This window comes from Lineus longissimus, chromosome 19 (genome assembly GCF_910592395.1).
Source record: "Lineus longissimus chromosome 19, tnLinLong1.2, whole genome shotgun sequence".
Classification (NCBI taxonomy): domain Eukaryota; kingdom Metazoa; phylum Nemertea; class Pilidiophora; order Heteronemertea; family Lineidae; genus Lineus; species Lineus longissimus.
In genome coordinates, this window is record NC_088326.1 from 9,563,409 (window position 1) to 9,635,497 (window position 72,089).

Genomic DNA, 72,089 nt, shown 5'->3' on the forward strand with positions numbered 1-72,089 from the left:
GTTAATGATTAGCTGAAGTAGAAAAATAGGGATTTGAAATATTAAACTGGATTCAAGCTTTAGAATAAAATTCATTTTGGGCAGGGGTTTCGTCCAACTAATGCCAGGGGGCAGCACAGAGGAGAGCTTCTGTACCAGTAGACAGTTTGACTGAGCGTGTGAAATCTGAGGGTACATTTTTAAAAATCAATATTTCTCAAAATTTCCGTGGTGAACCCCACGCAAAATTTTCAGGGAAAGTGGCCCGGATGATGTATATTGACCCCCTAAAGCGGTTTGGTTTGAAACCCGGATTTGATATTTTTCGCTGATTTTTGAAACAACTGGAAAATGACTTAAAAAACGATACCGGTGTTGTGCCGTCGATAGTCACTAGCGGAGTTTCTATGCGGCCGGCCCAGAACTTTTTTTGATCGCCAAGTATTTGACATCTCAGTGTTTGGTGGAAGTTACTTGAGGGTCATGCAGTGGCAGATCAAGTATTGACTAAATCGGTGAAAACCATCTTGACCCTCAATGTATTGACATTGCTCAGCTTACAGACAACGCGCGTTAAATTATTACCTAGACGAAAAGTACAGCATGCATTTATACGCTATATATTTCTAAATGAGGTTGGTCAGCTATTACTCACTCATAAAGGGCATAGGCACAGCTGTACACACAATGCCTGATGCCACTGACTATCGCTCTCGCTCGAGAATGGGTCGGATATTACGGCAAGTCTAGCGTTATATTGTGTCTCATGCAGTTTTGAAACTTAATACGCAGAGTAGGCCTACAGACAAGCCATTCGAAGTTGTTTTGAAATCTATTTCATAGTATCAGCTCAGCTTGTGGTCATGGAAAGGGTATCAGTGGACGATCCACCCCCGAACAATTTCCCTCAGTCAATTGCCCTCGACAAGTCCCCCTTAGAAAAGTGCCCCCCTTACATTGCCCCAAGTCAAATTGCCCCCAGATTGCTCCCTGTAAAATTGCCCTCCCCCAATGCCAGTAATATCGCCCTTAGAAAAATTTCATGATTTCATGAGATCGTTCTTCAATAGATTATAAATTTCATGCTAGTGAAAGATCTGTTTCTTCACAATGAATCAAGGAATCTTTGAGTTCCACCAAATCCATCATACATTGTTTCAAGATCCCTTGTAGTCATAGCCATAGACACTTTCGGAAAATTGAGTTATGACTGGTCGAAAGCTTCTTATGGGTTTGCATAGGACTTGGCCGGAGGGAGGGAGTCTTGGGAGTGTCTGGCAAATGATTTATTCCGTCAAGCTGGTGTTACACATTAAACAAAAGAGTCACAAACGTCTATTTGTGGGGCCACTGTCACAATTGAATGGCAGGCAATGACGTCAATAATTGCCCCACCCCAAAGCCTGGCTAGACCAGCTCATTTACTAACCGACCGCATCTTGTCACAAAATGTTAAGTATATTCATATGTATCAACAATGACCATTGCCAGACGTTGTTGGGGTCCCCCCCCCCCCCCCCCCCCCCCGCTAGATGTCCCTAATTGCCCCACCTCAAAGCTAATCTACACTAGGTCTCTAAATTTCTGATTGCAAAACGGCTTCCTGCATTGGAAAATAATGTCTAGAATAACTTCCGCTTTGGCATGCCATCTCGAAACTGCTAACATTTAACAATGAACGCTTATTCCCGCCTTGGGTTTCAACCGGGCCGTTCAAAACTCCCCATTTTTATAAGCATTTCGCTATAGGTTTCCTTTAACCAGCTGCAGACACATTTTAGTGTCGGCGGGTCGAGGTAGTGAACCAGGTCTTGATGGGGTCTTCAAACATCATGTACGTGTAGTGAATCAGACTATTTTTACCGGTCAATTTCTTTTTGTTTCAAAATAAATTATCCCAGTTAAAAAAACCGCCAACACCGTTATATTTTTATAAGGATACTGGATAAAAGAGTAATGAATGGTCCCCACTTATCAATGGTACGTTCCACTGAAATCAATACCGTCCATACCGTTTTTTTCCAGTAAAATCTAGAAGGACATGCGTCTGGCTTGTCAAGCATTGCTTTTTGGCTCACCGTAGGGGAGTCTATACAATACCGCAGTGTCCGTCGTCCGTCGTCGTCGTCGTCGTCGTCCGTCGTATCCTAGTTCAAAAACAGTGGCACGTTTTTTACCCGCTAGGCCTATGAACTTAAAACTTTGTACACATGACCCCCTAGGTCAGATGACCCGTGACACTAAATTTCTGTCCGATCTGATTCTCTACTTGGCCACCAGGGGGCCAAATGTCGATATCTAAAAAGTGTGATATCTCGCTTATTAATGACTTGTTTTCGATAAAACTTTTGTGGTAGGTACTCATAGCAAGGATACATCACATATCTTACGGGTTTTTAATTTGATCTACTTTTCAAGGTCGCAGAGGTCAAATGGCGTGGATTGGCCGTTCGAGTGTAACTATGGCACGTTTCTCAACCACCAAAGCTATGAGCTTGAAACTTGGTACATATAACCCCCTATATCAGATAACCTCTGGTGCTAAATTTCAGCCTGATCTGATTCTTGACTTTGCCACCAGGGGGCCAAAACAGAAAAGTAAGAAGTGTAATAGCCTGCTTATTAGAAAATTGTTTTTGATGAAATTTTTATGGCAGGGACCCCTAGCAAGGTTACCTCAGATGTTGCACGATTTTTTGGATTTGACCTACTTTTTAAGGTCGCAGAGGTCAAATGGCGTAAATTTGCCGTTTGAGTGTAACTATGGCACATTTCTCAACCGCAACAGTAATGAACTTGAAACTTTGAACAAATGACCCCCTAGGTCAGTTGACCTTTTACACTGAATTTTGGTTTGGTCTAATTATTGACTTGGCCACCAGGGGGCCCAAACTCAAAACTCAAAAAGTGTGATTTCTCGCTTATATCTGATTTGTTTTTGATAAAAGTTTCATGGTAGGTACTCCTAGCAATAATACATCACATATCTTAGGTGTTTTTGATTTGACCCACCTTTCAAGTTCACAGAGGTCAAAGTTGAAAACTTTACCGTTCTTGGTACGTTTTGTCGTTGTTCAATGTAAAGAGTTTTAATTTTGTGTAATGATGCATCTAAGAAGCCACTATTTGTAAGCCAAGTTTCAGCCAGATCGGAATTCAAATATGGCCGAAATTGCATGTTCTGTGGGTTTTTCCTCGTATTGTGGCAATCCAAAGGTCGTGAGTTCAAACCCCGGTCAAGGACAGCCAAAAATATTTTTATTTTTCATCTTTTCCTTTTTTCTTTTCTGAGTTCTATCTTACATTTTCTTCATTTTTTGATTTATTTGGTGCCATAGATTTAATTAGGCGGCCATCTTGGAAATCGTTTTTTGCCGATTGCTGTAGTGTAACGAGTGATGAAATTGTTATGGTCAGGTGGATGTTTCTACATCACATATCACCCTGGTTTGTTATTTGACCTACCTGTCAGGATCACTGAGGTCAAAGTTAAAAATATATTCACCATTGTCATACTGTAGCACTTTCTGTAACTGTCTACTAAAAATACTTACGGTGAGCACAATGGCCCCTGGCCGTTTCATTTTACTGCCAATTAGCTGTTGCAAGGGACAATAGTAGAAAATATATTAGATACATCTGCTCCGATTCAATTGTGACAAGTAACAGTTACACGACAATAATATATTTTTGTTCTTGATGACTACAGTGGAACCTCCCTTACCGGACACCTCTCTATTAAGGACAACCTCTCTATTAAGGACACTAGTTTTGGTCCCAAATTGGTTGTTTCCATTCAATTTGACCTCTCTAATCAGGACACCTCTTTATTAAGGACAGCACTTGTCAGTCCCGAGGGTGTCCTTAATAGAGAGGCTCTACTAAGTATTTTCTTTTGTGTAAAATGATCATTTGCCAGACAGGGGTAGCATAAATTGCATTTGATACTACAGATAAAGGTGCCCATTCTACAATGCAGTGATTCATTTCGATATGACTACATGTCAAGCAACCAAACGCTTTTTCAACATGAAGTATGCTCAATATGTGGCAGTGTGTGTGGTGGTTACGCTAATACTTCATCACGGATTCCAAACATACATTTACCGTACGTATTGAAAGCGTCGTTATTGTTGTACATAACATTAATCAATGGAAGTAGGCACTTTGGTTACCATAACGTGCACTCACAAACTTATTCGGAAAGGTAAACTATTCTTCTTTGGTTCATTTAGGCAAACTTCCAGGTTGCCATAAAGAATAGCATCGGTGCCTAATTCAATAATTTATTTCGAATACGATGTACGTTCTTTCATTTTCGTATCTTCTTATCTAGGGAACGACTCGTGTCGGAGACTACTCGAGTATGGAAGATTTCATGGGGAAACGTGGCAGCCTTTGGGGTGTATGATGCATGATTACTCGAAAAGGTTAGCACATCTCACCAAAATTTAGAAACACCTTTAGATTCATTAAAGCTGAACTGTCTCCATAAAAAGAGCCTGCGCCATGTTTTAAAAAAAACCCATCGCGCGACTATCGTTGTAAATAGCAACTACCACCTTCCATGTTTCAAAGGGCTGTCCGCCATGTTTTAAACGCCCACTGATATACCACCTCCCTTTGTTGGTGGCGCTGTCGCTCACCAATTCAGGAGCCGTGCATGCCATGTTTTGGTCAGGGCCTGTCGCAAGTTGTACACTGCATTTACATTGGCAATGTTTCGATTGTGACCTGTGTACATGTCGGAGGACAGGAACGAGCACTTACATTGGAATCCATTGAGAGTTGTTGTCGTGTCGGCTCCTGAAATGTTGAATGACAGCGCCACCTACAAAGGGAGGTGGTCTATCATATCTGAGGGCATTTAAAACATGGCGGACAGTCCTTTAAAACATTGCGAATGGTGGTAGTTGCAACCTCGTTTACCGAGGGGTCATTGCGCGCTCGTATGGTATCTTCCACTTCGTTTACCGAGAGGTCTTTGCGCGCTCCTATGGTCACTTGCCACTGGTATCGTGTTGAGCTGAAACATATTTGATTGGTCAACGAATAACGTTTGACATGCAAATAAGATGTAAATACAATGTTATGTTTTGACACTTGGCATATTCATGGCATTATTGAATCGGCAAAAAGGGCGATTTATCAGTCTACATAACCATTTACCCTGATGCGATCACAAATCAATTGGCGGCATAATAGATCTTCATGGACACGGATGACATGAGCTAATGCTGATTTAAGAAATTAATTGCCTCGGCAAGAAAATTACGTCATTTAGTCGGGCCATGTGGGCACTCCGAGCAAAATAGAACCGAAGAAGCACGTGTTACAAATCCCAATCGCGCGAGCACTTTTAACATGTTATTTCAAAATCCCTTTTGATAATTTATTTCCATATTTGATTATAAGGCTTCTTCATCTGTATACATCCTGAGATGATTGGTCAATTTCACAATTACGTAGTGCCCGGGTCATTGGTATCTGGCGGTGACGAGCGATATGATTGGATATGATGTACACGAGTATCCAGGGTCTAGCGGTGCAGCCCTTTTGAATGCTAACATGGCGCAGGTTTTTTTTATGGAGACAGTTACAATGGTACATCTGTGATCAATCAAACAATACACAAAGGTAAGATAACGATCCAGGCACGGCAACATATATACAGTGAGTACTCAATACTCATCAAAGAACCCAAGGCAAGTTTGTTGGTCACATGGCACATCATGTGACCAAATAATCTCAACTTTTTGTGATTTTTCTTCTTCTTTATATTATTATGTAGCGTATTTTAGAACTTTTTTCACGATTTATTTTGTACAACCTTTAACAAATTTTCTTACTAATTGATAGAACTGTCCAGATTACATGTATTAGGTATGCTTATCAATGTTTACGTGACTACTTTTCACCAATTTAAGCTAAACAGTATTGTCTAGCACACGTCCAGCAACTCGCCTGAACGTGAACGGCCACTTCACTCTCTTTTAATGACATCACTCCCTGTCATCATAGACTGGACAATGGCACGTCATTTACTTGAGCATTTCGAAGATCGGTGTAACTCTGGGTTAATCATCCGCTTCGGCAAAGATCAATCAAATCTCACTGCAACGATCATTAATTAAATACTACGTGCCCGAACAAACCCTAGGGACCGGTCAACATTTTATTAAAAAACGGCACGTTTCAGATTAACGAGACCGTCCGATTTACAAGTTATATACATTCTTAAGTTCGCGTCTGGGCACGACAGGGTCCAGCCAAAAATGTCCCTTTTCCAACCGTCCAAACGTGGAGGACGTCGATTGGTCATCCTAGTGAGGGTCACAGGATGTCGTTTGTGGTTCGAGCATTTTGATTGGCTCCGGGCGTGGTCTAGGCCTGCTTTATAACATCTTGACCCAGGCGGAATCGTCAGATCATGTTGCACGAGACCAATTAAACTTCATCTAACCATAATTGACATTCTTGTCTCCTTTTCTACTGAGTCTCGTTATAACAATATCAAGTGTAAAACAGATAATTTAAATCGTTGATGTGATCATGTATTGAATATAATGTTTTCATTGCTCAAGTATAGTTATGTTATTTAATTCATCCAAAAAAAACACATTTTGTGTACATCAGTGTACATTTTGATACAGCATTGTATACCTCTGTTTGGAAACAAACCCTTGCCTAGGATTTGAGTTGTATTCGGTGGTGACCAAGTTCTAAGGAAAGTTATTATGCATTTAAGGCCTTTTTGGGAGTCTGGTATAGTTCTGCATACCAAAACTTGTGAGTGTTTATATTGTTTGCTCCTCTTATTTGAAATATAAAAGCAATATTGACGAATGAGTTGAGTCTCAAAACGATGATTCTTTCTAAAGTCGACGCCATCTGGCTAAGCCTGCATGACACGCTCACCAATGGTGACGCTGTGATCTCCGCATAAACGACACGTTACCGCGCTGAAATGTTTTAAACAATAACTCGTGGTATTTTTATCTTTAACCAGCGACGCAAGAAAATGCTTTTCATCCCAAAACGGGACGTCCAAGATCGTCTTCCTTGGAGACTCGCGAATACGGAACTTGTTTTACGAGTTTTCTGCTTGGTTCACGTCGAAATATAGTGAAAGGAAACAAGGTGTTTTTAATGATATGAGTTTCGACGTTAAGGAGATCAACCTAAAAGTGGTGAGTGAGTTAATACCCATCGTAGAATAAGCTTAGACAAATGCAAATTATCATAAACCGGGAAATGTATTATCCCATCAGGGCCCGGTTGTTCAAAAGAAGTTAAATTTCATTGATGTTAAGTTAAATATCAACGTTAAATTCCTTAACTTGGCGTTAAATTTGGGTTGTTCAAAACAACGTTAGGGTAAACTAACGCTAATGTTAGTAAATATTGCATCTTGGTTCACTGATGTTAGTTGCCATGGTAGGTATATGTAATCAAGTTAAAGATAACGTTAGATTTAACTTAGGGTTTTAGGTAAGTTAAATCGAACGTTAAAGATAACGCCAATGTTAGGCTAATATTGTTTGAACAACTCAAAATAAAACTTGACGTTATCTTAACGCCAAGTCAGGAATTTTAACGTTAAGTCATCTTTAAAAATGTATTTCTTCTTTTGAACAACCGGGCCCTGTACGAAAAATGGTATCTCATCGATCACGTATCATATTGCGATTCTTGTTAAGATGTTGCAAATCCTCTACTCAAATACCAATAACATTATGGAGTTATTGACTTTGGCGCGAGTCATATTTTTTGTTGTTGTGTGCCAGCTAGTTCTTGTCGCAGCAATTTTTTTTCAATTAGAATTTTTTCTCTTTTCTTCTTTTGATCGAAAAATAATAAAATAGGTGAATGGCCTGTTTCACCGTGTTACTAGCAAGTGACGTTCTATTTTGCCACACGTATCGATGCAAGATGACCAAGATGTTAATTACGGCGACAGAGGAACGGAATTTGCATGTGATTTTCGATATATTTTCAGGACTTTCTGTGGAGAGTATACCCGGACAAAGTTATGTTGAACGATTATCAAAAATGGGAACATATGGCGGAATCAGCAAGACCCAGTCTCATTGTAACTGGTGTGGCTATTCATTCAATTGTGAGTGCAGGCGGATGCCTGATATTGAAGTTCTACCTTCATTTCTATGTTGACCCAATGATATCAGACCGGCTACAGTTACATGAGAAAGAATCCGAACATTGCCAATTCCGTTACTATACTACCGATAAAATGCAATCGCTCGATCATATTTAACAAAGTACATGTAATTCAATGCAACCGCAACCGGTAGATAACTTTCCATAGTTTACCAATGTTTTAATCACTACCAAGCTCGAAAAAGCGATATACGATCTTTAAGTACTGTTTCATTTTAGCTGCCAGCAAGATTCTGAATTCTGAAATCTGAACTCATAATTTAATAAACATTTTATCGGGATGTCCTAACCTTGACTCACCAACGTAAAGCTTCTTCTAAATTATTTGCATTATTAAGGGTGTCTACGAATTGCCTTTGTGGCACTCTGTCTTGAAAACTTCTCCGACATATTCACCATTTTACTTCGCATGCATTTTCGTTACATTGAATTCAGTTTAAATGGAGGCTCCTTTTTGTCGGCTTGATGTCTATTTTTCAGGCAAAAAGATGAATTTCTACTTTTGTTGTGTATTGATTAAGTTTTATAAAGATAGTTCTGGTACGTCCTTTCAATCACCTGGCTTGTGCATTTCTTGAAATGTCCTTACACGTGATGTCTTCGCTTTCAGCTTTTTCTTGCTCAAGTAGTGGGCAACTCGACTGCATTTAAATACTACAGAACCAATCTTACACGAATAGCACCACACATCGACGCACTGAGGAAAACAACCAAAGTCATTTGGAGGATGCAAGGTTTTTTTAATATTCATTTGATCCACTGAGGCCCTCTCAATAGACGTACAGTGTGCTCGATGCGTGTATCACCACCTGTTTCCAACTCGTCTTGCCAACTCCTTGCCCGAAATACTTAAAATGTTGATAATTGTATTTTCTGTTAAGCTTTTAATATTTAACATCATCATGCCACAGTACGTTTGATGCTGAAATTAGTTTTGTAGCAGGCTTTTGCCTGTCGCTCAGTCGGAAAGTCGCCGCAAGAGTAAGGGATTTTTTTTACATTAATGCATTAATGACTTAGGCACAGAAAGCGGGTGCCTCAACCTAAGAGTGGATCGAAAAAGTAACCGAGTTAACCAAATGACCAACTAATAGCCATCGCTACCTTCCATCGTTTCAGATCCCGTGGAATATTATTTTTTTCATGGTAAATTTTTGACGATTACCAATGATTGGATTGATCGATACAATGAGGCGGCTAACCACGTTTTGTAAGTTCTGTTCTGATCAATCCTAGCCTGTCAAACCATGAAATTTTCGTTGTACGTTATACACGATAATTTCAGGGTTTGGGGGTTCTGAAGTAAGGGGGGGGGGGGGTGAATTTCTGACGGCTTTTAACCGCAAATCAGCTTTTTCACCACGACGGGTTGAATGGAGCCTCATAGCCCGTCGTGTTGAAAAACCGACTCGGGTGTTAAAAGCTGTCAAAAATCACCCTCCTAACTTCCCCCCCCCCCCCCCCACACCCACCCTGAAATTATCATTTATAACGAAAACGTCATGGTTTGACAGGCTAGGATAGTTCTATTTGGCTGTGAAATCGTTCCTCTCTGATTAGTTCTCGGAAAAGGTTATGAGCATGTAGAAAGTACCATTTCAAAGGGAAAACGGCTTAAAACTACAGGTGCCTGACCCGCTTGATTATTCACATTCCATTTGATCGTTGGTGATTAGTATAGTTTTATTAAAGCGACCTAAAAGCGGTTAAAACTGTCAGCTCACCTTCGAGTGAGAGGAACGCCATCTAGCCAGGTCAATTGATGTAAAAGATAGGTAAAAAGAATCTAATAGAACTCTTAGAAAGATCAATCTTCGTGTTTCCGATTGGAGTTGCCTCTGCTAGTCCTTGTTCCGCCTACAAGGTTTTTGGTCAATGTCGTGAATTAACAATTTACATGAATCTTACAAGACTCGCAGTCGATCGGCTTTTTTCAAAATATATTAATAGTGCTTCTTAATCTTTTGATCCCTGTGAGACGGTAATACACGAATACACAACAGACGTGCTTCTATGAGCAAAATGAGCACAATATGAAAAGGAAGTTTTTGTCGGAGTAAAGTTTTGATCTGTTTTTAAAACCGGTGTGATTACATTCATGTTCATCCAGTCAGTCGGAGAGTAGTAACGTGCTAGAACTGATCGAATTGAGCATTCGAGTGCATTTCCCAGTAGTTCTCGTACTCGGAGTCGGAGTCTAATCTTGTCTATTCAATGTCCTAATCCTGTCTATTGTCGCGTCTCTCACGAGCAATTTTAAGGATAGCCTATGGCACCAACCCGATGTTTCAGTGGCCAGCGTGTGTCGTTGGGCCATGGGATCACGGTTTCGAGTCCAGGAAGATTCCTTTTCTTTCGTTCGTGAACGTTTAAGTTAATATTATTAGTATTACTGTCAGCCTGACAAAAATCCCGGAACCAGGTCTTTATGATCTGAATAGTGCGCATTGAACCCAGGGGCGGAGGCGGGCCTGTCCGATCAGGAGAATGGTTCGAATCGGCGGCTGGAATTTTATAGGCTACTTGTGAATCTGTAATGAGATAGATTTCTTGCTTTTCTAGGCAGAAGTCTGCGGCAATGATTTGGAACACCTCCCGTCAACAATTTCTCCAGAGCAAGCCAAATCGTACACGTGACGGAATTCATTTATTAGCAAGACCCGTAAACTTGGTAGGTGGTGCATCGGAAATTACAGGTTCAGTGGTTTATTTTCTTTGAAAAAAAAACACAGTATAATAACAGTTGTAGCACGGCAAGTACATGTATAGCCCATATTATTTAATCAATTTAATCAATTAATTTAATTCTCCAAACGCACTAAATTTTGATCGTATCAGGCGTGCTAAAATAATTTAAGACTTGATAACATCGAATAAACACCAAGTCCATATGTAGCAATAACATGCAATTTAAGGCTTTACTAATCCGTATTCATAATAACTGCACTATGGCATCGTATATCAGTGGATTTTTATTTAACTGGACCACAAGTAATTACAAACGGCGTACCCCTTCAAGTAATAAGCCCAGCCTCGCTTTTGTAAGTCAATCTCCGAGATAGATACACGACGTTCATCCTGACAATTACAATAACTATAGTCATGAATACTAGTAAGTTAAACAATGTTTCTATTTTCAAGGACATGCAGATGATCGCCAACCTACATTGTAACAAAAAGGGCCTCAATACCGCCACGTGTTGCAAAGAAGCTGAACCTGTCACAAACTTGCAAGTTGGGACTGCAATCTTCTTTGCAATATGGTAAAAACAAGTACAATAGCATCCCGCGAAGTTACTATTCATAGCTCACAAGGTCATTTGCATAAGATATTGATGACGTTTTAGTCACGTGACAGTCGGACATCGACACTTATTTCCACGCATTTGAGCTTATTTCAAAGTTAATTATCTTTGACCCTGCATTGTTTTTAGCATTAATGATACCATAGAGTCAGAGAGAGAAATATTCAGAACAATTATGTAGTATTTCCAACACTCGGACATGTGCCAGATTGAAAGCCTGAATCCATTACGAAACCGCATGTTTGTCCGACATTGCCTGTAATTCAGCGATGGGGAAATAGAGGGCAGCAGCTGCAGTGACGTCATCTTCGCGGAATGCTATTGCCATGCATAATTTCTGCTCGTTATCAACCTGGTCCAAGAGTTTTATCACAAAATATTTCACAACAACGCACATACAAAGTTGCAACTCTCTTCATTTGATTAGGCCTCTGTCATATTTTCAATGTTTTTTAGAGTTTTTTTTCATGCAAAACAAGGAAACTTGGCTATATGTAACTATCTTTGCCTGGTTACTGATGCAGCGGTCAATCAGATGTCTGTACCCCCCCCCCCTCCCGGGGTCAGCGGTTGACACGCACTCGACGTCGAGTTCGTGTCGAGTGCTGTGGTGTCTGATTATTTTCAAACGTCGAGTTTCTGGCGAATGGGATTGGGAAAGGTGTCGAAAATTCGATGAATGTCTGAAGTAGCCGGATTTTGTTGAGTTTCTGTCGAGCGATAAACCACAAGAAATAAAAATTAAAAGAAAATGCGGATCGTCGGCTGACGCACATGTTACGCACAGAACCGGAAAGATGGCTGCCGGCAGCAAAAGGTTGCTGGTAATTTTTTCGTTCGGAACCAGTCTCATTCATTCACATTACTGAGACTGGTATGTCACGACATTTCTCTCGTCACGAACTAGATTTGGGGGCGTTGGCTTCCAGTGTCTGGTCACGTGGTTTATCGAGTTTTTCAAATAAAACATTAATTTCAAAACCGATTTCGACAAAAGAATATTAGCTTACTTAATCTGTAATGATGAAATCGACCAAACTCTAGTACTTACTCCAAATATTTATTGTGAAAACGAACTCCTTTTTGAAAATGAGAACGGGATTCCCAGAAATCCTCGTGCCTACAGAATACCAGAGCGTTCAGTATTGCTCAGTGCAGTGTACATCAGCTGTACATTGGGCTTCCTTCCTTATAGTGAATCGACGCATCCCCCTCGACCCTCCGCTAGTGCGCCGTAGGGTCGAGGTTACCTGGACTAATTTTTGTAGTGTTTACGACGGTTTTTTACAAAATATGTTGCTCTAACAATGAAATGTAAATATACTTAATGTATGTTCTCCCCTTCGGGCATGGTGAAAAAATTGTGAACTCTGGTCTCAATTGATTTGGTGAAAAGTGAGAACCTGATGAAATTATGCTTGCCAATTTGTGAGAAAGTGTCGAGTCCTGACCCTCACTTTTTTTCCAAGGGGTGAATAGGTGTCGAGTGTCTGACCCCCGGGGGTACAGACATCTCATTGACCGCTGCATGAGAACTACCAGACGAGGGTAATTGCAGTTACCTCATCATTAAAATGTCAAATGTGCCTATCTCTCGTCACTTAATTTCCCCACCTTTTCTCCAAATTCGCCGGGGTCCTCCCCGTGAACCTGCAAGTAGTTAGCTTGTGTTAAAAGTCTGTTTAATCGACAGAATGCGTTGGATTTGCACAGTTGCTCAATCATGGTGATAATAGCCATCAAAGTTCGAGTGTGAAACGAGGTGACCGCTGTTACATTTTTTCAGTGTTCCCGGTTCTAAGAGTTATCCCCTCGTTGTTAAGGAATGCTGAAAGATAGATTGACGTGGTTTTTCTGTCTTTCCCCTTATAAAAGAAAAACATGGTTCCCTGACTGTCTATAGTATCTAAACACTGAAATACGGGGAACAACAAACGATTTTACGCCGCAATCGGCTTCAGCGAAAGACGATGTGTAATTAAATATTTGACGAGGGTATATGAACTGTCTTGTTTCTATAGCAATTGGTTTAGAGCTCATAGCGGCAGCCTTTATTGGCAGATTGTCCAATCCTTTAGGCACAGACTATTGTAGTTGATCGAGGTATGATTAGATTTAAACATATTCAAATTCTGCCTTGAACAGTCATTCTTTTTTGCAGTTGTCTCCATTTTTTCTTGATATGGATGTATCGCAAAATATGCCGTCTGCCCAGCAATTCTGTTGAAAAAGGTAAGTTACCCGGCATGATCAACATATTATCCTTTGTTCAACATGCAAGTGATTTAAATTTGATGTAAATTATACGCAAAGGTAAACCAATAAATCACCTGTCCAGTATTCCTTAAACTTTCAACTGGTCATTTGCGGTCCTTAAAACTCCTAAGATGTATCAATGAAAGCTAATTCAAACCTGTTTTCACAGGGCCAACCAAAATTCCAAATCTTATAAGTGCATCCGATATACCTTCTCTATAACATTAACAAGTTTTGTTTGATGGTTTTTCTCCAAATAATTGTTAATGGATATGAAACCCATTTTCAACTTAATGTAGTCTTATGTTCTCTCCTTTCAGAAGAAATTTCGATTGTCAACGAAACACCGAGGCCAAAAAAGTGCGATGATGACTGCTATTACGTAATATCATTAGCACTGGCCAAACTTGGGCTGATTATGATGTATTTCTTTATTTGCGACAGGTAAGATGCAATCGATAAGTATAGTGAGGCTCAATAGACCTTCCGACTCGAATCTCTAATGAAAGTTGGCGACACATTCATAAATTCCATTTCCTGTTCTGCCCCCAACCCAGTTGGATGTCAGTATGGCCGGTGTACAGTGCTTCGTTGATCTACTGTCAGTTTCATTATAGGAGTTTACGTCTCCTTATAGTCTGGCTGACGATCGCGAGCCCAGTCTTCCCGGTTTAATTTTAGAATTGTCTTCCCTAGACTTGTTGCCTTCACCTGGGTTAAGGAGACCATGCAGCGACCGTCTCCCCGAGCAAAAGCATATTAATACCGTTTATATATATTTGGCGAAGTAATCTTTGAAGTCTGAGTTGCTTGTTTCAGAACTACGCTATTCATGAACGAGAGCAAATACTTTAGTCCCGTTACTTTCCTCGTACTATTGGGTAGTGTGATGGCACTTGGCCTATTATTCACAAGTAATTCACAACATACAACTTTGCTGCATCGAGACCAAACCGATGAATGGAAGGGCTGGATGCAGCTGATTATTCTCATCTACCACATCACTGGCGCGAGTAAAGTAAGTTGACCATAGAGAAAACAGCAAATTATCGTGCTAGTCATCTCAACGCTGACTCGTCTATCCTGACCCTTGGCAGGTGAGGTTGTTGAAATCAATCTACGTTTATGATTATTCATGTATCAACTTCACTGAGATTTCGTGTATCGATCACTGTACTTGCTTATATTATTGGGTACGCCGTACCTACCTGGGTTTGCTTGAGCAGGCAAAATACCCAACTCAATGGCAAAATATGCGCGTCTTCTAGCTGTTGGAGTCCTCTATCGGTAAGCAATTATATATATTTTAGAATGTTGAAAGTGTGAAATTTCCGCGTCTTTTTAGGGTTTGTTTGGGATTTTTTACCAATAATGCTGAACAGTAGTTTGGTCGAAGAAGATTGTAATGCCACCCGTTCTTTTCCACTTTATATTAGTTTTTCATCTTCTTTACTTTATTATAGATATTACCTATTTACATGCACATCCGAGTATTGGTCGCTGCCTATCTTTTCCTGTCAGGATACGGCCATTTCTCATTTTTTTGGAACAAGGGAACGTACGAGTTTCACCGCGTTTTTCAGGTTGGTATCGGTGGAAATACTAACGACACCACATCACATGATTTCATTGAAGACAAATAGAGTTTTTGGTCGTTAATTCAAGAGCAAAAAAAACCACGATTGAATCCCACCAATACTAAGCACTCCAGAGCCCGAGGTGACGCGGGTAACACGTTATCATAAATTGACTATTAACATGTCGACGCTTGTCTAAATCTATTTTCGGTTTTAGTTTAAGTGCATTTTGGTCACGACCGCAAAAAACAGCATACTGTTTTTTATCATCTGTGTACCGGATTACGTGTGTATATAAGTACCTCATATAGATCATCATTTGTTTGCCCATAATGTTGGAAAACAGCATTTCTAAAAGCAGCTGCACTTGAATACATGTATTTTGGTTTAGTTGATGACAATCTTATCACTTTCATTCCGGGAGTGCGGGAGGCTATCAGCCATTTTCATCAAAATTATTGAAAGTGACTATTTGGCAAGCCCGGCTTACGAAACAGCGACTTTTTCTTGTCCTGAATGGAGAGCCGAACTCATTAATATTAAAGTAAAGTCTCCAGCTCGCCAAACAGGGTAGATTTTTTACCTGTTTGGCAAGCCCGGCTGGCCGAACAGGGTAGCTTTTTAGTGCTGTTTGGCAAGCGGCTCTCCAAACAGGACAAAAAAAATGCCTGTTCGGCGAGCGGCTTGCCAAATAGACCCGGCCAAATTATTAATAATACAAGACGTGCAAAATGCACATCCGAGTACTAGTGGTTGCTGCCTATCATGATAAAGACCATCATGATTTCAAATTTTAGGTCTTATTCCGCCTCAACCTGTTGACGGTATGTCTGTGTCTTACGATGAACCGGCCGTATCAACACTACTACTTTGTTCCACTCATCTCGTTCTGGTTTCTTGTTATTTGTGCCACCATGGCAGTATGGCCGCGTGCGACAGCAACGCAAGTAGACGGTAAGCAAACAGTTACACAAGCAGAATGTGAGCTTGGTATGCGCATGCGATTCTCTAGTTTTGATTCTAGACTTGCAAAAAGAGGATTAAGTCAGACGACGACTAGTTGCTAATGGCAATTGATGCCCAGCGAAAAATATTGCCTCCATTTTGAAATAGCCCAGACTACCCCGGTGTAAAAGAAATGCAAGTCCCCCGGAAGTCCGGTCCTTTTGTTAAAGTGAATAGAGTCGCCGAGTTCCTTTGTTGAAGATTATGCAGCTAACCCTAACCAAACCATTAACCACATTCGTTGACAATACCCAGCTATTGTATGGGGTCTAGCAATCCTAGGACGTCCATTCCTTTTACACCGGTCATAAGTAAAACGAGTAGCAATTTTTCACTGCCTCAAAAATTCTAAAAATTTCCTGTATCTCCTTACTAGTGGTTAGTACTCTAACAAGTTTATTCTGTTCTCTAATTATCACTTATCTGTAACATCGACATACCAGCGAACTACATGTAGCCTATCTTAATTATTGCCAATGTTTCATTCCAGCAAATAGCCGTCAGTACATGTATGTAACAGTCAAGCTGGTTATTCTCATCATGGCTGTGTCACTCATGTTTCTAGCCTCGGTAAGTACATTGTTTTATATTCAGCCAGAGTCTTTCAACCATTATGTCCCACGGGTGGCCATGGGTGGCGATGATTGGCCACTGTCGGTGCAGCCGCGTCAGCACTTCGTCGTGGCACAACATTCGCCCCGTAATAAACTGATAAGTTCTAAATGTATTATACGACGCAAAAACTACAAAAAGTTAGTTTTTCATTTGCGTTGTTTGTGTTACTCATAAACCTTATCTTTCCAGGCCGCAAGTGAGAAGATATTTTTGTTACTGCCTGTCAGGACATTGTTCGTGCTTGGAAAAAACTCTGTTAGGGAGTGGATGTTCCGGCTGCAGCTGGACAGATTCGTGAGTAAAGTTATTTGGTTTATAACATGTATAATGCACTTATGGCGGATTGAGGCCTCGCGAAACGATCTTCAGTGCCAGTCGTATGGGATTATCGTCGCCTCCATCACGACGTGACATCCAGGGTTGATAACCTCTGATAATGTTTTTTGCACGGTAATGAATTCTATCCACCAATAACTTAAGGATTTTTTTTGCTCCATTTAGCGCAAAAAGTTGCGTTATTTTCTATTTACCCCAACCCCCCCCCCCCCCCCCCCCCCGATTGAAGAATGCTCGTAAAAAACTGCAATGTCCATAACGGTCACCGAGACGCTGCGTGCAGGTGTTATGCCTGTGGGAAGAGGCGGGGTTCAAAATGACACTTCTTGAATTTCTTTCGGTCAAAATCATGGTCGAAAACACGTCTTTGATGATTTCTAGGGAGCCTTTGCCCATGATTTTGACATTTAGAAAGACCGACTCTTTCATTTGACTTTACTAAATACCCATGAAAATATCATGATGAAAATAACTGTACATATACATGTACTTATCTTGCCATTTCAGAGTGCCATTGACGGCATGATATTTGCCTTCGGTTGTGCTCTACTCAAGAAACTCAAAGTTCTTACTGACAACGAAGAAAATATGATGTTCTCAAGATGTGTATCTTGTTTTGTGACAGTATTATCTGTCTTCGGTATATTTGTAAGTGTCTATCAATTCTAGCAAAATGTCCTATGCTCTCGAAATATTTTAATAATAACGCTTTTTGCATGACGAACCGGCAATAGGTGTGCAAAGATGATCGAGGGAGTTGGCGTTTTCGAAATTTAAGACAATGTCACGTTTTGAGAAAAAGTTTGAATTATATATTAACTTCAGATGGTTCTCGTTCGAAACGGTGCATACTGATCGAAAAAAAACGACTGCGCCTCCACATCAAAGTTAATGATCCACGACGGACATGTGGAAAATAGCATAAATAACATAAATTTCGTTATCCACCCCTTCTCCGAGACTCAAGCCACCAAGGAATGGTCATTTCTGCATATGTTTGACGTGACCATTCCTTAGGAATGGGAGGTCTGATATCATCGTGCTTGTGATTAAGTAGGTTCTGTTTGAAACGACTACCTACATATTCCCTTTAGATATTTGTGATCAGAGGCTGTTTATTGAATGAGAAGTTTAGATGCAACCCCATCGTAGCTGAGCGGGATGAAAATAGGATAGAATGGGGTATTTGAAGCCTCGGTTTATTTGTAGCCCTTGCATTAGCCGTACACCACCTGAAAATGGACCACCAATCTTGGTTCGCGAACCAATGCCGCACCATCGAAAATCCACCAAGCGCGTACACCAGCGCTGCAGCTAGTTATAAAATCCGGCTACAGATGGCGCGCAAACAATAAGCAGAAAGCGCCATTTCGAAAACGCCGCCTTGAGCCGAACCATCTAACTAGCTAATTGCCGATCCATTTGCGCGTACACCACGACAAAGCCGAGCTTTTAACAAGCCGGGCGAATTTGGACCATCAAGCTTGGTGGGACAAACTCGCCCGGCAATTTGTATCGGCAATGGATTGCCGAACCAATTTGTCGCGGCAATGTGGTGGTGTACGTGCAATTGGTCCACCAATATTTCGTGGTGTAAGCGCAGCTATTATTGTTTGATGCATGGGGATATCAATCAACCCATTCTACCTTATACATGTTATATCGAACGTAGATAAATTTTATCTTTGTGTTGCTGATTATTTTTCTTCATTTCAGAGTTACGCCATTCTCGTTTCACTCTGTCATACTAAAGAGGAATGCAATAGAATTCACCCGTACATAACATTCGTACCAGTAAGTCACCACGTTTAGATTGCCTTAATGAGGCGCATTATTTCATGACTGCTCGAAAAATGTTCGGGGGCAAATAGTAAGCAACACGTATTCATAGCCACCATGGGGTGGAGTTAGTTGCTGGCTGCAGACCCATCAAAGATGGGCATGAGGGGATTGATCATGATAGGTAAAATTACCTTGCACAGCAGGCCATTCTATCGTTCCTAACGACTGAACGATTCCAAAAGGCCCTCCACTACGGCAAATATGCATTACCCTACGTCCAATCCTCAGGTCGGTCTGTATTAAATTGAAATATTTCAAACATGCAGCAAGTTTTGATGAATTTAGTAACTAGCGCAGCAACTCTGATGATTTAATTTCGCATGTGCAAGTTGGCGAATTACTTCCATTCTATAAGATGCATGTCGACGGAGAGGCGACGTCAACTTGTCGTTGAGGTTGACACCCCCATTGGCCAGATCGACGTGTGACATTGTGATAAAATGTTTTTTATTGATTTTAGCCTTTTATTAGGAAAACGACTTTCTGACCACCACGAGCCCGTGTACTAGTCAAATGTCAATGAGGGATGGGTACATTTCAGTTACGATCCGAGGCCTGCTATATGGAGGATGACTTGTAATATTCCTTGTTTTTTTCTCCAGATACTTTCCTTTATATTATTAAGAAATACGTTTTATGTCATCCGGAGGAAATATAGTGTTGCGTTTGCATGGGTCGGGAAGATATCACTAGAGGTAAGCTGTCATTTTTATCGCTATATCCAATCAACATGTTGAATCCGAGCATTTCCTCGACACTGCGAGGACTGTATGAATACTTCAGCCGCAACATTGGGGGCCAACTCTGTCACTCATTCTATCGAAAAATACCAGCGCACATTTGCTGCAACATCACTTCATATACCAACAATAAGAATACTTTGAAATGATATCAAGACCAAATTCTGCGCCAACCGGCAAAAAGATGCTCCGATCCGAATTCACTTCAAAAGATATGCTGCTGTTGAATCCAACGTCTTCTCCACCCTGTCTAGAGGCCAGACTGTGTGACACTTAATTTCCTATCAGCAATAGGGCTGGACGCTAATACTCTCAGCCGGTGCCATTTCTAAGCAACTCCATACGTTTACTGTTGGTTCATATTAAACATAGTTTCTATTTCGAACGAAAGGCGGCGCCATTCAGTCATAATGCATGCTTCATGAATGCATGCTCGCGTGTTATTTGTATACAACTGGTGCATGCAAGATGTTCCCCGATTGCTGCATGTTAATTGAGGCTTTGGACACACTGGGTTTGTCATATGAAAATACCAAATGAACAATGTGTATCTTGTTTCAATCGTCGCAAATCTGTCAAAAGACGGAAATTTTTCTACTTTTTTTTTCTAAATTTTTCTAATTTTCTACTTTCTATTTTTTCTACTGCATGGTTATTATGGAAACAACCACCTAAGTCAACCAAGCGTTAGGCTGGAACACATCATCCTCAGCCTAGGTATGTTTGGGATAAAATGAGCACAGCTTGCACGTTACTATCGTTATATTTTACATGAAACAAGAGCACGACGTGATATTTGTTGGTATCCTGCCCTGAACTATTAGTCACCCAATGCTTATGTCTCTTTTCAGTTATTCATAGCGCAGTATCACGTCTGGCTTTCCGCTGACGCTAAGGGTGTCCTCGTTCTTATCCCCGGCCAACCAGTGCTCAATTTCATAACAACAACTTACATCCTTGTGTGTCTCAGTCACGAAATTCACACAGTCACAGGGACATTGGCAAAACACGTTATCCAAAATAATTAGTTCGCGCTAAAACGATAGCGAAAGACATAGTATAGTATCTGATCAGGATTGGACAAAACGCGTTGATAAGGCTTTACTGTGGTCGGTCCGGTTTTCGTGTTTGGCGATGGCTTGTCTGCCTGGGTAAAATCGGTTGTATTAATTGCAACACTTTATTTCGAACAATCTGGTTAAAATCTTGAGATCATTATTTTTTGTCTCCATCTACATGGGTCATGCACATATTTACATTGAGAGATCAAGTGAGTATTGAATTACGTAATTTAAGACTGCTTGACTGTTTTACCACCTCCTGTATAGAATGTTTATGACTCTTTTAAGTTTTGCACTGCTACACTCACAGTTGGAAGTACGTGCTTGCACAAGTAGCTCAGATGCATCTTTTGCCCTGGTACAGAAGGTAAAATGGGATATTTGGATCCCCTTTTTCAACTACAACTCCGAAAACGCACGAGATTTCCCTGCAGATTCACTAAAACTGACTTTGATATTTTGGTGGCACCACTTCCAATAACATTGCCTGTAATTCAGGGACACTTTTTTTAAACAATGCCACTGAGAGACAAGACAAAATACAAATACCACGTGGCTTTATGGCAGACGGAATGTCCAGTTATTTAATAAAAACTAAGTTTATTCGCGAATAAAATAGGTGTATTCGTGAAGAAACTTAGTTTTTTGCAAAAAGCTTAGTTTATACACCAATAAACCAAGTTGTTTGCAAAAACCTAGTTTATTCGAAAGAAACTTAGTTTTTTGCAAAAAACTTAGTTGTTTAACCAAAAGTATAAGTTTGTCCCCCGATGCTGAATAAACCTAGTTTATTCGCCGAAAAGCATAGGCTGTGGACAAAGAAACTTAGTTTATTGAATATTCTGGACATTCTGCCTGCCATACCAATAAACCTAGTTTATTTGATCAACTGGACATTTCGCGGCAATAAACCTAGTTTATTCATGAAGAAACTAGGTTTTTTGCAAGAAACTTAGTTTATTGACCAATAGTAGGGGTTACCCAATAAACTAAGTTCTTTCATGAGGCGGATGGTCCATTTATTCAAATAAACCTAGTTTCTTTCGAATAAACTAGGTTTTTTGCAAACAACTTGGTTTATTGGTGAATAAACTAAGTTTTTGGCAAAAAACTAAGTTTCTTCACGAATAAACCTAGTTTATTCGCGAATAAACCTAGTTTATTCGAAAGAAACTTAGTTTATTGCATAACTGGACATTCTGCCTGTCATATGGCTTTGGGGTATTTATAGCCCCCGACTAAAAAATGTTCGATACGCAAACACTCGCCAATGAATTAACCCGATATCACAGCAAATCGGACTGGTTTCAGACTATGTATAATTATAAAGCACAAAGCTTCTTTGCTATACACTATATACATATTGTGTCAGTTAAAAGCTTGTGATATTCTGAATTGATCAATGGTCTTCTCGTGAGCAATTAAAGTCTGTCGTTTTAGGTAAAAGGTTTTAGGTAGAAGGGGTGGGCGTTTGTGGTTTCTGAGTGTGAGGGGGTATAGTGGTGTCTGTTGACTGTGCTTTAAGAGAGACTAGGCTGTGCTTTAAGAGAGAGACTAGGCATGTTGCCAGTCTCTCATAAAGCACAGTCAATTGACATGTGGTTTCAGTATTAGGTCTTTCATTGTAGCAATGCGAAAATGTAAGCAATTTTGGTGTTTAAGTCTGTAGTTTAAGGTAGAAGGTATGCATCATCCCAACTATAGCTGGTATTACTTGCAATGTAACATGAACAATGCTGCTATCTGGTCAATGGTATGGCTCTAACGAGACACCAGTAACTTTGAACGTATTTGTTATAAAATACTGTTAAATAATAATGTTCAATAAACTTCATGTAGTACAAATCCTATGTTTCATTGTTGGTATAGGAAGGGTTAACGTTGCATCTAAATCAGATAGGTAAATAATCGACAGTACCTACTTGTATAATTTGCCGTGCCAGGTAGGCCTAGTAATTTTTCGAAGTCGATATTACGGTTTATACAGTAGGAATGATGGTACCCAGAAGTATTAAGGTAGCAGGAAGGGATGGGCGTTTGTGGTTTCTGAGTGTGAGGGGGTATAGTGGTGTCTGTAAATTGTGCATTAAGAGAGACTGGCGGTCTCTCTTAAAGCACAGTCTACAGACATGTGGTTTCAGTATTAGGTCTTTTATTGTAGCAATGCGAAAATGTAAGCAATTTTGGTTGGGTCCGTCATTTGTCATGATCAAGTAGCCTCTAGAGTGACTCAACCACTCTCTTGATTACAGCGGCCGCCTCAGCGCCACCACACAGGGCCTAATGGTATTAGGCTAAGTAGCTTCGCGCGATATGCACCATTCTGGGAAAACTCAATGAGGAAGTATGCTCATTAGCATAATCTATTCTTAGCTCCAGCTCGAGGTAATATTGCGCAGTGTTTCTTCGGCCCAGATACATTGTTGTGGAAAACGTCTAGTACAAAGAACGCCTGGCTTGCGCCAGACTAACAAGTGAAGAAGGACTGGCTGCGCGAGACTACTGTGATAAAAATGACCATTGCAGAGACTCTGTGACGTAGGCATATACTTTTTACAATTAAATATGCCCTAAAAGATGGTAAGGAATGATTATTTATTAACATTTCCTGAACTATATACCTTCTAATTATCACTTTACATAAATATGTTGGCGTTAGGTCGCGTGATTTTCTTTCCTCGTGACAATATACAGCAAAATAGTTACAACCCCATAATCGCACTATAAGTCCATAATGAGATCCAGAAGTATTAAGGTAGCAGGAAGGGTTGGGCGTTTGTGGTTTCTGAGTCTGAGGGGGTTGGTGTCTGTTGACTGTGCTTTAAGAGAGACTAGGCATGGCGCCAGTCTCTCTTAAAGCACAGTCAACAGGCATTTGGTCTCAGTATTTGGGTTTTGATTGCCATGACTGTACCCCTGTAAAAGTCAGAGGAGGAGAAGTTTGGAATGATGAAAGCATTGAAGAAGAAGAAATGTTATTATTGAGGAAAGCAAAATTTATTATGAGACGAGAAGGCAGTGTCCTGACTTGATTATTTTGAAAATGGCAGTCTGAACACATTAAAAGGTGGAACATGGCATTTTATCGACTTTGAAGTGTTCCGCAGTTAAAGGGAGACTATAGGCAGCAGCTAGGTAGGCAAGATAAAGTCATACAAATTTGCCAATAGGGGTCAGTCATATCTCTAGGCATGGCGCCAGTCTCTCTTAAAGCACAGTCAAGAGGCATTTGGTCTTAGTATTTGGGTAAGTACAGAATCAAGGCAGCTCAGAGATTGAACGATGCTGTGGACAAGTCCAAGGATACTGCATCAGTCACGACCAACTTCTAATCAGAAAGTGTCACCACCGGCATATTCAATGTTCAGTTCCAACCTGTACCAGTCCAATGCACGCCTGTCATGGTCAGCAGTGGTCAGCTTAGCGCGATATGGAACATTCTTTCTGAAACTCAAGCGAGGGAAGTCTGCTCATTAGCCTATCTCGCGCACTGCTCCTTCTTGTCAAACATCGTAGTGAAATCGTGGTACAGTGGGGCGTCCTCGAGGATTGCAGCTGGTCGGACAGACGTGAGGTGGAATGTGGGCGGCTGCACTTCTTCGTTGATGTGCGATGGCAGATAGCACAGTTGTTGCGTTGCATGACAGCTGAAAGTGAATGTGATATCATAGAACTGAGGCGTTTGCAATGAGACTATAGGTGAAGTAGAAGCAAGGAGTGAAATGGGCCATCTTCCAGTGACTAATATACAGAGTAAGGGCACTGGGTGTTGTTAGATTCAGCATTGAATGTATTCCTCGTACAAGCGTGAATAGTGTGGACATACAGTGAGAGGTGAGAGACCCCTATTGACTACTTCTTGTAACTTTATCTTGGATATTATATTAGTATTGAACTTCTAGCCATGGAATATGAAGAAATTGAAGTTGTAGGCATGGAATATGAAAAATTATTCAACGGTGAAAGACATTATTCCATGAGGCTTTGCCGTGATCGCAAAGGACGCGACGCGATTGGTTCACATGCTAATGAGGTATGATAATGATAATTACCTCTATAATGCTACTTGGATAGCGACTGTGTTGTTGATTGCAACAGTGGTCTATGTCAATGTGTGCCTGTAATGTCAATGAAGTATGATGAGGTGATGACGATAGTGCAATTATTAAATATTGGCAAGAGATCATACTACAACATAGGTCTTGTTTTTGACAGATGACTGTGCGACATTCCCATTGGGTCTTGTTAGAGTCAGCGCTGCATGTATTCCTTGTACAAGCTTGAATAGTTGTGACGACTTTGAGGGGTGAGAGACCCCTATCGGCTACTTCGGCTAACTTTATCTTGCCTACCTAGCTGCTAGCAATAGTGCCCCTTTATCAAGACTGAAACCCACTGTGCGGGGCTAAGAAATTACCTTTATAATCCTAGTTGGATAACCACTAGATGATTTGAAGAGTGCTCTGTGGATGTGTGCCTGTAATGTCAATGAAAGTATGATGAGGTGATGACGATAGTGGAATGACGAAATACTGGAAAGAGATCTATTCCTAGAAGAACATATGTCCTGTTTTGACTAGGTGGCGCATTTTAGAATCAGCAGTGAGCACTGTGTGTAACATGGTGGAGGCAGCGGAGATAATAACTGTGTCGAAAGTATTGTTATAGGGCCTTCCCTAGGCCCATGGGGTTAAATTTACAATCCACGATTGAAAAGACGTAGTTTGATCGCATTCAACTAAAAATCCATTGAACAGTTGTGTTCCTTTAGTCAACCGATGACCTTATGTTGGGCCATGATCGGGGATTGTAAACTGTAAATGTATTATGGACTGGGAGACGGGGGAAACACAACTGAAATAGACCAAAACAAGTGATTTTGGGGCTTTGGTTTAGACGCATGCCCCACATGCGCCATGCGGGATTATACGGTTCATGTGAACTTGTTGACATCTACATGATCTAGTGCTGTTTGTATTGACCTCCTGGTCAACGGCCTCGTGATCTGATTGAAGAGAAGATCGAATCGCAGGATGTTGTTTAACAGGTTTTAATCATCGGAATCAAAACATGTCGGAAAAACGTACACAGCACGTAACAGAACAAGTAGTTCTACAAAACGCCACAATGGCAAAGCCATTACAAATTGGGGCGCCACCGGCCGGTCTCTCTAACCTCTTAAAGGGCAATGGTATGCTGGGTGATACAGTACATCACCCCCCTCCTAAGCGTATGACAGCTCCGGCCATACGCCCGAAACATACCACTCAACTAACACTGATCATAAAGGCCTACAAAGACAAAATAACAAGCATACAATGCACCCGTGAGACCAAGACTGGCACGGAACACCAAAGGAAAACCCAAAAGGAAAATAAGACCAAATTACGACATTAACCATGTCAAGACACACATGGCAGGCGACAAAATACCTGTCAGACCAAGAGAACATTCCAGTAACGAACCGAGAACAACCGTGTGAGTATTTAAATGTACCAAGTAGTCGAGTATGCGGGTAGGAAAAAAAAAATCCACAAATAAAGAAATTGAACACAGAACCACAGATACATGAAAATAAAATCACACATGTTGCTACCATGGCTACTGGTGCAATGACAAAAATACCAATACTATGTACATTCATATCAAAAGAAGACACTGGTAATTGAAGCAGCAAGTATCAAATATAATACCAGTATCAAAACACAATATCCAAAATATATGAAGCCAGTATCTACTGATTAACTTGGAATCCTGAGTAATCACATTCTCATCCTCATTAATCACATACTAGTTCCATATTATCACTGGACTATAAGAGAAAGTTTGACCAGCAGAATTAACCTGGTCAATATACTACATGTATATTATCATAGTAACATCATAGACGACAGGCAGCAATCCAGTCAGTCTAGAGAGTTCATAGCGTTCACTCAAATAGAACGAGTGTAAAGGCACGCAGGTTGGCAATAAGTGTCACAGTATCGACATCCAAAATGAAAGTAGGTGGCGACAGATTATATACTTATAAAACACACACACATCATGTACACTAAGCGTCCTATCAGTATAGAAAAAAATTCAAGCAAAATGCAGAGTGACTAAACATGACAACCGTAGAGAACTCACATGTATCAAGCACCATCTAGCTGCAAAATTTCAGATTGCACAAAATAGCAATACCAAGTAGTCCCTAGGTTTTAAGGAGAGATCTCCTAACAGAAAACAGTGGCAAAAATACCAATACCCCCACTGGGTATGATTTATGCGCCAGCCTAATCCTGGTGGTAGCCAGGAATTCATCCAGACGGCAGAATGACATGCAAAACAGGAGAACATGCAACACAAACAAATCATGCATACAGGGTGAATTCAGGCCCATCAATCATACACGCAAGCACACTACACAAACACACCATGTCAGCTCCATCCAGACTACAATTATCCATCGGTGAGAAATTACTCCTGGTCAAAAAATCCGAAATACGTCACTCTCACACATTACAGTGATAACCCTGTCACACACACAACCATACAGAATTAAGGATGCGCGAAAACTCGAGCACACGCACAACTAACCATTGCACATCCACTTTCCCATGTCAACACCCCGTGCTATTCGCAACTTGTCGGCATGAGTCCTGTACAATTCTCCCTCTGGATTCAACTGTATGGTCACAGTGAAATCCTCCTGGATATCTTTAACCAAATAGGGTCCCTTCCATGGTAGGTGCTTATCTCCTTTAAACGCCTTTCTCGGGTTATAGTACCACACAAAGTTGCCCTCCTTCAGTGATCTATACTCAGGACTATTGGTCTCGTATCTTTTCTTCTGAATCCGCTGAACCGATTTCAGATTATTCCTTACTAGAGCATATGCCTTGTTGAGCCTATCTTCTAGCTGCCTGACGTAGGTTGGAACAGACGTCATGTCTTCAGACGGCTTCGTGTACAGCAGGTCTATCGGCACCTTCATCTCCCGTCCAGTTAGCATGAAGTGGGGAGTCTCTCCGGTACTACCATGTACTGATGACCTGTACGCCATAAGAAAGATTGGCAACATGACATCCCATTGTCCTGTACTTTCCTTATGGTCATAAACATACGTCTTCAGCATGCTCTTTAAAATCTTATTAAAGTTTTCAACAAGCCCATTGCTCTTGGGGTTGTACGGCGTCGTGAGGCTACGGGAAACACCAAGCTTCTCTAGGAGACAGGAATAGATTTTAGAAACAAATTGGGCTCCTCGATCACTATGTAATATATACATGCATCCGAACCTTGATACAAATTCCTTTATTACAGCCTGACAGACTTCCTCGGTCTCCATCGTCCGCAATGGAGCAGCCTCCACCCACTTAGTGAAGTTATCTTCCATCGTCACCGCGTATCTATACCCTCTTGAAGTTTCCTTGAGAGGGCCGATCAGGTCTATGGACACTCTCTCAAATGCCTCACCGAAAAGCTGCTGTGTCAAAGGGACTGGTATCTTCTTGTGTGGGCGTTTGATGACATTACAGGCCTCACAGTATGAAACAAAGCGAGAAACGTCCCATCTCCATCCAACCCAGTAAAAACGATGCTTCACACGCTCCATTGACTTAACCATCCCTAGATGACCAGATGTTGGCTCAGAGTGCAATTGGTCCATGACGCTATGGCGAAGAGTCCTAGGGAGGACTATTTGGTGTTTCATAGGCTTGTCCGGAACTACCAACCTCCTATACAAGATGCCATTATCCACAAAGAGATGCCTCCAGTGTTGCCGCAAGGTCTTCACACTGAGACTTTCTCCAGAGATACTTTTGTAGGAAGGGTAATCAGAATCGTCAAGCTTCAATTGTAAGATGGGACCAATATCTGGATCAGATAGTTGCAGGTTGGCAAGATCATCATAGGGTAGCTTAACCGAAGTTGATTCATCGGTGGTGGGAGAGTTATTTGTCTTGGGTACATCTTGAAGTCTCTTTGCCTGTGCACGAGTCGTGACTGCACCGCAACTTAGCATCAACTTGTCAACTTCCTCTTCTAAGCTGTCATCTGTTTGCTTGGTGTGAGTACAAGATGGTACATCTGTGGATTCTTTAAGGTGGAACTTGCGAATATGCCCTGTAGGTCGATTTGGCTCTGGCACTTCTTGTCGGCCGCATTGGTCACACTGGAGTCGGCTCATGAAATCAGCATTCACATGGTGTCTTCCCGGGCGGTGGATGGTCGAAAACTTAAACTGTGAGAGAAACAACTGCCATCTCTGTATCTGTTCATTAGCATCACTAAGAGTCAGCATATGACTAACGGCTGAGTTGTCCGTCCGCAAGAGAAACTGATGTCCATACAAGTAGGGCTTGAAATGCTCAACAGACCGAACAACACCTAAAAATTCCCTCTTAGTAATACAATATTTTCTCTCTGCATCAGATAGCAATCGTGAATAGTAGCCGATTACAGTTTCTTTTCCGTCCAAGACCTGGCTCAAAACACTTCCAATACCAGTATTTGACGCATCCGTGTCAAGCACAAAGTTACCAGCTTTCACATCAGGGAAGGCAAGAACAGGCGGGTGTAGAAGTGCTGCCTTAAGACGTTGAAATGAGGCCTCATGGGCTGGAGTCCAAATCAGATTACTAGATGCCTTAGTGAGCTCATAGAGTGGCGCAGAAATGTCACTCATGTTCCGAATAAACCTGCGGTAATAACTTACCAAACCAAGAAAACGCTTCACCTCAGTGCGTAACTTATGACAAGGAACAGAGGACAAAGAAGGCCAAGCCTGAATAGACCCAAGCTTAGACTTCAACGGGTGGATGCCAAGACCCGAAATAACATGACCAAAATACTGTACAGAAGGCTGGAGTAAAGAACACTTGCTGGGTTTGATCTTGAGATTAGACGACTGCAATCTCGCTAGAACTTTGTCCAAGTTGGAAATTGTTTCCTCAAAAGTGGCACCAAACACAAGGACATCGTCAAGATACAATAGGCACCGTTCCCACTGAAGACCACGAAGGACCCTTTCCATAAGTCGCTCAAACGTAGCGGGAGCGTTACACAAACCAAAAGGAAGAACCGTAAAATGGAATAGTCCTTTTTTTGTGAGAAAAGCAGTCTTCTCTTTATCCTCAACAGACTTCAGTGGCACCTGCCAATATCCCGACTGTAGATCTAACGTACAGAAGTACTTCTTCCCATGCAGCGTATCAATACAGTCATCAAATCGTGGGAGTGGATAGGAGTCTGCTTTAGTGACGGAGTTCAACTTCCGGAAATCCACACAGAAGCGGGCCGTTCCATCCTTCTTCGTCACTATAACAGGGGGGCTTGCCCAGGGACTGGCAGAGTCCTCCATTACACCACGCCCCAACCCATCATCCACAGCCTTTTCAATTTCTTGTTCCCGGCTATATCCCTGCCTACGTAACGGAAGTCGGATAGGTTGTGCATCACCAGTATTGATCTCATGACTGGCAAGGTCAGTCAACCCAATATCCGTAGGGGAACTTGAGAATGAAGATGAATACTTCATAAGCAGGAGTGCAAGCTGTCGTTTCTGTTGCTCGTGTAGACCGTTACACGATGAAGTGTAGAGTTGAAATAGATGGTCGGGAATATCTTGCTCTAAGTCAACAAAAGATGATGGTTCAGTTGACGTATTGTCAGCGGCAGGGTTCTCACTAGGCGATAAGGTTCCAGCTACATAAGCCGTTTGCTCAACATTAGTTGCCTTCAGAGTATCTGCTGGAAACTCATATCCTATAACCGTCCCTTCCGGTATCACAAGTGCTTCATCATTCGGGTTGAATAGCTGAACTGGAGTGTTGATACGTTTCCGTTGCTGGATTGTTACGGACCGTGCTGGTAGGACACCATATTTCTGCACAAAATGCACACTCGGCTCCAACATAACCTCTTGCCGGTTGCGAAATGGCCTGTTTAACAGCGCTATCGTAGCTGTCTCCTCTCCCGGTGGCAGTTTCAGAGGTTTAGCCAATCTAACTGAATGGGGTAGTATCCTGTTGCGCTCAAAGATCAACGGATATTCCTGTCCTTGGAATTCATAAGTACCCGAGCTCAACTTCAAATCGAATTTAAACTGGTTCAAAAAGTCCATTCCCCAGATTCCATCCAGACCTTTCATGTCTGTTACCGTTAAGTTGAACGTAAACTTCGTGTTATGAATCCTCACGGGCATGGCAACTTTTCCAAATATATTAAGATGTGATTCACCATCAGCCATCAGAATATCAGCTCTGTGCTTCTGGAGAGGTGGTCTAAACTTCTTGGGTATCCTATGATAAGCAGCTAAGGACAAAAATGAACAACTGGCACCAGAATCGAGCAAGAAACAAGAAGGAACACCATTTAAGTAGGTGTTGATAAACATCCTTTCCTTGGAGCCAACAAATTCCCTCCCATTATCCTTGCCATGCTCCTCGGCTCCATGTAAGGGAGCACGGCCTATTGGTTTAAATTTCCCTGCTCACTCCCAACTGATGGTGTATTGCCTGTAAAGTGGGCTGTTCCACGTGGGCACTCCCTCCACATATGGTCAGCTGACCTGCATATGAAGCAGCGTCTCTCCTGCCCAGCAACACGTCTGTCTTGCGATCCATATCTCTGTTGGCCTCTTCCACGTGTGCCTCTTCCTCTACCACGGGTATAACCCTGGGTATTTCCAGACGTTTCGCCCTGCACTGGGGCAGATGGGCCAGCACTTGCAACACTTTGTCCCACGGTGGGTTGATTCAAGGCCAAGAGATGGACCTCATAACTCTTAGCTCTTTTCAACACCTCCACCATTTCCTGGTCCTTGACCTCAAACAGCTTATCCCCTAGCGGGCCATCACGTAGGGCGAGGTACAGCTGTAGTCCTAGATCCTTCTGCAGGCATCCATAGGCACGCCTGCTATATAGCCTGATCCGAAAGGCAAGGTCATCCAGGCTTTCATCATCCTCTCGTCGAACATCACGTAATTTTGCTACCCACTCCGAGCGTTCGCCTACATAATGACGTTCAAGCTGTGCCACTAAAACTTTAAAGGTAACTGGTGAACCACTTAGGTCAAGAGCAGCAAGGATCTTTGCTGCTTTCCCTGTTAGTTTGGCCCTTAGTAAGGCCAACTTCTCCTCGGGGGTCCATTCTACGGTCATCGCCTCGAAGTTAGCTAAGTAGGCCTCGATGTCCAGCTTGGTGTCATCGTAGGCCGGGACCTTGGGAGTCTTCTTTCCGCGTGTTGATGAAGAGGACTCGAACGAGCAATTGGAATAATTATTCACCACGGTTGGAACAGATTCTGATGAGTTTGAGTGGTCAGCAACTGGCGACAATCCAGTTAGCTGAGGACTATGAGTGGGCAAATGATTCGGATGTTCCAACACAGGCTCAGGATCGACTGGTGTTGGGTCTGATGGTCTTGATTGGTTGGCGACTGGTGACAATCCAGTCAGCACAAGCATGCGTTCATATTCCTCCTTGCTAGGTACAGAGACTCTTTCCGTAATATTGTTTACTGGAGGGGACGTCTCCGGTTCAGGTGAAGTGGCCTGGGTTGCCACATCATGCCTCGGCGTTATCTGGTTAAGATCGCTTCGTTGACCAGACACGTTCCTATCTGCGCTGGGCCTACTGGGTGTATCCTCCCAAGGGGTTGAGGTTCGGGGAATCTGAACTCCTGACCCCACTGGTTGCGTCTCCTCCATCGTCAAGTGTTCATATGATGTCTGGTCAGGATCCTCCATCACCAAAGAAAATGCATGGTTTAAGCTGCGCCTAATCCCACCAAAGAAGTCCACCACTTTCCGCGCAGAAGAGTGAATAAGACTAAGGGTAGGAGGACCAAGACTAGAATTACTGGTCGGGGACCTACTTGACGGGAGAGGCCGATCAGGTGTCTCCGGGCGAGCACGTGGGGCTACAATGGGCACAGCCCCCGGTAGTTGTCTCCCTCTCAAAGCCATACCCTCTTGCATGTTTGGCTCAGCCATATTTCACTGGTACATGTAATATACACAAGCACTATGGCATACACGTGCAAAAGAAACAATACCAAATCCACTGCAGAGTGACACACCAAATACACAACATTCATAATCACACCTGGCAAAAGTATGAAGAACACCTTATGAATGAAAATGGCAGCTTGGTATAACAATAATTCAATACATGTATGTACCACCTGAAAAGTAAAACAGATAAATGCACATCAAAATTGCTCTAATCAGCAAAACCAAATGACACCCAATAGCAAAAACATATATATTACATGTACATATATATTACATGTACCATTAGTTCAGCTTACAAATCTATTTATTTTATAAACTTATGCATGTACCCTGAAAATAAATGCAACATGAGACAATGAAACACGTGAAATGCATTCAACTGCAAAAATACAAGGTTACAACATTGTAGGAAAATTAAACAAAGAAAAGAAGGGGTCGCCACCTACAAATATGCAAAAATGTATTATAGCCAGTTATTAGTCTTTCTGCTCCAATATCGATCACATGTCGAATTCTGTCGGGTTCTCTGATGACATCATCTCAATCCAGGGCGCAGATAAATTCACTCAGATTGTCAGGTACAGTCAATTAGCACCAGACTAGCAAGCAATCTAACCATGGTCTATGGATCCGAAACACAGCTTAGTACTGGTAGTAAATTCTATCCAACATGTCAAGGGCCACCGACAGTGCCCTTCTGATACTGAAGTGATAAAGCGTAAGACCACGGCCTGTAGTCACATGGATATCGTCCCGCGAGATGGAGGAATGGAGGTTCACGAGAATCGATCTGTCATGGCGAACGGTATAAATGCGCTGGTTCCGCCTAGCCAGGCGCTGCAACAAGAAATTTACTTCAAGTCTATTTCTCTCAAACTGGTCTGACGGGCATCTACGCGTGCGCCTCCTGCGAACCACCTGACACAACACAATGTAACGCACAGTCGTCGACCGCAAAATCTCCTCGCACACCCGAGTTATACTCTGCACCAGGCACTCTGGGGACACTCCATCGCAAATGTCATTAGTGCCAACCTCCAACAACAATACATGCGGCCGAATATATTCAATTGTGTCCGTCACAAAGTCTATTCCGCGGCAATCAAAGACCAAGCCTCCTTGGCCACTAACGTAAACAGACAGATTGCCTGGAAGGCTGAAACAACTTGAAAAGTCCGTCGAAAGGCCACGATGATACCAGTGGGGAATCTGTGGGAGGAGATACTCACTCCTGTATCTCCTAATGAAGCTATGTCCACACAGCAAAATCCTCATTTCATTCTTCAAACAATGTCAGGGTTAGTTCCCGTTGTCATCATGCTCCATAACATGCACTAAGCAGAGTCTGTAAAACTATATCATGATATACACAACTTCCACAGTGTCTGTGTGTATTAAAACGAACGTGTACTTTTACTGCTAATGTACACTACAGTCACGACATAACTAACTAAACATGCAGCATGCAATGCACATGCAGGGCGCTATATAGCCCAGTTCATTTTTTTTTGGATTTTGGAATTTCGAAAATAACCCATTTTCCTCGTAAATTCACAACAATTCGAAAGTCCTGCCGGAGTCAGCCAATGTATTGACCTCCTGGTCAACGGCCTCGTGATCTGATTGAAGAGAAGATCGAATCGCAGGATGTTGTTTAACAGGTTTTAATCATCGGAATCAAAACATGTCGGAAAAACGTACACAGCACGTAACAGAACAAGTAGTTCTACAAAACGCCACAATGGCAAAGCCATTACAAATTGGGGCGCCACCGGCCGGTCTCTCTAACCTCTTAAAGGGCAATGGTATGCTGGGTGATACAGTACACTGTTATTGGTCATGGTACATGGTAGGCCTAATCATCATGGCTATATGTTTCAGGAAAAGCTCGGAGTAAAATGAACTGCCGATGAATAATGATGTTGTTCATGTTTACCATGTTTACCATGTTTACTAGTACATAGCCATAGGGTATGCACTGGCCAGTGTACTTTCTGCACGTCGTCATGGTCATGTACGTGATACCTTGCATATTTTGTTTTTTGAATGCGCATGCTTTTTGGGCAAAATCACTTGTACCAACACTAATGAATAATGTCTTCTTATCCCTATGACTCCATACACAGTGAGGGCATTGTCCCATTCCCATCAAATGGTAACTTATTGTACCGTATTAGGGTGGAAGTTGGGGAGCAGATACCTACCGTTGCACGCCTGTCATAATCAGCAGTGATGAGCTTAGCGCGATATGGAACATTCTTCAGAAACTCAAGCGAGGGAAGTCTGCTCATTAGCATATCTCGCGCACTGCTCCTTCTTGTCAAACATCCTAGTGAAATCGTAATGGAAAACGTCTGGCTTTGCGCCAGACGTTGAGACTAATAAGTGAAGAACTAATAGGTAAAGAACTTCTACTTGCGTGAGACTGCTCTGATAAAATTATCATTGCAGAGACTACGGTGACGTACACATATATTTTTTACAATCAAAAATGCCCTCAAAAGACGACATGGAATGATTATTTTATTGATATTTCCTACTATATACCTTCCAATTATCACTTTATACAAATAGATCGGCGTTAGGTCGCATGCTTTTCTTTCCTGGTGACACTATAAAGCAAAATAGTTGCAACCCCGTAAATGCGCTATAAGTCCAATAATAAGTGACGGTGACCCGTTATAAATGTTTCGCCAGCTTCGCTTTTTTGCCGCTACGCGGCGCGTTGGGCCCTTGCGTCCAGAAGTATTAAGGTAGCAGGAAGGGTTGGGCGTTTGTGGTTTCCGAGTCTGAGGGGGTTGGTGTCTGTTGACTGTGCTTTAAGAGAGACTAGGCATGGCGCCAGTCTCTCTTAAAGCACAGTCAACAGGCATTTGGTCTCAGTATTTGGGTAAGTACAAAATGAACCCAGTTCAGAGAGCAATGATTGAACGATGCTGTGGACAAGTCCAAGGATACTGCATCAGTCACGACCAACTTCTCAATCAGAAAGCGTCACCACCAGCATATTCAATGTTCAGTTCCAACCTGTACCAGTCCAATGCACGCCTGTCATGGTCAGCAGTGGTCAGCTTAGCGCGATATGGAACATTCTTCCGAAACTCAAGCGAGGGAAGTCTGCTCATTAGCATATCTCGCGCACTGCTCCTTCTTGTCAAACATCGTAGTGAAATCGTAATGGAAACTGTCTGGCTTTGCGCCAGACATTGAGACTAAGTGAAGAACTAATAGGTAAAGAACTTCTACTTGCGCGAGACTGCTGTGATAAAATTATCATTGCAGAGACTCCGGTGACGTACACATATATTTTTTACAATCAAAAATGCCCTCAAAAGACGACATGGAATGATTATTTTATTGATATTTCCTGCTATATACCTTCCAATTATCACTTTATACAAATAGATCGGCGTTAGGTCGCATGCTTTTCTTTCCTGGTGACACTATAAAGCAAAATAGTTGCAACCTCGTAAATGCGCTATAAGTCCAATAATAAGTGACGGTGACCCGTTATAAATGTTTCGCCAGCTTCGCTTTTTTGCCGCTACGCGGCGCTTTGGGCCCTTGCGTCTAGGTGACCCTTTATAAATGTTTCGCCAGCTTTGCTATTTTGCCGCTACGCGGCGCGTTGGGTCCTTGCGTCCAGAGAAACAGGTTATTATAATAACACGAATCCCGGGATGATCTGGTATGCGTAATACACTGAACTAGGGATATGGCCTCTTACGAATGTCTGTGGTTTTTATTAGGGCCTTGATTATTGGTTATTCTTTTGATGACACTATGTTGTTACTGTCACTTCAAATAAACATGACGTAATGTGAACATGATTTGCACGTCCACACTTTTATGCAATTAAGATGATTGTGACAATGCAATGTATTTTAGCCATGGAACATATCAGGACAGTTGACCATGGGCACTCGCCCGCTGTTCATCCCGCACCTCCTTTTAATAGAGTTGTCCCCTGAACGGGACAGTTCAATGTTCCTACTGTGCCAGGGTAGATTACAGATCTATTGCACGAATAAACATAGCCATAACCACACCATAACCACGCGGTATGACATGGCCATCATTACCACATCTCAATTACAGTTCTCAGTTAGGCCTAGAATCACTAGGTCTATTGTTTGAATTCACTCGCCTTCTTAAGTCAACCACAACTGATCATGATAGTCTAGGCTTGGGTGTCCAATCTAAAAAATTCTATTGAATACCATGGTTGGATGACCAAAGCAAAAACTGTGCTGGAACATTCCGGAACAGTCCAGCTATTGTTTCGAACAGTGTGGTGCAGAAAGTACAGTGCCTGGAACTGTGATTGTAGCATTCATTCATGATGGCTCGAGCGGACAGGGTCACTGAAGCTGAAATTCGTGCAAACCAAGAAGTAACACAAGAATTTGGTAATGATGCAGCAAGGATCGCAGCGCACCTGACCGAACAACTGACTCCCCATGCTCGGCGTATTGATGCCTCAGGAAATCTCCAGCCAATCAGAAACAGGTTGAAGAGTGTCAGACGCCGAATCGCGCAGAGAGATGCAGTTGCAGGACATCTTCCCCCTGATCCCAATCGTAGGGATGCCAGGTTTGCATATGACCTGGAGAATGTCATCAATCCCCAAGCATTGCAGGTAGATAAAACTTCACATCTGTCCATTTTTTAAGTACTTGCTTTGTTTTTTCATTGTTCTTCATGTTAGTTTCAAATACAATTTTCTCACAATTTCAATACTTTACAGTTGTCACAATTAATACTTTACAGTATCTACATTGGCTGCTGCATGATTTTAAAAAATTTGTGTGAAACGAAAAATGCTATTTTCAGGATCTCATGGTAAACGCAGAGGCAAGAGAGGCATCAGACACCGTCGCCAGACCTCTCGATGACCAGGATGATGACCAAGACAATAATCTGCCTGAAGACGAACCACAACCAGGTCAAGCAAACAATGGACAAAATGACCCACAAAATCCACCACCAGATGAAGAGGAACCAGGTCCAGCGAATCCTGATGCCCAAAACCAAGTTCCAAGGTGAGTTTATTATAGAAACGTTTTTGTTCCTTGTTATTTTTTCATTAGCCTATCGGTATTTACCATTTTTGGAAATTAAGATCTAGGTCTTTCCATACAAAAACGTCAAAGCATATTTCCGAATTAAAAGCATACTTCAGCAATATATTCACAGTTATAAAGTACAAAGAGATAAATCATGAAACAATGAACAGCAGAGTGATGTGTTTCTAGAAAGTTTTCAATCTATCTATCACTGTCCATTTCCAGAGGAGGGTTACGGCAACTGCAGGTCCAGAACCAAATCCCACTGCAGCAGTTAATGCGTCAATTCCAGGAAAGGCTTGACAACAATCGGGAGTTGTCTGGCCTGATGACACGCTACTTCAGGAGGTTGGATGCTGGAAGGGAAGATGGTGATGAGAATCTTTCATAAACTTTATCTACTGGTCAATTCTATGGCAGAGAATGAATATTCAGAAATTGAATTTGTGGTAGAAATATATACTGCCTGATTGAATATACAGTGCTAGGAGCTAAAAATACATATAACAAAAGTTTGCTATGATTTTAATCATGTAGCTTTGCCTTACTGTATATTTTATGGGATAAAAGAAATATCTTCTTGAAAAACAACAATCCTTGTTTCTTTATTGTTATCAATTGTATGCTACTATGTTTCTGTCCAAACTTGGTTGCTGCATCTTTAGACTATACATACCGCTACCACATTCCACAGGATTCAACCAAGTAGAACATTCTTCACTCGCAGTGCAGCTCGTCGCCTATTCCTTAGGGCAGAGGTACATCCAAAAATCGATGGAATTGTCTTGCGTCGGTGACGGCAACGAACTCCTGCTGAACGGAAGATCTTTATATCATGCAACGCGTGTTCTACTCTCACTCTTGCAGCACGAACTTCTCGTCCATGTTGTCGGGCTGTCACAAGTAGGGGCGCCTCGTTGGGATAACCCTGATCTGCTAGGACATTAACACCCTCGGGAACATTAAATGGGTGCATCAACCTGAAAAACATTAATCAGATTATTCAAAAGTTAGGATGGTGTTCTGTATCATTACTTTTGACAATCGCGGATTTGGTTCTGTCATTAGATATCTAAAAAATGTATATTCACAGATGCCGGGTCTGGCATTTTAGCCAATGAGGAACCTAACTCAATTCCTCAACAGGTGTCGCTGCTTAAAGTTGTTAACATTATTGAATTGAAAGGGACATTCAAGTCCATATCAATTTCCCACACAAAATACATCCATTATATAGGACTGATTACTCTGTGCTGCTGCCTCTATCACAGTTATGATCCCCGTTGTTCGATGCGAGCACCGAACAAAATGCTTGAGATCGCGTTGGCGTTTTGGGGTCTTTGCGAAAATTATATTAAAAAGTTACCTGAACGACAATGAGTCCGTGGTTGATCCAAGATATCCTGGTCGGCAACAAATGACGTAGTTGTCCGCATCAACAACCACCTGGTTGTTGAATACATGGGTCTTTCGATGCCCCGAGTAATATAGTCGCTGAAGGTTCCCTTTCCATGGTCTGCGGATTAGATGGGGTGTGCCATCAACAATCGCTCAAGAGTTCCCTGCTAGTGGGGTCATCTGGCGCCATTCTTCTCTGTTTGGCCATCTGACATATCGATGATATGATGTAACTGCCATTAGCGGAATCATGGGAGTGATTATATTCTGTATATACTGTTCATTGACATCAAAAATGAGAGACAGCAGTCCATAGGAGGGATATTGTCGCATCCATATCAGGAAAAGCAGAAGTATATTTCTTGGTGTCAAGGCCTGTCCACGACGTCCTGGAAGAATTGCATCTCTGATCTCAACAAAAATAGTATCAAACTCATCTGGGGTAATTCCAGTGACCGTCCAAAAAAGCCGGGGCTTCCTCATTAAATCGCCGTAAATGTCTCTGCCAGTCCGACGGACATAGAACCTCTGAAATAATCCACTATAAATGTCCCCAAACTTGTCTTCAGTTACCACGATCGAAAAAATGGCCTGGGCTAACTCACACAGTTGATGGTATATGCCATGGCAAGGAGAGCTGGGTTTTCCATTTTTACCGCTTTCGGTAACACCAGGCAAATGTAAGGACGTACAGGTTTGCATACAAATAGGCCTATACATCCATGATAATTGTACCGTAACAGCCCGTTGTCAGTAATACTGAAATGGACTTGGTGTTAATTCGAGCCATATTTCATAATATTACCAATGTTGTAACCGACACAATACCCTATTATATCCATACTAGACCGGTGCAGTGGGAACACTAGAACTGTCCCGTTCAGGGGACAACTCTATCGGGCTCTTGTAACCAATGGCCTCACGAGCGAGCCTGTTGGGCCTACTGTTTAACGCTTTTTTGCGAGTGTGCTTCAGGAGGTGATCATGAGGGAGATATCGGTGTGCGTAAGTGTTTTGCTTGGAATTATGATCTGTAGAAATGTGTAAGTAGTTACGAGCTCAGTTTATCATTAAAACTTATTAATTAGATTTGAAGTCTCAGCCGCCTGTTTCTTAGTTCCTTGGTCCGTTAGGATAAGGTTGGTGACAGACCAGTGGTGACATAGTACTTGACGAACTTGACGAACTAGTTGATGTCGTCGATATTTGGATGCCTAGGGTTGTAACATTGTCTTTGTTCTTTAATGGTGACGCCTTACCGCTCGACCTGGTTTTACGCTGTAAATCGTTACCTGCATCAGATTCATGAAGCAGAATCGTTCCACCTCCTTGTCTTTCTAGTCGCCACTGAAATGGCCTTGTTCTTCCAGTCCCTTTGAAGTAAGGCGATCCAATGTTCAGCATTTTGTTTTCGCAGAATCCCCCAAAATGACTCAATACGCTGATATGAAGTACTTTTTCCATACTGAAAATAGCGTTCATGAGGATCGTTTACGTTGTTGTCTCGAAGAAACGTTTGCATGTGTTCCGCATGCCCATTTTCCGTTCCACGGTCGGCTCGAATGATCTTTCGGCAACCCTTTTGATCTTCAAGTGTGTTGATGAAGTAACCGCCTCTGATGGCGGGATCCCTGTTCGTTTTATATGCTTCAAGCCACGAAATGTGCCTTGAAAACCGGTCAACGCAGCCATGTATACAGACACCAAATGGCTTCAGTTTATCATAGCGATCAAGGTGCCATACATACATGTAATTGGGCCCCTTTACACGATACCTCCTTCTCACAAGTCTCCTGCGCCTTCTCAACCCAACACCCTCTGGGTCTAGATGCTTCAGAATTATTTAAACAGCTTCTTTGCTGACCACTTAACTACATGGTAATGCACTTCAAGTACATGCACCTGTAGCCAAGAAGCTGTCCCGATTTAGCTAGCTCTCCGCTCACAAAGTCGACCACATCTAAATCTAAATCAGAAATTGCCTATACAAACGAAGCCTTGAAAAAACTCTACGTAATTGCCATTCACTTATATTATAATCGAATCTCTGGACGAGAACCGAGCACATTTCAGCTTGACTAAGTTGGAGATGGAATAGACTTTTCACGGTGGTATCCATGTTGATTTAACTCGATCGCCTGCGATAATATTTCGATCGCCCAAGATACTAGTAATATTTTGATCGACCGAAATACAGCGTGAGGTCTGCCTAGTCAAGCGCCACCTATAGCAGGAAGTTCACAGCATCATTACCCTTATAACAACAACATAACTTCCAGGAAGATGCCCCTTTAAATGATACAGCGTGAGGTCAGCCGAGTCAAGTGCCTACTATAGCAGGAAGTTCACGGCATCATTACCCTTTAACAACAATTTCCATTAAGATACCCCTTTAGATACCAATTTACAGCGCGAGGTCAGCCTAGTCAAGCGCCACATTACCCTTTAACAACAACTTAACTTCCAGTAAGATCCAAGCGCCACCTATAGCAGGAAGTTCTCAGCATTTACATGCATGATACAGACCAATTCATACATGTATGTTGAATACCATTGGTAAAACAGTTGTTTTTATATTCAACTTCTTGAATTGTTACATCACATGAAAAGGGTCCAAGGAGATGAGCTAATTACTATTCACACTTAGAGTCACTCTGGGTGTGTGCATCACACCTCATCAATCCTATTCAATTGAGGCCTTTGATCTTTATTGGCCTATTTGGGGAAGCCCTAGTTAGTATTTTTCACATGTTTTCTGGAAATCCTATCTTTTGGACAAAGTCGGAGAAAAGTCGGACAATGTCGGATAAATGTCGGATAAATCAGGAAAAAGTTAGAGAAGCCGTTAATTAGTCGGAAAAAGCCTCCTACTGGCGTATCCTCCGGTCCTGGCTAGGTAAATCTCACGCCCATGCAAGTTGTCCCTTTAAAGGCTCTACATGTATTTCATTACAAAATCTGGACTTGCCTCTTTGCAGATGTTCATATAGGCCTGGTATGCTGCCTCAAGGTGGATTCATACTCCGACGCACGACCATCGCCGGAGTCGAACGCAGCGTCCTGCGTCGGTCGCCTATGCCATCGCACGATTTTGTAGGCGTCGTATCGCGTGACTATGAATGCTCGCGCGATTATACCATTCTGCCACGTCAAAATGGAGGAGGAGGACGCACTGCTTATTTTAAATGTCCAGGCAATGGCTGTCCTCTACAGGATGCGAAGGAAACGCCACCGACGAGATATGTATGTAACGTTTTACTTCACATATTAGTAGCTCTTCTGCGTCCGACATTTTAACTTCGTTATGTGAGGAAGCTCAAGCGTAAAACGACGTAATCAATTCCCATTCCCCGTCTTTCCAGTTTGAACTAGGCGCCTTTGAAAATATGCATAAACATGAGTCCTTGGTCCCATGACCAGAAAAGTGATCATTCATTGGTACGACGCCGCGATCGGACGCAGAGAGTTCAAATTTGTTGAACTCTTTAATATCGCACGCCGACCGAACGCGCGTCCGGACGCCGATGGCCATCGCCGTCGCACGCGAAAGTATGAATCAACACCACGACGTCGGCGTCGAGAATTTGATCGTGCGTCGGTCGCCGGCGGTCGTGCGTCGGAGTATGAACTAGGCTTTGACCAGCGGTAAGTGCATTATTTGGTGGTCTGGGCAATCAGTGCAAAACCTTTTTTCGGTAAAACCCGAGCCAGCTGATATGACTAGTCATGAAATCAGATGGGCAACAGCTGGTAGGAGTAGTCCTTATAAAACCAGGGCCCAGGTTAGATCATGGTTTCCCACTCCGACACTGTTTTGCCAGCATTTAATTCGTCGATACCCACGTAAATATATTTTCTGAGCGCTTTTCGATTTCTAACATCATCTATTGCTGAATCCTTTTAATAGTTCTGTGTACCATTCACGGTGAGTGAACACATTACCATTTTCTTCAGTTATCCTGTTTTTTACGCATCATTTCTAGAACCAAAACTTATCTAAAGCCCGCAAAACCGAAGATCGAAGGTTGAATAATAGCTTTACACTCTACTGAAAAGATAATTTGCAAATTACGCGACAACTTTATTGTTTGAGTGAACCTTTAAACCGTGTTACTTTGTGCGACTATATGAGAGACTCTAGAGTCATAATGCCACACGTGTCGCCTTTTCAAAACTTGGGCGATATGTGGTTTAACACGTTTTTTATTATAGAAAAAAAGTGCATTTTTTATAACCCAAAACAAAACGTTTTTAGTGATTTTTTGAAAATCCAGAATGTCTTATACGACATCTCATTGCATGCTCAAATACGAAGGCCAGTGTTGAAATCTGTAAAATTATTATCATGAACACATCATAGTTTTTTTCCCAAAAATATTATTCCCAACATATCGAATTTAAAGCATTCAAAAAACAAAACCCTTGGTAGCAAATATTGATTTCTTCTAAGATTATTGGCGATCTTTGATTTCGGTTTGATTCTGTTCATCAGTCTGATGACATGAAAGATAATCAGACTGGAATTTGATGACAAAATGGCCAGTTTTATGATATCTGTATGCAGTGCAGTTTATGTGTCTATAACAGAATGTCATTTTTACTTAAAATGAAATTTTGGCTGTGATAGGGGACCACCCCAAACACACATTTCACACGTGAGATAAAAAAATTCGTAAGAGCGGAAATTTATGAAAAATGAGGTGTTTACATTGCTCAACAAAATATAGTCACTAAAGTTTATGCAACGATTGACTTTTAAATGGCAAGGAACTGATTTCAATGATGACCACCTGGCGGCCAAAAATTAGGTCGTATCGCGAAAACGAAAGTAATACATAAATGATATTTCTGGCGGATTTCCAAAGCTACCTTCACTACCACGGATAATCATGAACTCCGGACATTACGTGCCAAATCCAGTTTCCGAGTCATCTCGTATTCCTGAATTCCGAGTCCCTCGATTGCGCGTCCAGAAAAACAGCGCTCCCTTGCTGTTCAAGACGCGATAAGGTTCTGATTCAACTTCTGTATTCAGATATCGGGATCTTAATTGGGTAGCACAATCGTTGAAGTTTCTCATTAAAGGATCCGTCCGATAGGCTGCAATACGTGAAAAGCTTTTGTTGTTAATGCTTGCTTTATGATATTTTGCTTCGTCACGCCGTCCAAGCAGAGACATGGTGCTTGAAATCAGTCCATAGCAGCCCCGGTGGCTCTAGATCCGAATGTACGCGTCAGTTAAATACTACCATATTTAGGTATGCCGTGGAAGAGCCATTTTCGCGAGAAAACCATTGAGGGACTCAGAATTCTGGAATACCAGATGACACGGAACCTGGACTTGGTACACAATACCCGGAGTACAGGCTTTTGATTCTCCGTGGTGATCACACCAAGTTTCAATTATTATCCCAATCACTTGCAAAACCTGCTCCGCTAAATGTATAACCTCGACGGGCGACTATTATAAGCGCAACGGTATTGTAGAAGCTTCCCTTAAAGGAAACGCTTATAAAAATTGGGAGTTTTGAAAGACCCGGTTAAAACCTAAGGCGGGAATAAGCTTCCATTGATAAATGTTAGCAGTTTCGCGTTCCCCTCAGGTAGTTGATTATGCAGATTATTAAGATATCTGCGACAGCTCCAGTTGGCTCATTTCCTTCACAGGCGTAGCCACTGACATACTTTTCTGTGGCAATTATTTCATTGATGGACGGATTCTCTGGCTGGCTTTCTGAAACAATGATGGAGATATCACCATTGGCAATGAGCTGCTTAAGAAGTAATCACCAATTTAGTTATTTTACCACGTTCAGCTAGCCTAAATTACGACTTGTGCCACGACTGGATCTCTTTAATACGAGCTGGATACCCCGTAATTTTGTTTTTGTCTACGTAATTCACCCCCCCCCCCCCCCCCCCCCTATCAGTAGCGAATACTTTTGGGCAGTTTAAACAAAGCTTCTTATGTCACCCCTAATATCGAGCACCATCTGTCACGGACATTATGTTGCTTGTTGCACCGATGTTGTGTCGAAAATATTCCAAGCTGTGGCCATCATGTTTGCAACAAATCATTAATTTCGTAAGCATCTGTCAGCTGTTCGCTAAATCGGGTGCATCGTGATTATAATATTATTTAAAAAAAATTGCTTCAAAACCGTGATGTTTGAAAAAAAATCATTTAGAATTTATAATTAATGCAAGCTTTATCTCACTTTAGTCTGCTTTTATCTCACTTTATCTGCTTTTCCCTTTTTCATAGTTTTGATAAGGTCTGTCGCGTATAAAAAGATGTTCACGTTGGTCCCTCTTCTGTTGGTTGTCTTGGCCGTCAACTCGCCGATATGTTCTGCCGGTAGGGTTCCGTATATCTACATCAATACAAAGTTCGATGGGCTCTTTTGAGGTTTGTTAATCGTGGTATAATATCATATGTGCTATAAATGCAAAATTTCATTTAAAGTAGTGCTATATTGTAGCTTGTAATTGTATGAGCAATGCTAAAGGTCCTGCCCGGCCGTTAAAACCCACTTGTAATGTAGTCTTTATTACACAGCAAAGGCGTCGGAATCGAAGCTTTGTGCATGTCCGAAATTGAAACAACGCAGGCTGTTCACGCTTACAATCAATGCCAAAGGTGTGAAATGTCTCAAGTTCGAATACCGGATCCAACCAGCTGACAGGAATCTGACAGTTTCCTTGAAGATAGGTGGAGCCATTGGAGCAGCGATTTGGGCGGAGGGCGGTGGCAGTGGGAAAAGCTGGAAGAATACAACTATTCCAATGACAGTAAAAGGAAAGTACAAGGTAATTATAAATTGGTTTGTGTAACTCCAATTAGACTCCTGCTCAGTTCCGAAACTATGTGGAGTAAACTAGACTATATTGGTGAGGTGATGCTGTTTTTTTCATTCCGCGACTGCCAACAAATGCTGCAATCATGTTTCACCTCCTCCGCGATCCGTGGAGTAGATTGCAGGCGCGCGCCATAATCAATGAGTCGTTTTCGCACCCTGGATCTGCAGAGCCTATTCAATAGCTATCACTCCTATTCGCCTATTGTTGCTTTTTTGCTTCACTCCGCCAATTATTTGACTAGATGTACTTGTTTAGTGCCGGATAAGCGTAAAAAATGATATTTTATTGAGGTCCTATAAAAATCCATCTGAGCTTGTCGAGTACCGAATAGCATACCCGCGACAATTGCGAAAAAGTTTATAAAAAAAGTTAATAACACGCCTAGTTAATAACTGGGCGTGTTAAGAGTTCAGGGATAAGGTTGTTATCATTTTGTTATAGTTCCCGGTCTGGGAACCATATTAATTCTGGTCAGGTTGTCTGTCGGGCTGTCGTTTTGTCTGTCTTTTGAGAAAAAAATTTGTACAACTTCAGAACATGGCTCATGGATGAATTAGAGTCGAGCATTCAAGTCCTATCCCAGGTTTGTGGACCCGGCTGTTCCAATGTGCTAATCAATTTCACTTTCAGATAAGATGTTTAAGGTGATATTGATATATCACATTTTACCACGAACAGTAATTTTCGTTTCTCTCCCGGAAAACTCTGTCAATACCTTGGCGAAAAAGTACAGCATGCATCTGTATGCAATTTATTTCAAACTGATGTTGATCGGCTATACTCACGTGCACATAATGGTAACCAGTTATTACTTTAAAAAATCAATATCGGAAGTTTTCTGTATAGAATTTATATAGATTCTGTCTAGAATCTTTATAGAAAATTCCTATATAGAATCTATATATAAATTACTTCAAATAATCAATATAGGATATACATATATAGAATCTATAGAAATTACTTTACAAAGTAAATAAATAAAATTTCCTCTATAGAGTCTATTTACCTAGAGCTTCTATACAGAATCTTTACATAAATTTCTATATAGATTTTTTAACAGAAAGTTTTGCCTGTGTCATAATAGCTGGAACATTTTTGGCAGAAGTATGTTCCTAAGATTATAATTTTGATTTGTATGCATTTGGATAGGATTGTAACCAGTATTCATTTTGCAGGTCGTGTTTGGCGGTGTTAGACATGCTGACAAAAGGGGTCCCGTCGCTATCAGAGACATAACAGTACACGACGGCGCTTGTTCCGGAGGTAAACAATAGTCTACAATATCATTATGCCTTATAGTTAAGGGCGTCCTGACATTGTCTCGGATTCCAACGTTTTAAAGGATATGCGCATTATGATCATGATAAATAGATGAATATGATTTATATGCACTACAGCATTTCCAATGTGCAGAGATGCACACTATGCCACAGATGATGACCTAATATTGTTCCAAGGCCAACGATTGCTCAGCCAAAGTTTCCTAGTGGGTAGCTCGACCGAATTCATTGTGTTAAGCGCATAATTTTTGTATCGATTCACTCAGTAAATGGACTATAGCGCAGATACAAGCTGCAATCTGAAGGACCATTTTTACCCTTAATTTATGCTCCTAAAGGGATCATTGAGAAATGTAATGAACTTCGAGCTTTTTCATGATTTCCCCGGTCTCATTTTTTATTTAAGGCCTCTATTTTTCAGCTCATCTTACAACTACCGAAGTTCCGACGACAGCTGCTGAAGTTGAGATGACAACTGCCGAAGTTGAGACGACAACAGCCGAAGTTCCGACGAAAACTGCCGAAGTTGCGACGACCACTGCTGAAGTTGAGATGACAACTGCCGAAGTTGAGACGACAGCAGCGGAAGTTCCGACGACAACTGCCGAAGTTGTGACGACAACTGCTGAAGCTGCGAAAACAACTACAGAAGTTTCGACAACAACTGCCGCTGGCTTAGCAAGTGCCGGAGGTAGGGCCTGCATTTACTTATTCTAATAATCCTAGGCGTGTTCTTCTGATCTTAAACATCGTTTTTTCCCCAGGTCTAAAATCCCGGTAAATTTCTTGTAAGTTCTTCGTTTAGATTTAGCCAAAATGTACATCACCTTCGTCTAGTTATCTCAGTGTAATCTTGATAAATTAAGACAATGCAATAGATGGTTCATTAAAGTTCCTAGTTATGAGGCTAATCCATGAACTGTTGAGTGGTGGTGTGATTAATGATCACTTTAGTCGCCAAAACAATCTACCGAAACGGCTTCGTTAAATCAGGTAACCACGAGCTAGGAAAAATGTAAGCTCAACTTCAATAAACATGTCGGCCCTTATCATTTTCAGCCGAACCGACAACTACCGAAGCCACCGACGAAGTCACAGTTAATCCTGATAACGAATAGTTTAGCTAAAAAAGATTAGGCCTAAAACGTTTGGCATATAAATCCGTCGTCCTCATTGTATTTCTTTTCTTCATGAACATTTCGAAGTCTCCGTCATTTCAGATCTCTAGCAAAGCTCATTTCAAAATGAATATTAAGTTAGTCAGTATTGCTTTAACGTAAGAATTTCCTTTTAAAGCTAAACCGACAACTACCGAAGCTACCGACGAAGTCACAGCAAGTCCCGGAAGTGGAAGTGTGGGTGGGAGTGGAAGCGGAAGTGAGCCCAACATCGTCGTCGTCAGTGAGGGAAGCGGAAGTGAAAGTGGAAGTGGAGGTAAGCCATAATGTACATCACCTTCGTCTAGTTATCTCAGTGTAATCTTGATGAATTAAGACAATGCAATAGATGGTTCATTAAAGTGTCTAGTTATGAGGCTAATCCATGAACTGTTGTGTGGTGGTGTGATTAATGATCACTTTCGTCGCCAAAACAATCTACCGAAACGGCTTCTTGAAATCAGGTAACCACGAGCTAGGAAAAATGTAAGCTCAGCTTCAATAGACATGTCGGCCCTTATCATTTTCAGCCGAACCGACAACTACCGAAGCCACCGACGAAGTCACAGTTAATCCTGATAACGAATAGTTTAGCTAAAAAAGATTAGGCCTAAAACGTTTGGCATATAAATCCGTCGTCCTCATTGTATTTCTTTTCTTCATGAACATTTGAAGTCTCCGTCATTTCAGATCTCTAGCAAAGCTCATTGTAAAATGAATATTAAGTTAGTCAGTATTGCTTTAACGTAAGAATTTCCCTTTTAAGCTAAACCGGCAACTACCGAAGCTACCGACGAAGTCACAGCAAGTCCCGGAAGTGGAAGTGTGGGTGGGAGTGGAAGCGGAAGTGAGCCCAACATCGTCGTCGTCAGTGAGGGAAGCGGAAGTGAAAGTGGAAGTGGAGGTAAGCCATAATGTACATCACCTTCGTCTAGTTATCTCAGTGTAATCTTGATGAATTAAGACAATGCAATAGATGGTTCATTAAAGTGTCTAGTTATGAGGCTAATCCATGAACTGTTGAGTGGTGGTGTGATTAATGATCACTTTCGTCGCCAAAACAATCTACCGAAACGGCTTCTTGAAATCAGGTAACAACGAGCTAGGAAAAATGTAAGCTCAACTTCAATAAACATGTCGGCCCTTATCATTTTCAGCCGAACCGACAAATACCGAAGCCACCGACGAAGTCACAGTTAATCCTGATAACGAATAGTTTAGCTAAAAAAGATTAGGCCTAAAACGTTTGGCATATAAATCCGTCGTCCTCATTGTATTTCTTTTCTTCATGAACATTTGAAGTCTCCGTCATTTCAGATCTCTAGCAAAGCTCATTGTAAAATGAATATTAAGTTAGTCAGTATTGCTTTAACGTAAGAATTTCCCTTTTAAGCTAAACCGGCAACTACCGAAGCTACCGACGAAGTCACAGCAAGTCCCGGAAGTGGAAGTGTGGGTGGGAGTGGAAGCGGAAGTGAGCCCAACATCGTCGTCGTCAGTGAGGGAAGCGGAAGTGAAAGTGGAAGTGGAGGTAAGCCATAATGTACATCACCTTCGTCTAGTTATCTCAGTGTAATCTTGATGAATTAAGACAATGCAATAGATGGTTCATTAAAGTGTCTAGTTATGAGGCTAATCCATGAACTGTTGAGTGGTGGTGTGATTAATGATCACTTTCGTCGCCAAAACAATCTACCGAAACGGCTTCTTGAAATCAGGTAACAACGAGCTAGGAAAAATGTAAGCTCAACTTCAATAAACATGTCGGCCCTTATCATTTTCAGCCGAACCGACAAATACCGAAGCCACCGACGAAGTCACAGTTAATCCTGAAGACGAATAGTGCCCCCGTAGTCCTCTAATGGACTATCAGTGGTAATTCAGGAATCACTATAATTCAAATATCTCCTTGTAGAGGTAATCGATGTCGGCGTATCTCGCCAACTTTTTTCCTGGGCAGTTCACATCAGCTCCTTGATATGAACATTTCTTTGTCTCAGCGTCCCTTGCTATTATATATACATTGTACTTTGAAAATTAAATTGAATTAAAATGGCATCAGAAAATGCAATAATTTGACTTCGCTTATGAGTATCTACACGTTGCTCAGACTCGATCCTACCCGTGAGAGGGTCCACATTTCCGCCAGCACCTAATCAGACGTAACCAGACCAGACCAGACCACATCACAGTGGCGGGGGGGGGGGGGGGTGGGGTAAATGGCAGGCAGACAGATCGGAATCAGCGGATCGGTCTAGATTCACGCTAGAGAATATTCCTCTGATTGCCGAAAATCGGGCAGGCATTTCAACTTGCCGACCGAGCATGTCCAGGAAAAAGATAACGTGTTTTTACATAAAGTTAGAAAAATTGGTTGTTCGAGTCTTCCAAATAAATAACGTCGGGAAGGCTTTCCAACTTGCCGAGCTACTTTTTTTCAATAAGGTTAGACAAATTGATTCTCCAGGGTGAGATTGGTTTGGGCCCGTGTAAACAGCCTTGATAATGTTCCCATCGTCATTATCTCAGTGATGTCTTATTATGGGTGTTGCGTGGGCCTGCGATGACGATATCGAATAGCCATTCGAGTTTGCACTTAGACAAGAAATTGTGGATGGACAACTAACTGACCAGTCGATCTATGTCAATGGCCAGGCAGAGGTCAAAGGAATTGAAGATGGGAGGAGGGCGCCTGTTTGTGTCTGCGTGGTGCATTAAAGCAGACACATCGCCACGCAGCTTCTCCAGGGTTCCATCTCATACCTTTCGGAAGACGCTGGGAATGTTGAATGGGGGAAGGCCAGAGTGCCATCCAGAGTCATTATTCCCCTGGCGATAGAGCAAACTGAACCAAGGCAGAAGTCAGTGATCTCCTCGTGATTTTTAGAACAATGCTGACAAATAGTTTCACACAACGTCATAACTGTAAAGGCGATTCCTGAAATGTTCTTTTCTAGTGCCAAGGTGAAGTCATGATCACACGCTACCAACAATGACCGCTTTTTGGTGTTTTCGAACAGCGCGCTGCAGTCGTATAACCATCGATATTTGCAGTATTTGCGTGCCAGCGCCCCTTTTATTGTCAGTTATATTATATTCCGCTACCACGGTTTCCGATAAAAGACAAAATTATTTTATTCGCATGCAAGTTTGCTCATCCATGACTAGTTGTGATTGTCGTGCGCAGTCAATCTGGCGAATGGAAAATATGACGTTTGATTACATAATACGCTGTTACTCCTGCTGCCTGCCTTAAGTAATCACCTTGATTAGCAATATGCACGAGCAAAATCGCGTACGAATAAGATAATGCTGTATTTGATGGGCGACACTGGGGCATCCTTTCAATCATGCATACCTATTGCACCTGTTGGTATTTGTTAAACCTGCTCACGCATTTCTCCCATGGGATGCACCAGTCGGTCACCGTTATGCTGACGTTACCGGATTCCGATACTCCGCCGTAATCTGTAAGAAAACAAATTCGTTTCATGAAATACCGAGAAGCGCCAAATTTCCCCGAAAGTTTTTTTTTCGAACTTTGCCAACGGCCAAATTTTGTAAACATCACAAATGAAAATACCTTTTTAATTTTTGAGAAAGTCGGATTTTTGTAGAATCGCAAGTGTTTAAGGTAATGACATACTAGCATGTTTTTTGAGTAAAGGAAAGCTGTTTTATCACTCTTTGGTTTTAAATCGAGTATTGTACCAAACATGGCTTCCAATTGATTTATCACGCCACCTATTAAAGCGTTGGCGCTGATTAATTAGCGCGATACCAAACTGGGGCTATAGTTATTGCCTCGGCGTCGTGTAGTATAAGCTTCCTCCATCATTACTTACTTATAACCAGAGTGAAATATTAAGAAAGCATCGTTTGTAATTACTTGTTTATGACCCCAACTATTTCTAGGTTTGAATGTTATAAGAAAGGAAAATATTTCTTTCACTATTAATAGATGACAAACTATAGTGGACTTAGTATAGTAACTTACGGCACTTGCATTGATGGTTAAACTCTGAAAAATAGATAATAAAAACACGATTTTTTATATAGTAAAATTCACACTTAGAAAAATGTTGTTGATTATGCCAGTGAAAGATCAGAATAATGTTTTCGGCGAATCTGTAAGTTCGTCGGGTGCTCCGATTTCTAAAACCCCCCCCCCCCACCCCCCCCCACGTCGCATACGTGTAAAGTCGAATAAAACAGTTGCTGTCCACCTGCAATGCCCATAGGCCCATGAAGACTTTTGTCCTTCATGACCCTCCAACGTGGGTAATCATTGGGTTCATCAGGGGACCAAAACTATGTTAAAGTACTTTCATAGACCTTCATGTTAGTACCCGTGTTGACAAGATTCGATGACATTTTGATCCCTTCTTCGGAACCATAAAAACATTTTCATAGGTTCCATTTCTGAGGTAAGATCAACTTTATGAATTGATAATTGATATCAGCAGCCCATATTACCCAAACCAACTGGTTTTCCATTGCCACTAATCTGTCAAACGGAAATTAATTTCTAGTAACATAATTTTCATGACTTGACCTATGGCCTGGTAATTGAATTAGTTCTTACCAACTCTGCAGCAGAAATTACTACCACATCCATTTGCCTTTGGATATGCCTTACGACAGCCCTTCTTCTTCCGTACACATATTCCCCCATGAGACGTACAGGCTGAAATATGAAGCCAGTAATATGTTAGTTGTACGTACGTACGTCGCACAAGAACGGCAACACCTGGGACACAACTCGGAGCGACGGCACTTCGACTTTCGAGCTTCTAATTAACGCACATGTATGCCACACACAATAAAGTCAGCTAGATGTCAAGAGTGTCCAGCCGGGAAATTGTTTTGTTTTTCGTCGATATCATTAGTAATGTCAATGGAATTTTATTTAAACATTTCTGCTTTTCCTGTAACTTAATTAACGGGCCACGCCCTTTTTCTGAGCTTTATGATGCGATTTCTTGGAATGTTGTCAACTCAAGCACACTAGTTGTTAAAGTCGATCATCTATACACATGGGTGGCGCAAAACTACCCAACCTCAACTCGTGATAATTCAGAGATAACAATGATTAAAAAAAAAATGTATGAAGCTGGATAACTGGATCAATTTTCGGGATGACTTTTTCGGTAAGGTGAAAAAATCACCTTGATCAATTTTATGTCAACATGCTATGTCGCATCGAAGCATACTCTGTTGGAAAGGACGCAGCCATTCCTAGCGCATGTCTGTATAACCGCCGATTATCAACAAATTATAATCATGCATATCATTAACAAAGAATAGCTGATGATTTCTCGATTTCGGAAATTTCGCGGAAATCTACTTGAAAAAACCCAAAATCCACCGTTATACGGACAAGCTCCAGTTGGTTACCAGCAGATTTCCATTTTCAAAATTTGAAAAATGTTTTATATAAGTGGATAAAAACTGTTTGACATTTTGAAACGTTATCCTTCACGCCGGTTTGTTTGCTATTTGCAACACGAGCCCACCAGAGTGCGCTTTGAAATATTATGCGCACTCTGGTGGTTGTCATTTACGTTTACTGTACGCCAAAGCCTTGCTCCAATTTTATGGGAAATTTTGTCTTTACTAAACATGAACTGGTGCATATGAGAGTGTGAAAAAATAACCAATAAATACACGTAGATGATTAATTGACAACACCCAACACATCGGATTATGCCTTGTATCTGTGGGCCTACACGACCGTCTAATTTCTTATTTTCACCTGATGAACAAGAAGCAATTATCGTGTTTAAAGTTGGAGTTCATTGTGAACGTGGCACCTAGAGTGAATGATGAATTGTTAGTTTTCATTTTCGTGCAATTGCACAGAGGCGAAAAAAAATCCGCTTTCTGGTACCCAGATATAACTGAAAACTATTTACTTACAACCACCAAAGCAATCTAGCCAGCAACCGTTGAAACGAGCTTGACCAATATTGCTGAAGACTTCACGCAGACAGCTGTAATCTTCCTTGCAGAAGAAGATAGACATGGTGTAAGCGTTGATCAGGAACAGCAATTCGTTTTCTTGCCGTTTTTGAAGCAATTGCGTATTTGGATATAGGCACTTAAAAAACGCATCCTTGTTTGAAAAGAAATTTTGAGAAATAGTTTCTGAAAAGAAAAGAAGAATAGGTTACACTGGGCCTGGTTGTATTGAGGTTTTTTTCCTCTGTTTTTTTATCATGTATCATAATCGGGGTAAAAAAGGAACGGTAGAGATTGCAACTATATCACCCATTAAAAAGGTAATAGACAGTGAGGCATCATTGTTAGTATGATATTATGCAGTAAGAAAACAAACGAAACAAAGTAAACAAAACAAAAAAATAATGATAGAATACCAAAATATTAACAACCTGCCGATTTCGTTGCGTTCGATATCGGCAACCAGACCCTCAATTTTTGTTTAATTCACAGAAAAGTCCCAATGGCATTTTTTTCACATCGAATCGAAATCAAATAAATCCGGACGTCGGAGGTTCGATTGAATCAAACTATGTTAGTCTGGTCCAGATCATGCAAGGGGCTATTGATTATTGATTATGCGACTGATTATTGATGAATCAATTATTTTTCTAAAACACCAACACTAAAACAATTGATTTCCATCCGGGTTTTTGTAGGGTTACGTTTCGACTTAATTTTTCAATGCAGAAGATAAATAAACAGTGTATTTTTACTTAAAATGTTAGCACAAATTTTCCGCACCGTACTACAGAACAATGTCAATTTGAAAATCAACATGAGATTTTTCGATCTTACAAACATGCATTAATTGACTGTACATTTCAACAATGCTACAATGCCTGTTCACCTTTGTAAACATTATTACCAATTGTCCGTAAGATGGTGTGACTAGAAACTTCAATATAGTCACCGCTGTGTGCAGTTCTTATTGTGGAGAGCCTCTTGTGCAAAACAGTGTTCGAGAAGAAAATAGGCATCAAAATCAAGGAAAAAAATAATTCGAACTGTCAATGCCACGCTGAGCATTATCCACTAAGTTGAAATGAACACCAACAGAAAATAATGCAATCATCGCTCCTACCGCAGCCATCGAAATCATCAGGGGGTCAGTAATTCAGTTAAAAACACAATAAAAACGAGTTGCCTATTAGATAAAATCCACCAAAGTCTTGATTAAAGAGACTGAGAAATATATAAAACTTCACCTGTGAATACATTTTCCTTCTTCTTCATTTACCCGTATGGACATTTTACATTATTTCAACTCTTTATTGACCCTTGTATAGTCTGTGCTCTTACCATGTGAATGATCAATGCTGTAGCTGTAAAGGGCACAAAACTTGTAAAAGGTACCCTTGGAATCCAGGCATTCTAGGCTTCCGCAGTTTTTAAACAGGTTTTTTGCCTTGTCTAACGCCACCACTTTTTTACCATACTCCTGCATGCAATCAATGAAAACCGAGTACTCGAATCTTTGCGGGCTGATATCACCTGGCAGTGGGGCTGCTATAATCTGTGGCATGCCAACAATATCTTCCTCAATGATGTCCGGATAGGCTGAAAGTAAAGCAGAAGGACAGTAGCCTGAACATTGATTCTCTATATGACGAATACGATTTCATCAGTGTAGCCAGGATTTGTTGATGTGGTCATTGTCGACCAATTTATTAGGAAAGTTGAATAGCGTCGTTTTGATTGTGCGGAGTAGATTTACCCGCCTCATCCAGAAAACAACTCGGGGGAGTATATTCAAGGGTAATTAAGTACAACGAATGAGGGGAGGAGCATACTTCTGACCCTGGTATTAGGTGATGGTGGTCAACGTGGATGCCAAGCGCCAAAATGTTGACCACGCGCAAAAAAATGGCATCCATCTTATATGCTCTCGTACTAGAGACAAGACCACAATTTATTTTTTAAGCCTTTTAGCAGTTAAATTGTCAATGTTTGACCGCGACGCATCAAAGAACGCGTCAAGTAGTGAAACTGAAATTCGGATATGATATACGGGTTAGTCTTGCGAGTAACTGGTGCGATGGAAATTGGTGATTGACCAGCGAAATTTTTTTATAATCGACAAATTAGACAGACTTTGATATTTCCACTGTTTTCAGTCAACTGGCAGAAAAAACTCAAAACACGCCCCCTATTACCCAATTAGCAAAATTCGAAATTAATTTTTTCATCAAATAATTTCTTTATATCTGTAGACTTGCCACAGCAAATATTTTTTCAATACCTCTCCAAATATGTACTTGAGAGTAAAAAACATGCACTCGTCTAATTGATAGGCCTCGACCCTCCAACCTATGAATATTCATTAGTGGTCTTGTCTCACTAGTGACGTCATCAAAATAGACGTACTAACTCACTCGTAATTTAATCGTTACCTCTACCGGCTAAAAAACGTCATTCACTCACCTAGATTAGAACTTTCAGTAGACGCAGTCGATACAAACACCAGAAAAAGACGAATGTAAAGAAACGGCTTCATCTGAAGGACAAAACAGATAACACTTTTCGATTAGAATGATTCTTAACATGCCGTTGAGAAACGTACATATTTGTAAGATCTACTGAACCTGATTTCCTACACCTGCAAAAACTACAAATTCGTAGTTTTGGTAGCACCCATACAGAAAATTATTCGACTTTGCAAGCAAAAGTGGGTCGCCGGTTTCCGAGAGGTTACTGATCAGGGGACTAGGTTACAGCATTTGCTACATGTATAATCGGAATCGTATCATCGTTACTGTCCCCAAGAAATCTGCCCATCAAACTCATTGCAGACATTCTCTATCCAGCCACATGTTCTTGTGGGTCTCCTAGCAAGACGTTATTCTACAAATGACGTCGCATGCAGTTAGGATAGGACCAATATGCATTACCACGTGACGTACTCAAACACATTTTTTTTACGGCCGACACCAAATTTAGAGGGAACGTAATTTACAGGATCATCATTCTCGTCGCTTGGTCGTTTTTGACCATTTTCCTATAATCGCACAGGGCATGCAAAATCGCATAAAAAATCCTTGCATTTGAGTGTTTGGGTGTGCACTGGACCTCATACGCCGAGGCACGACCGTATTTGATCCCATGACCACGAACCACTTCGTTCATTGACAGCTAGGACGCCACGGCCTGATGATACGGGAGTTCACATAATTTTGGAAATCCTCAAAAAGTGCGCGCCGATCAGGCGTGCGATGTGAAGCTGATGGCCGACGATGTTGTACACTGGCTGGAGGATGAATCATGATGACGATGTCGGCCACCAGATTTTGATCGTGCTTCGGACGCCGTTGGTCGTGCGTCGGATTATGTCTTCGGCCTAACGCGTGCGTTGTGATGCTCGACTGACTGTTCAGGGATTAGGCCCATGGAACAATAGGGCTAGTCTTGGGAAGGCCTGGTTGGTTCAAATTTGGTTACACATGTAAGGTGCCTGTAAACATATTGATATCAACTGTCCATACAATTCACCTGACATGCCTAATCATGAACACCAACAATTTTGCTCCCTTTTGTTTCTTCCAACAGTCCCTATTTAAGGTCCGAAGGACACGGTTGGCGGAACATCAGCCAGATAAAAAAAATCATTTACATGTATTACCTTCTTTGCAAAATTTAACATAGCCACAATATTACGTACCGTTTTTGCCCGAGAAAATATTGAAAAGACGGTATTTGAATCTCAGAAAAGTAGTTACATTACCTTGGTAGGAAGCTGCATGTCCTGGAATGAACACCGGTCGAGTATCTAGTCAATATACCGTCCCTGCGCCTTATCTAGGGCTTAAGTAGTTGCTGGCGTGCTTACTCTGGATGATCAATGTTTCCCAGCTTGTCGAGAATCATGCAAGCCCGCCAGCGTGACGAGTTTGCCTTTCCTGGTGATTGAGAGTAAATGTTGGAATAGCTATGTGTTTTTTGCCTTCGAGCAAAATAATGACTGTCTTTCTTTATTCTTGATACAATGAGTCATTATATGCCGCTTATCGGACTTTAGGTCATCATCTCGATTGTATTGGTTATTGATTGAGAGCGAAGGCGCGGTGACGGAAGAAAGGACACCTCGGCTTATTTGATAAAACAAATTACTAATTAAGAAGATTTTAATATAGTAGTTAATTGCCCAATGAAATAGCATAGATCTACAGTTCAATATTATAGTTAGAATAACAGTCGACTGCTTCACACCTAACATGCCAAAGCGAATGTTAAGCCATGCGCTACATACTTTGAAATCGCTCAAAAAAATAATTGGCAATACTGCTGCAAAAAATAGCAACACACGCTATTTAGATGTTTGGTCAGCATTTTCAATGCTCATGGCCGACCTGCTTGATACTTCTGTAAGAGATGCTACATGTAGGCGCATAGCTTAAAGCCCAATATTCCTGTTTTTATAATTGAATGGTATGTACAAATCCTCGAAGACTGGACTTAAAGCTCCGCATCAAAACAAGTTTGATCAACATTGAAGTACCCAGTCCAAAGATACAGCAAATCGACTGTTTTGTTTACATGTTATGTAACAGCTTTTGTTTGGTTGCTTAGCAAAGTCTGGCGATGGGTTTACTGACTTAGATCAGGCTGACGTTAGACTCCTTACTATGAATTAGTCTGTATATCGTTGCTTTGAACTATAAATACCTCATGATAGTCTAAGGAATTGGTGTATTTGAGGTTATTTTCTGTAAAAATATTTGAATTTAAATCAATTGTCTCCAAAATCTATATTAGACCATTTGATAACAGGAAATGAGAAGGTTCATTTTCACCACCATAGAAAATATAAAAACCAGGCCGAAACTTTCATCGTGCAAAAAATCCCCTTTAATTCTTATACCTAATTGTCAATTCAGTCATGAGAAAATTGACACGAAATTTGAAACAGCAGCTGTTTATCAAATTATCTGATTCCAGAGCCAAAATCACACAGCCGTATAATAAAATAGGATCATTTGCACATCACCTCCATATCTCACGAGATAATTATATGTTATCTCATGAGCAGAGAGCCGGAGTACGCCCTCTGGCAGAAACGGCTTCAATGGTCATACCGGAACTGATACAGCTCTGTTTAGATCATACGATAATATTTAAATATCGCCTGATTTCGCGTTAATATCTCGTCATTTCCACTCGGCATTTGGCGCCAGCTTCGCCTGTACACGGTGCCACTTCTGAAAGTCCGGAAAGCCAAGAATACTGGCTTGACTGTATATGTATATTATTCTCGCGTAGCTTATAGTCACTGATCTAATTTCCGCAGTGCATTGAGGGTATAGTTCGCACAAAATATGAAAAGTAAAAGGAAGCCTGTAGCGAAACGCTTCTAAAAATGGGGAGTTTTGAACGGCGCGGTTAAAACCTAAACCGGGAATAAGCTTCCATTGATAAAAACTAGCATATACCTGTGGCGCGGGCTGTTCGAGGTATAAACATCGGATTGTGTGGGTGCTGGTATGTTGTGGGTTTGGTGTAAATGGGGTGCTGGTTTGTGAGTAACACTTTTTTTCATGAGTGTAATACTTCTTGAAAACGGAACTATGTAACCATGTACATGATGTACAGGCGTCCACAATGCTAAACCAATTCTCGGAAAACCAAGATGGTGCAGACTGGTGATGTACTCGATATCAGCCAGCGATTAGCGCCAGAATGGTTTAAGTTACCGGTGTGTGCGTTAATCTTGTCTCCCGTTGGGTACATTGTGTCCTAAGATGAGCTATTTGTGAATAAATGGCTGTCTCGAGGTGGAAAAGCAGCATTTTTCCTTCAGATATGGGCGCCGCCATCTTGCATGCTGGCGTCAGTGACGTCGATTTTGATTGGTAGATGATGAGCGCATGGAAGGGACCATTTGAACAGGACATCCGATTGGTTGATAGCGGAGGTGGGAGGTGGCTCGGCAATTTTCGTGACGGTAATAATGCAGAGAGATTACTGATGGACTTCTTGGCGAAGACATTACTTGGAGCTCTCCAGTTGACGTCATCTCCACAAAGTTGTTATTTATTCCAAAACCACCAAGATATTCGACGTATGACACCCTCAGTGACACTCTTACTTATGATCCACACCTACGAAGCCAAAAGTTGCAAGAATTCGACGCATTTTCGAGGCCCAATTTTGAAACAAAAATCGCCTCCTATTTAGCGGCCCCAACGCGCATTATAGTATATATAGATTAGCAGTTTCGAGTTTCCCTAGGTAGTTGATAATGTGAGCTGGGTATCTGGGTAACATTGCATACCATTGCATACATGTAACATTACTGACTCCAGTCAGTGAACTGCATAAGAGGTAATCACCAATCTAGTTATTTTCACTTCGTTCAGCTAGTCGAAATAAAGACTTGAGTCACGAATGGATCTCTTTAAAGGCGTGTTGGCAGTATAATGATTGGTACATGCATAACATCACAAGTAGATATAAACAACTTTGGTATAGAGTACATTTGGCACAAAATCAGTTTAGCACCTGGAGATTAGCATTAGCGGCTTAATACATTGTAGGATTTTAAGCATTGCTGACCCTTGGCCACTACTTCAGGAAAGAAGTTTACATGTTTTCTCCTTTTTTTCAAAACCTGAACAAAGTATACAACTACCCTGCTTGTATTGCGACGTAAGGGACATTTTTATTAACGGGTACAGTAATCTAAAGGGGTACGCCGTTTTTTATTTACTTGTGGTCCAGTTGAATAGAAATCCACTACAATGCCGTAGTGCTAATACTGTGAATACAAATTTGTTTGAACTTGGTATTTGTAGTATTTCATATCAGTCTACACAACGGCAATGTTAAAGTTTCATTTAGTATGTATTTTCGCAATTCGACATCTTTAAATTCAATTACAAATACAAAATATTTAACGAACGGCGTAGGCCTTAAATAGTCGATCTTGAACGAGGGAAAGAATATATATTTTCTCCTGAGTGTGGGTGTGTGTGGGGGGGGGGGGTGTTTTTTGATTTGCATGCAGGTATGGGTTAAATGCACTTCCAACCGCTCACATTGATTTTCCGAACCAAGTGAATAAATCTACATCAATATCTAAAGTTTCTTTCAAAAGTGCTGAATGATCGATATACTACACTAACGCAAAAAATTACGAATTTATGTATGTCACATCAATACCACATCATAACAAAGAAACGCCAAAAGAAACATGTCAGTTATTACATCGACGCATGAAGTATACTCGCCGCACACAGACAGATAGCGCTTGGCCGCTAGTATTCAGGATTAAGAATTAATAAGACCACCCGTGGGAGGGTGACACTATGTCTATAATACACAGTACGATGTATGGCTTTCTAAAATTCGCCGTAGCCGAGGAAATAGTGAGAGAAATGAGAACACCGGCGTAACTCCTCTCGCTGCTAAACGTGGAGCTGGCTGTCCAACCAGGGTATGATAGTTTTGTCAAGTGACTATGTAGGCAGAAAAGACTTCAGAAGTCTAGCGTAACTTTGGCAGTCATTATGTGCTTGCAGCCACTCATCAGAAACATAGATCCTTCAGTTAAAAAAAAAATCGTACGTGTTGTTATATAGTGAAAATGACTTTTAGCGTGTTTACCTTAGTTTGTAAGATACACACTTTCAGCCTAATGGCTCGGCCAGTTTATGTGGTGGATTCGTATCAAACAACAAAAACAACACAGCGTCTATTTATATCAAGGAAAACGGAAGTGTCTGATTCAATACAACATTGCCGCATATTTCGAAGGAATATATGCAATGAAATTCAACATTTATCTTTATCCTCACGACCTTTTTGAAGTAAATCAATCACCCATTGTTGATTCTAGCCTAAAACTGTCACAATTTCCTTTTTCATTATAGCAATCATATATTGAACAGCCACTTGAACTCAAAATGACGTCACGACGTTGTAGGCGACATAAGACCACCATACACTTTTTGAGACATGACGTTATGTACATGCTGTACAAACCATTTTTCTGGCTCATTCCTCCCTTCATGGATTGCAGAGCTCTTCTGCTTGTCTTAGTGTTAACTGCAAGATGCGGCATCTACTGGACGTCAACATAAAGAAGACCAACGATTAGCGAAACAGTGAAAAATGTAGGCACGGTTTCTCTCAGTTAATTGAAATTGTTCGGAAAGAATGATATCTTGGAATTTTATCCCTTTTAAAATAAACCAAGTCAGAATCCAATCTGCCCGATGAAGCAAAGAGCTGTATATAAATCGAAAGCGTCTATATTTCCATCCGATACAAAATTCCAATCATCTAATCGATCGAAAATTAAAAGTGACTGATTTTTCCTTTCTTTATATTCATAAGACGTTTAAGAATATGTTATACATGCTTCCCGAAATTGGTGGCTGGCATTGGAACTAACTATTTCCCCCTTGTCCGTCATTAAAGGCATTCAAGTGTGTTGGTCAACCATGACTATCTCCTTTGTCCCCCACCATAAGGCCTAGTTTCTCCTTATGACATCACTATTTCAGACACTCAGCGCCCAATTTCTGGAAAGGTGTATAGGACTATGTTTATAATAATCTTCGTAGACTCTGTTTCTGACTCTTTTGGGTTGTGTTATAGGAACCACCATTTCGGCTAGAACTAGAAACCCTAGAGCAATTAGAACTCTTATAATCAAATTTAATGACAATTTCAGGGTTGAGGCCTTTTCTATGTTTTTCAGAAAATAGCCACCAATGTTTTGATATACTATATATAGGCATTCACTTAATTTCATGGAGTTTAGATTGCCTTAGGATCGACTTCTAGCCAAAAAAGTGGTCAACCCTTTACTGAGAAAAACATTATTTAAGTCAGTATTATAAACGCCTATCAATTTCAATTTCTTTTTATCAATAGTCGATCAAGTCCACAACTATGACGTCACTGAGGTCGTGATCGTGAACTTATTTTCAAACAAATATTAGCGAGTTTCTGCAAATGTCACGAATTACAAATTACGAATTGCTATTTATCCAAGAAAAAGACTATACGATCATTTGCTTTTAAGCTGACCAACGTCCGTTACCCTTAGCGGGGTCACTTGCTGGGATCCAAAGTTCTTTCACCAATCCACTGTAATTTCCTAGACGCAACGAGTTTTGAATTTGTGGTGACGAACTGCCGAGTTGTTACGAATTAGTCAACATTGTCGCTGCGTGCGTTATTCAATAAGACCGGGACTGGACGAAAGCATCAACTTCTAATACATAACATCAGATATAACTGACTGCAAAATGGAACGCGAGTTCCTTTATGACGACAAGTTCGTAATTCGTAATTCGTAATTCATATTCGTGATTTATGCGGAAACTCGGTAACACGAAGAAAGATTTTCAGTTACATCAGTGACGCGAACGCACCTTCGTGTTGTTTCCGAATGAGCTGATGTGAATTTGCCCAGGGAATCCCTTCGATGAGCAATCGTGGGTGTCATGGCCAAATTAAAAGTTCAGTCACTCGACGAGCGTTCTGCTCACTGACTGGCGGGTGGTTTTGTTGAAGCATCTAAATCTACTCTTATGGTAATTAACAGCTGTTAGTTTGGTTCACCTGACATTATCAACTTATCAACGACTACATGTATAATACACCGTGAACTATTTGATGACTACGAGTATATTGGAAAAGTGCTAGATAAATATGGTGATGCCAAGATCTCTACAGCGTTGGAGAAGTCTTACTAAACATACGCAAGCAGTAGAATGCAGCTCCCCTGGGACAGATGAATTGAAAGTATTACCCTGCATAATCCATCCTCCCGAAGTTGTCTCCCTTATATTTATCACTAACAATGTCTACTTCTTCGATCAGAGCATTTACGGACATTGTCCTCCTCAGCAAGCTATTTCGATTATCAACTGTGCCATCGTATGCTTCACAAATGACTTGCTAGCATTCATCTTCGATTCCAGTACTGCTCTGTGCTGGTTGCACACGTCGCGGCCAAAATGCAGACGGACGGAAATACGTCCGTTGAAAAAAGGTTTTAGAGTCATGAAGAGAAAAGTGAGTAAAGAGTAAAACATGGCTGCCTTTTCTTTGAAATCCGAGTCTCATATATAAAAGCCCAATGTAGTTTTTAGAGGTTTTCTGAATTAACTCTTTTCACAAACTAATTACTATAAATCACTTTTTGTTCTATGTATTGTTATCTAAAAAAGACGAACCTTTCCCCAATCTCGTTTACCCCGTGGTCATTGCGCGCTCCTGTGGTCGCTTGCACTACTCTTGGTCACATGTTGAACTCAAACATATTTGATTGGTCAACGAGTAACGTTTGCCATGCGAATAAGATATAAATAGTGTTTTGACAGATTGCATCTTCATGGCATATTGAATCGGCGAAAAGGGTGACTTATCAGTCTATTAGTCTATAGTTTATTATTATGTTTAAGTATACCTCTTTATCTGTATATTCCCTGAGAGAATTACTCAATTTCATAATTATTTGGTCGGCTACAAACAGTTTTGGTCATGTTGAAACAGTGCTGACACGTTGTGCCCGAATAGACGGGTCATAGGTCAAACATGCTACGTCACCCCGAGATTCTGGCAGTGACGCGGCATATGACATGGGCGAGTGTCCAGGGTCTGTAATTCAGCCATTTTGAATTGCTAATTAAATTGACCCCGGATGTGGAGGTTGAACCTATCCCCGATGCGACCATTTAAACATTTTGCGACATTGCACCCGTGCTGTAGAATAATTCACATTACCATTCGTAGATTTGTCGTTGACGCCACGCTTTCCGACAAAACAATGAGGTAATATGTATTTATGAATACATGTGCTCCATTACAATAATTCGATTCAAGTCCCTTCCTTAACGCCCAAGAAGAAAAAAACGACCTGTACTTTTACGCCACCGAAAAGGTTAACGGCATTTTTTTCGTAACTTTCCCTCAAGTCCTCCTTATAAGGCGATTCATCAGTGGTCTGCATAGATACTGGAATTATGCTATTTCGTCGAATATAAAACGGAGTATGCACCAAAAACAAATTATGTATTGAAGAACTCCCACATCGTCAGTTATTATTGGGGTTCATAAAACTTTGTATGATTAGCTCACATCATTATGTCGACATGTTGTTATGTGTGCATTGATGAATCGTACATGAGACGACATGTCAGGATACTGGAACGAGCTAGCAAGATTTCTAACAACCGGGCGCAGTCAACAGCTCGATGAATTCCGGGAACGTCCTGACGTTCATGCACTGCAGAATTATTTAAGAAATAACGACGTACAACAGCGTCAGTGTAACACTGTAGAGTTACCACAGGTGATCAGTGTAGGTGATCAGTGTAACACTGTAGTGTTACCTCAGGTGCTAAGTGTAACACTGTAGAGTTACATCAGGTGATCAGTGTAGGTGATCAGTATAACACTGTAGTGTTACCTCAGGTGCTCAGTGTAACCCATTAGAGTAGAGTTACCTCAGGTGATCTATGTAACACTGCAGAGTTACATCAGGTGATCAGTGTAACACTGTATAGTTACAACAGGTGATCAGTGTAGGTAATCAGTGTAACACTGTAGATTTATCTCAGGTGCTCAGTGTAACACATTGGAGTTACCTCAGGTGATCTGTGTAACACTGCAGAGTTACATCAGGTGATCAGTGTAACACTGTATAGTTACAACAGGTGATCAGTGTAGGTAATCAGTGTAACACTGTAGATTTACCTCAGGTGCTCAGTGTAACACATTAGAGTTACCTCAGGTTATCTGTGTAACACTGCAGAGTTACCTCAGGTGCTCAGTGTAACACTGTATAGTTACAACAGGTGATCAGTGCAGGTGATCAGCGTAACACTGCAGATTTAACTCGGGTGCTCAGTGTAACACATTAGAGTAGATATACCTGAAGTGATCTCTGTAACACTGCAGAGTTACCTTAGGTGCCCCGTATTCTCTGGCTCGTTCATCCGCTTTCTCCAGGCCGATTGGACAGTGGTTTGTCTGTGGGACAGCGTGGCACCACGGACGTCGTGATGCTATTGTTAGCGAAAGAGACGCTTTTGTTGCTGCTATTGATCTCCTGTCCCGCTGTATAGGGTACAGACTAAATCGGAAAAAGTGCACACAATTTTCCCCCAAAAAATGTGCACGGACTGAAAAAACCAACCAACATGAATTATGGACTAACTAGAACCAATATCAAAATATGCAGAAAATAAGTTGGTGCGATGATATCCGCGTTACGTTTTTTGGTCTCTTCCAATAACAACGTTATTCTTGCTGTACATATACATGAGCCGTCAAAAAGAATTGTATTGATTAACACGGTACTATGTATTTATGATAAGTTAGTCTAGGATTAGCATATCATGCAAAACTTTAATTTCCAAATACATATTTGGGTGTTAGCATCATTGTTTTGTATTAAATGATGATAACATGATAACGAGAACTTAACAAGACAAATTACAGGTACGCAATTTGATAAAACGTAACCAAGTTTGTAGCAGAATAACGATTTTTTGTCGATTTGGCAGTAGTCAAAACCAATGAATGCGTTATGCTTTCCTATTCATATGTTAGACATTTATATTTCAGAATGCAAATAATGGTTCTTTGCAAAGAGCTCTTTTTTTACCCATGTTTACCATTGGGGGTTATCACTATATATTGGCGAATGAGTTTGAGTGGTCCATTATCTGCCGTCTAAAGGACAAGATCGTTGGAATCCGTTATGAATATCTCTCATTATTATCATACAATGTTAAGCAAACGTTTACTCTTAAAGGAGAGTTTTTACTCCTGGGTATTCATGACACGAATAAAGATGAGTTTTATACTTTCGTCGAGACCGCTAAGATTGACTGCATTGGATACTGTGGAAATTGGATGATTCAAAACATGTATGGTCAGCTTGTTGCTAAGGTGGATCGTTTCTGTTCACCGTTTCCTCAGCCATGCCAGAAAACAGATGGAGATCGTGCCAAAGGACATCCTGTGTTTCTTTCTGATTGCAATAATCGACGTTTAGGCATAGCAATTGTAACGTTTAAAGTAAAATACAGAACGAAAGTTGAATTTATTTTAGTTCTACGCAACTTTGTTACGATTGGGGATCAAATGAGACACTCGCATTTTAAAGTTTTATATCGATATAACATGGAATTAAATTATCGCACTACTCATGAACCTCCGAAGTTGTCTAGTGTGCTTATTCCAGGGACTTGTGACTTCATTGTGGTCATCATTGATGATGTACATTTCAAACCTATTATCTATCATTTACGCAAATTAGCACACTTCAAGAAAGTACAGCTCACAAAAGGAGGTATTCCTTTCGAGCTTTCCATGGTCAGTTTTAATGTCTTTGACGCCATCCACAATATGTATGTATACACATCACTGCATCCAAAGCTTAGAAACACATTCATCATAAAAGGATTTGAGTTTGATTGTGAAAATGCACATCTAAATATTTCGAAGATGTTCCATCACAGAGTGTCTATCTTGCATTACATTAAAGGCTATGCAATAAAGGTCGACATCGGCAGAATAACCAGTCTGGTTCTCATTCGGATAGCCACACCTATTATTTATCGTATTATTCCTCCTGATCTGCTCTGATCGAAAACATACTGTATTTGAATCTAATTCTAAATGTACAGACGCCAGTATTGAATGAGTGAGTAGAAACACTCTGAGCCGCTCGCTGAGTACCGTATTCGATTACTAGCGCAAGTAACCGCCGCAGCGTTCTTTTTGGTACTGGCGCCTAATCTCGCACCAGATCGAGCGAGCGACCCTCGGAGTGAGTTAATACTGCGACATTAGGTGGCCGACGGATGTGATATTTGAGAAAAGATGGCAGACGATCCTGTAAATGTCGGATTTGTGATGTACACAATGTTGTTCATACATAGAACTTAATTATGAACATCTGAACGTACAATGGTGCATTCTAACCAATTTTGTGAATGACGCGACTGAAATAAGCAGGACGAACCAGTAACATGTCGAGTAAAGAAAGCGAAAAAAATCGAGAGACTCATGATCACCAAGGCGAGGGTGCGTATAACTGTTGGCGTCATGCTATCAAATGCAGGTGCCAACAACTTTGGTTTCGAATGCAAGGACTATTGTGTCATTTGCGATTGTTTCGAGAGTCTTAACTTGTTTTTCATACCTATCTTCCAGCGGTATTGCCTCCGTAGCCTCCGTCCATATCACTGAAGACATACATGTTTTTTTTCTGTATGGTAGTTGATAAAGCTTGGAATCAGTGAAACCATGTAACCAGTGATGAACCTTGGAATAGTCAGTACTAAACCGTGGAATCACTGTGCAAGTACCGCGTGAAATCGGGCGCGTTCCTTCCACGATTTATACCCTCCCAACTGCCAATCTCGTCCCAGCTGACTTTATTGATAGCAATTTGCCAGTAGTTCCAGAATCAACCTTTTTGTGGAGGATGACGTCATCATTGAATGCATTGGAAATGTATTGTTGTCAATAAACTTGTAATCATGACGGGCCGCCATTTGCAAATATCTAATCATTGCTCTTCGATGAAAGCAAAAGTAAGCTTTTGTTATTGTTTTGTATTCCATATCCTAAAATAAAACGTTTTTATGAGAAGAATCATTTGTATATATAATGCTCTGATAACATGCACACGGGAATCACTAAAAAATGAGTCCGCTTAGAACTGGTTACATCACGAAATATCTCTACATCCCTCGATGTGTACATGAATATGTACGAAATCGCTCACAGCGAAGGAATTTATTCACATTTTTCATCTCCAAACCCGGCTAAAACCTTCGGTAATAAACCGTCATCTACGTTTTTACGGATAAGTGCCAGCCGGTACTGCATGATGTAGTCAATCTTCTCTGGATCACCCTGTATGATCACACCACTCCGTAGTTCAAATAGGCCCCGTGTGGTGGCGTAGTAAGCGGAGCGCTGATTGGTCCATATTATGGGTGTGTGCTGGGCGTGTCGTGACGTGCATGCCTATATTTGGGAGATCAGTAATGTACACTGGAGGCGAGGTATGAATGGGTTGTTCTAAAATATAGATTATTGAATCGGATATGCGACTGATTTCTAAACTACCGTCAAATTCCGATCTGATCATGTAAAAATGAGCTCCAAATATTGATTCGTAAACACCTTAGGTTCAAATGGCATTATTTCATGTTTTTATGCATTTTTAGGACTGATTCCAAGGTTTATCACTGGTTTCAAGGTTTCACTGGTTCTAAGCTTTATCACCTACCTTTCTGTATACCGCGCGCCTCACTTTACGGTGCAACTCATCCAAATTTAAACTGATTCTGCCGTATGCAATGTACACTATCTGTATACTGTATATAACTTGTATAAAGCAGCATGAACCCGTTCTTCGATCACGTACACAGACCTCAATTTCCATGACCACTGCACTGCTAATAATGAACTGGATTTAAAAACAACTTCACACGGCTTGCCCTTTATTTCTTCTCTGGACACTGCATGCGTAAGTTTCAACGCATTGTGGTTCGAATGAGACACAAAAACGCTACACTTGCCGAAATATCAGACCGCTGCACGGGCAAAAACGATGGTTACCGTGTAGTGGCATAACGCTAACTTGTTACCAATGTGTTTACAGCGATGTCGTTTATGGGTTGAGATCACTATGAATATGATAAAATTCTTAAAAAGCCCTGTCATGCCTAAATACCGCCCGGAATGTTAGTTATTTGGTTTGCAAACATCATTTAAGGCTTTTTTGATTTTGAATGATATCAACCAACATAATTCAGGTCGCTTTTGAAATAGGAACTCCTTTTCTCGATTTTGCGGGGTCGAAAAGATATTCTCGCGGCCCCGCAACGTGTCATATTCTGACATGTCTCACGAAAACGCTAATAAAACAATTTAGAATCATTGGAACTTATTCAAATTCTCCTATGACATTGACAAGATATAGGTCTACACTTTTGCGAATTAATTGTGCACTGATGAGCCCTATTAGTATGTGATACCAACACCAAAATGGCGGTGAGTTCGATCGATTTAAAGGTTTTTTGAAACTTTGTTGGCTTTCCTGCACTCCTGTAGACATGAATTCACATCCCCTCTCACTACTGGTTAGCAAATTTACATACTTGTTGTCAAAATAACTGCAGAAATGTTGCAAAGAGCTTCTAAAACGGCTGCATTCGGACACTGAACGCAGGAATTTCTCCTCTTAAATTTGCTTGCACTTCCTTGACTGAGGCTGTCTGTAGCATAGTGATGTGTACTTGAGACAGCCCTGGGAACTGCATGAACATTGACAAGGTGTACTCAGGCTTTTCTTTCGTCATATTATCATTAGTTATGTGTCTCTTTGATCCTTCTCGTACCTTTACGTATTCTGACATCGGTCGATTCCAGAGAATGGAAGGAAGCCCCCCCCCCCTCGCAGGATTCAGAGCTTCTTTTGGCTGGAATGGACACCTAATGGGAGTAGTTAATGGAATGGACCTGTGTTTCTGATTTTAGTTGAAAGTTTTTGAGGAGAGATACAGCTTTGAGCAGTTACACAGGCCTGTTCAGGCTGTTGCCAAGGAAATGGCTCAAAAAACATTAGTCCCGAAGTTATGCAATGAAGCTATCAACAGTCAATTCAATTCAAATTTGGGGACATTCCTCAATTTCAGAGTGCTTACAGAAAACATTTGTATCCAAAGGTTCTGATTTATCAAGCCATTTAGAATTTCTAGGGTGCTTGATCTTGCAAGCTCTTTGAAAGTAAAATTGATGAAATTGACCAAAAAAGTCAAAAAAGCCTAACATGATGTAAGGTAGAATGGGGTATTTGTAACCCCTGTCTTTGATATTGATTGATATCCCCATGCATCCAATCAACAATGCAGGGGCTACAAACATGACAAATAAATTGGGGCTTCAACTACCCCATTCTACCCTACATGCATACATGACCGAAAGTATTCTAATCATCTGTATGAGATGGAAGAGAAGAATTAACCGACCGACCGACTGACCGACAGACCGACCGACTGACTGACTGACCGACCAACCAACCAAGCAACCAACCAACCAACCAATCAACCTATCAATCAATCATGCACAGAACTGCAAACCGATACAAACCGATATAATAGGGGACATGTGTTCTATAACTTGGTGGACACATCATTATTATAGCATCATGATCATTAAATGGATCTTTGAAGAAATGAGGTTAATGTCAATTTATGCACGGACCTGATGGGCTGTTCATCGATCAGAACGGATACAGGGCTTTTCCAAACCGGGACGTCCCCGCTTCCAGAGGAGTTCCTACTTGTGATAGTCTGATGTGAATGGATTTGCCATCTTATGAGATTCCATGGCACATGGTGATATATTGGTTTATTATCTGATGTGCATAGATTTGCCATCTTGTGAGATTCC

At 41.2% G+C, this 72,089-nt stretch overlaps 2 protein-coding genes across 5 annotated transcripts; one reads left to right on the forward strand and one right to left on the reverse strand.

Moving 5' to 3' along the window:
- Nucleotides 1-19,701: 19,701 nt before the first annotated feature.
- On the forward strand, nucleotides 19,702-50,731 carry LOC135503040 (uncharacterized). Of its 4 annotated transcripts, none has more exons than XM_064796314.1 (9): nucleotides 19,702-19,788; nucleotides 45,627-45,719; nucleotides 45,921-46,171; nucleotides 47,398-47,485; nucleotides 47,909-48,193; nucleotides 48,799-48,936; nucleotides 49,426-49,563; nucleotides 50,053-50,190; nucleotides 50,444-50,731. In XM_064796314.1, exons 1-9 carry the CDS (start codon nucleotides 19,764-19,766, stop codon nucleotides 50,500-50,502), a joined length of 1,215 nt encoding a protein of 404 aa, XP_064652384.1. In that variant the 5' UTR covers nucleotides 19,702-19,763; the 3' UTR covers nucleotides 50,503-50,731. The 4 variants fall into 4 exon arrangements, with proteins under 4 accessions (XP_064652384.1, XP_064652385.1, XP_064652387.1 ...); XM_064796315.1 differs by having other exon boundaries at nucleotides 47,924-48,193; XM_064796317.1 differs by lacking the exon at nucleotides 19,702-19,788 and adding an exon at nucleotides 43,172-43,204.
- A 797-nt stretch (nucleotides 50,732-51,528) lies between these two features.
- Nucleotides 51,529-58,445, reverse strand: LOC135503204 (uncharacterized). The gene is made up of 7 exons (XM_064796664.1): nucleotides 58,381-58,445; nucleotides 57,084-57,156; nucleotides 55,962-56,219; nucleotides 54,579-54,806; nucleotides 53,245-53,346; nucleotides 52,657-52,680; nucleotides 51,529-52,127 (listed from the first exon to the last, which is right to left on the reverse strand). The coding sequence occupies exons 1-7, from the start codon at nucleotides 58,396-58,398 to the stop codon at nucleotides 52,018-52,020; spliced, it is 813 nt and encodes a 270-aa protein (XP_064652734.1). The 5' UTR covers nucleotides 58,399-58,445; the 3' UTR covers nucleotides 51,529-52,017.
- Between the last annotated feature and the right edge of the window lie 13,644 nt (nucleotides 58,446-72,089).

Excerpts from the sequence above, each read along its gene's own strand:
- LOC135503040 (XM_064796314.1), top strand. The coding sequence starts at position 19,764 with ATGGGTCGGGAAGATATCACTAGAG. Across the intron at positions 45,720-45,920 it reads CTCGCCGATATGTTCTGCCG|CAAAGGCGTCGGAATCGAAG; the intron begins GTAGGGTTCCGT and ends TTTATTACACAG. Across the intron at positions 50,191-50,443 it reads AAGTGAAAGTGGAAGTGGAG|CCGAACCGACAAATACCGAA; the intron begins GTAAGCCATAAT and ends TATCATTTTCAG.
- LOC135503204 (XM_064796664.1), bottom strand. Across the intron at positions 53,347-54,578 it reads GCTAGATTGCTTTGGTGGTT|CCTGTACGTCTCATGGGGGA; the intron begins GTAAGTAAATAG and ends TTCATATTTCAG. Across the intron at positions 52,128-52,656 it reads TAACCATCAATGCAAGTGCC|ATTACGGCGGAGTATCGGAA; the intron begins GTAAGTTACTAT and ends GTTTTCTTACAG.